The 72089-nt window shown below is 42.2% G+C and overlaps 1 long non-coding RNA gene across 1 annotated transcript; it reads left to right on the forward strand.

Annotated features, from left to right (window-relative positions):
• Positions 1–7092: 7092 nt before the first annotated feature.
• Positions 7093–41711, forward strand: LOC135983724 (uncharacterized). The gene is made up of 4 exons (XR_010601483.1): positions 7093–7159; positions 7238–7421; positions 25687–25839; positions 38595–41711. It is a non-coding gene; the product is annotated as an uncharacterized LOC135983724 (long non-coding RNA).
• Positions 41712–72089: the final 30378 nt, after the last annotated feature.

The raw sequence follows: 72089 nt of genomic DNA on the forward strand, positions 1-72089 counted from the left end.
TAATTTGAAACAAAGGCAATCAGGAATTCCATGTAGTTTCAGTGATTTGTTTGAACTCTGTCTCCTGTATTTACTGATGACTTCACACTTGTATACCTTTCTTTCGTTGGTAGCAGTTAAGCCTGGCCAGAAGAGGACATCTTGGGCTCTGTTTTTACACTTCTCAGGATCCAAATAGGCATAATGGGTTATGCTTAGCATTTCTGACTTCTTATCATGCAATGTTATGATACATTTTGCTTTGTCTAGAATCCCATCATATGTGGCAATTTCATCTCTATAATCCCAATTACTTTTTATGCTTGTAAGTGCTTGGACTTTTCTTGTCAGCCCTCCATCTAGAATCACTCTCTCAAGAGCCAACCCTGCTGGATCATTTTTTCTCTCATTTCAGCTAGTCAAATTTTGTTTCAGCAGCAGGTAGTACGTGGGTCAGATTTATTTGAAATTCCTCTTCCTGCATCTCCTTGCTTTCACTAATTAAGAGAGCTGTCTCTCACCAGCACACCAATGTGTCACATCTGTAATACATCTGTCATAACTATAAAGGGAAGGGTAACAGTACAGTACTATAAAATCCCTCCTGGCCAGAGACTCCAAAATCCTTTTCCCTGTAAAGGGTTAAGAAGCTCAGGTAACCTGGCTGGCATCTGACCTAAAGGACCAATAAGGGAACAAGATACTTTCAAATCTTGGGGGGGGAGGAGGCTTTTGTTTGTGTTCTTTGTTGGATTTGGCATTCGCTCTCGGGACTGAGAGGGACCAGACATCAATCCAGGTTCTTCACATCTTTCTAAACAAGTCTCTCCTATTTCAAACTTGTAAGTAAATAGCCAGGCAAGGCATGTTAGTTTTCCTTTGTTTTCTCAACTTGTAAATGTACCTTTTACTAGAGTGTTTATCTTTGTTTGCTGTACTTTGAACCTGAGACTAGAGGGGAGTCCTCTGAGCTCTTTAAGTTTGATTACCCTGTAAAGTTATTTTCCATACTGATTTTTACCTTTTTCTTTAATTAAAAGCCTTCTTTTTAAGAACCTGGTTGATTTTTCCTTGTTTTAGATCCAAGGGGGTTGGATCTGTATTCACCAGGAGTTGGTGGGAGGAAGGAGGGGGAATGGTTAATTTCTCCTTGTTTTAGATCCCAGGGGGGTTGGAACTGTATTCACCAGGAGTTGGTGGGAGGAAGGAGGGGGGATGGTTAATTTCTCCTTGTTTTAAGATCCAAGGGGTTTGGATCTGTATTCACCAGGGAATTGGTGAAAGGTTTCTCAAGGCTTCCCAGGGAGGGAATCCATTGGGAATGGTGGCAGCGGGACCAGAGCTAAGCTGGTAGTTAAGCTTAGAAGTTTTCATGCAGGCCCCTACATTTGTACCCTAAAGTTCAAAGTGGGGATACAGCTTTGACAACATCGCATATTGCTTTGCCTCTATAGTTCCCTTATAAAGTACAGCCAGTATCCATATGATCAAATTCTGCCCTGAAAATGATTGTATATAATTCCAATCTATCTACTTTTATTTATCTCTAATTATTTCTACTATACCCCTCACCGCGGTAGCTGGCTGCCTATAATATGGAGTGGCACCGGGTCTAAATCTGTGAGAATTTAATTAATAGATTTTTATAATAAGGCAGCATTTTCCTAGGCCAAATTGGCAAACATGAACTTTCCATTTACTTAGTTAATATTCACTGGCATGGTATGGCAGCATGGCCATGCGAAGAAAACAGCTGGGTTTATATATATAATACACTGGCTTAGAATGTGTGATCGTGTTTCCCTCTTGTGCTGGTTCCTGTGACTAGCACAGTTTATAACTTGCAGCTAAAGAAATTCTTCCTTAGCTGAGGTGATAGAGATCTCAGTACTGAAGATTCATAGTTTGATTTTTCCCCTCAACCCCCACCTATAATCTCTTGTGTGTACATACATCTATGGTTTGTTACATATTATCTAACACGCACAAAGTCTTTCTAAAAGATTTGATATATTTCCTACTGAATTTTCAACTAAAAGCAGACCAATACCATCCAATATATATATACCCAAATTTGAACACTGGATCTGGCTTTGAGGAAGTTCAGCTTCTGATCAAGATCCAAAGACACAAGTCTTTGGCCCATTTCTAGTCATAAGTAACACCCATGTAATTAAATTCTTATTTGTATATTAAAATTCTGAAGATGCTTAGGTATGTAACTAGGACATTTAAGAAAGTTATAACCAGTTAATTATTAATTGATACAGTTTTTGTGCTGCAATGTAGATATTTTCTTACATGTTAATTACAAATTGAAACAATTCATTCAAATTTAATATACTGTGATGTGATTTGGGATCTGTCAAGTGTATGTAATTGAGTTATCTGAATGCAGCTAAGTTATAGTTACACACTCTGGATTTCATATTATCAGGAGAAAAATGATCCAGTCTCTGTCTGCCAATGCGAGTCATTGCTAGTCATAATTCCCCATGGAAACTAAGAGGTACCTGCTGGAATAGATTGTTAGTTTATATTCAAGTTTACTGAAAGCACTTTATTCATCTTTTTTTGAACAGTGAAATTTTTTTCCAGACTCAAGATTTTTGTAAAGAAAATCAGAGCCTTTATTTCTCAGCCAGAATTTCAGCACTATGTATTTTTACCTCCTAGATTATTTTCAAATTGATCTTTCCCAGCTATGACTAGATTGGGCTAAGGAGGCTAGCTTGAATTTAGGATTTATTCTTCCATTGTAGTTTGTACCTCCCCGTGATTAACCCTGGAAGTAACTCATTGTGCTGGAGACACATTTATTGTCAGATCCTGAGGATTTTACTCGGGGCTCATCTCAGCAAGGTGCTTCACAGAGTTTACAGTAGTACAGCTAGAATTGGTCAGGAACCAGAATTTCTATTTTGTGGGAAACTCCATTGTTTCAAAAATTTGTTTTTGCTCCAAATTGGAACAAAAGCAAAGATGAACAATACCATTAGGTCTATATTACCATTTTGAAATGTATCTTACTTTGTTGATGTTATGAAACTACTACGGTATATACTGTTCCAGAGGTGTAATGAAATAAATTTTCCAAGTTCAGTGCTCTGTTTATTGAAGAGCATTCTATTAAATATACAATAGCTGAATAAAATACATCATTATTGCCCTTTCTCAACTTAAAAGATCCATACATGATGCCTTTTCTTTGTAGATTCAAGCAGAGACAGTTCAAAGCAACTCCCTTTATAAGCTTCCAAAATGGTTTATAATAGTTCCAACAAAAGCACTCTATGCTTTCAATTGTAAAACTAATTAGATGAATTTAAACTTCTATTTTTATAAATTGAACAGAAGGATGCAGGAAGCCAAATAAAAATACACACAAATACCTAACATATTAGATAAAGGTTTTGTGCTATACTTAATTTAATTTTCTTTTGTGTATGGTGGTTTCTTTTAAAATGTAAGTTTTGGGGCTGTGTTAATTTCCATTAAGGAATCAGACTACAAAAGCCTAGAGTTTGATCTAGTACCTACTTTACTTTTGCATTGATTACCATAACTTTATCTGAAATCGTTTCACCCAGGAGAATACAAGTAGGTTAAAAAAAACAGTAAGGTGAATGTTAAAGTGAAATCCGCCCACAGATCCATTCAGCTGAAGTGTATGATATTAATAGGTCTTTTTCATCTCTAAGTATGGTATTGTTCCTAATTCAGTATGAGACAATATTTCATACCTCATGGAAATCAGATTGAACATGCAAATATCTTTCTGGGTTTCATGCTTTTTTGGTAGCTACATCAATCTGACAATTTTACAGCCACATAAAGATAATAATTGGGCTAATGTTACCGCACCAACAGTGCAAGCTTTCCTACACTGTCCCACTGATCTATCTTAACCCTAAACTGAAGGGACCAAATATAGGTGTAAAGGATATTCTAATCTCCATGTCTGCTAAAAGATGCCAGTTAAAGATGAGTAAGCATTTCAGAGCAGTGCTTCTGAACATTAATTTGAATTCTGAATTTGTTGGCTTTGATCATGTTTTTTTTCACAGGCAATTCACAAACACTGATGGAATGATGTTTTTTGCATGACTATCAGAAAAGTGGCTGTTCTCACTATCATAAGCAGAGAAAGACAGTCATTATTTGCTATTCATATTCTGTTTAAAATCATCCAGTTTCAATCACCCAACCAGGAAGCAGAACTACGTAACTTAAATGAGCAATCACGTACCACAAACAGTAGATTAAGTTATCCATTCCATCTAATGGAACAGATCATATTCAGTGCTGACGGTTCAATTTTTTTTATTGATAACACTGCTCTACAGCCAAAATGCTTCTGAAATAAATGTAGTCAAACTTTACTAATTCTGGGTCACTGAGAACAAAAATGATGCTTAAAATTGTTGATTGGCTCCAGTTTTCAAGATATGCTATTTGGTCAGTATATACGACCCTTGACTTGGGAATGGCGGAGGATAAGTGAGTTATAAAGGGAAGGGATCTCAATTTAAATCAGAAATGACTAAAATACATCTTTGACTGGATCTATGACTAAATCTATGACTGGGTTTGGACAGTACTTGCTTTTTAGGCAAAACAATGAATGATGCAATCTGAAGCTGGTATTGCCTCATACATGATATGAATTGCATCATGTTATTCCTAGAAGTCATGGATGATGCAATCATAACGAAGCTTACATCACTCTGCTGAACAAATTGCCCTATATCAGCTCTAGAAATCATACAGTGTCATGCTCTCTTATCTGTCAGTGTTTGATTTTGCAAAGGGACACATTTCTGTTTAGCCAAAGTGAGCAGAGATGCCTCGTACTTGTGTGAACAGTGCAGATAACTTCTGCTATGTTTGTGGTGAAGTGACTTTTGCATCACAAAAGCGCAGTATAACCACTATGGTTAAGAAAGCCTATCACCTTTATTTTGGCTGCAAAATTGGAGATCAGGACAAGAGGTGGGCCCCACACATATGCTGCAACACTTGTGCAACAAATCTTCGCCAGTGGTTGAACAGGAAAAGGAAATCTATGCCTTTTGCAGTGCCAATGATTTGGAGAGAGCCAACAGATCATACCAGCAATTGTTACTTCTGCATGGTGCCTCCAGTTGGGAAAGGTGTATCAAAGAAGAAAAAGTGGACTGTGCATTATCCAAACATTCCATCAGCTATATGCCCAGTACCCCACGGAGAAGGACTGGTGGTTGCTGATGCACCAGAATCATTCTCACTTGAGTCAGATGAGGAAAAGGAAGAGGATGAAAACTTCTGGTCCTGAACCATCAATGTCACAGGACCCACATTTTCTCCCATCCTCCTCCTCTGAACCACACCTCATAATACAAGATGAACTGAATGACCGTGTCAGGGATTTGGAACTACCCAAGAGTAAGGCAGAGCTGTTGGGCTCAAGACTACAGCAGGGGAATCTCCTGGCAGGTGATATTAGGGTTTCCATGTTCCGTGACCGTCAAAAGGATCTTGTCCCATTCTTCTTCATGGAAGGTGATCTTGTAGCCTGCAACAACATTGATGGTGTGATGGCAGCCCTCAACATGGTTCACGATCCAGATGAGTGGAGACTGTTCATTGATTCATCGAAGACGAGTCTTAAAGCTGTTTTACTGCATAATGGCAATGTTTTGCCATCAATTCCAGTTGGTCATGCAGTCCATATGAAGGAAATCTATGACAACATGAAACAACTTTTGAGGTGCATAAACTATGACCAACATGAGTGGCAGCTTTGTGGCGATTTGAAGGTTGTTGCTCTCTTGCTTGGTCTGCAGACTGGATACACAAAGTACTGCTGTTTTCTCTGCGAATGGTATAGTCGTGCAAGAGATTCCCACTACATCAAGAAAGATTGGCCACTCCGACAGTCATTGGAGCCTGGGAGGAAAAGTGTTCAGCATCCATCACTTGTTGAATCAAGGAAGATTTTGTTACCATCCTTACACATCAAGCTGGGTCTGATGAAGAACTTTGTCAAGGCCATTGACAAAACACAAGCAGCTTTCAAGTACCTCTATGGAAAATTTCCAAGATTAAGTGAAGCTAAGATAAAGGAAGGTGTCTTTGTTGGTCCTCAGATTCGTGAACTTCTTCGAGATGATGCATTTGACCATGCACTGCGTGGCAAGGAAAAGACGGCATGGAAAGCCTTCCAGTTAGTGGCAATAAATTTTCTCAGAAACAACAAGGCAGACAACTACAGGTTGTTGGTGGAAAACCTCCTCAAGGCATACAAAAGCCTTGGTTGCAACATGTCACTAAAGATACATTTTCTGCACTCTCATCTACATTTTTTCCCACCAAACTGCGGAGCAGTGAGCGACGAGCACGGCGAGTGATTTCACCAGGACATTGCAAAAATGGAGAAACTCTATCAGGGCAAATGGAGCCCATCAATGCTTGCAGACTATTGCTGGACAGTGACAAGAGATGCTCCATTTAATGAATACAAGAGACAAACCAAGAACCGCCGAGTAGACACTTAATAGGACTAAACTATGTACATAATTTTTGCCTTTTGTTTCATAATAAATTTTATTTATATAACCCTTTTGCTGATTTTTAAAGTGTTACATAAACAGGACAGGTGAAATATTATCATGTAAAGCAATCATAAACACATGAAAAGACCTAGGTTTACAATTTATGATTAAAACTCTACTATCTGCACAATATACATAGACATAAAATGTAAAAACTTAAATATCTTAGAAACAGTAGCCAATCAGTTGTTTTAATTGTCATATTTGAATTCAGTACATCAAAATACATAATAAATAGTACATTTTATCTCTGAAGCAGACGACTTCTCAAAAATTGTAGACCAGTGTAACATGTCAGAGGACAGCTCTATCAGTTTATTAATCAAAGATAGATCAGCACAGTATTGAAAAGCAAATACATTACCAAATCCAGACAACTGTTGTAGTGAGGTGGCCTGGCTCCCACTCGGCACCGCGAGGGATGAGCCAGTACAGCTGCCGGAGTGGGCAGAGTCACCGCTGCCTCTCCCCGCCCCCCAGAAGTCAAGGGGCGGGACAGGAAGTACAAAGGCCCGGCCCCAGCGCTCAGTTGCAGCCTGACCGTGAGAGAGGGCAGACGCTGGTGCCCAAGCTCCTGCTGGGCCGAGGCTGCCCCGAGCCCGGTATCCTGAGGAGGACTGGCCGAGGCTGCCCCGAGCCCGGTATCCTGAGGAGGACTGGCCGAGGCTGCCCCGAGCCCGGTATCCTGAGGAGGACTGGCCGAGCCTGCCCTGAGCCTGCCGTATCCTGAGGAACGGACTAAACTTCACCTCACCGAGGGTCCGGAGGAGCCGCCCAATCTACCCAGCGCTCGCTGCCCTGAGGAGCCCATGATCTGGGACACGGCGGACGAGGCTAAGGGACGTGCAGGTACCCATGGAGGAGGAGATGGGAAGTGGCCCGGGGATAGCAGACCCGAACCCATGTCAGTGTGTTGCGGTCAGGATCCCCACTGACCCAGCAGCAGACGGATTGCTGCTGACAGGGCCCCGGGTTGGAACACAGTGGAGTGGGTGGGCCTGTGTTCCCCCCTGTCACTCCACGCCGGGTGGCCGTCTCTCCTCCTCCCCTGACTGAGGGCCAGAGCCCTGAACTAACTGTTTATTTGCTCACCCCCTGCTTGAGGGCCTGAGCCCTGAACTAACTGTTTGTTTGCTCAGCCCCTGCCTGAGGGCCTGAGCCCTGAACTCACTGTTTGTTGGCTCAGCCCCTGCCTGAGGGCCTGAGCCCCTAAACTAACTGTTTGTTGGCTCAGCCCCTGCCTGAGGGCCTGAGCCCCTAAACTAACTGTTTGTTGGCTCAGCCCCTGCCTGAGGGCCTGAGCCCCTAAACTAACTGTTTGTTGGCTCAGCCCCTGCCTGAGGGCCTGAGCCCTGAACTAACTGTTTATTTGCTTAGCCCCTGCCTGAGGGCCTGAGCTGGGACTACTGATTGCTCGCGACCCCGCCCCGACTTAGGGCTTGGACCTGCGAGACTGATCTGTTCCCCAGCCTTGTGGAGTGAGGCAGCCTGGCTCCCACTTGGCCCCGCGAGGGATGAGCCCCACCCCGGACGTCTACAACTGTCTTGTGGCAGTTTCAATCTGATCCAAAGTATGATCTCAATTCTGCTCATATTTCTACCCCCTTGTTTACAACAGGTAGAAAATCCCCCAAATGCTACTGTATAATTACAGACCTTACTCTTCTTTTCTTATCTAGTTTCACACCTGTTTTTCAGGGTACAAACACAGATGCCACAGTTATCCCTAGCCTACTGTAACAATCATGCCTAGCATGCTGTTCATATTTGGTAAGCCTTAACAGAACATACATCTCGTCTCTGACCATTTCTACACTTCCAAGGAACGGGGGTTATACATAGTTTACCTACTAATAAATCGCCACTATAAAGCATAGAATGAGTACAAGGCATTCTGGGAAAACAGTTCATAGTTATATAACCTGGCATAAGTACAAAACTTTCTAGAAATATCACATTAGCTAACACCAGACAATACATTACCCGATAAGCATATCTGTCCTTTGCTAGAGGTGCCTGATTTTACTGCATTAGTGTTTTCTGGAGGAGTTGAAAAATAGACCAGACTAAACAATGAAATGCATGAAAACAGAATAAAAATGTAAGTTTTGATTTGCTACAATTTTAAGCCAATGATAGAATTTTGGGGGTGATAAAAGCTCATAAAAATGAATTAACCTGGTATACTGTCTTGTAAAAGTAAATCCACACATATATTCAGCAACAGGTCTAGTGTTGTTTTAGTTGCAGATCTCTAGTATTTAGTGCACATGGTGATACAGAGTATGAAACAATGGAACTACTAGCCATGCCTAGGTTCTTGGGCTTAAAAAGGACAACCTATTACACTAAACTTCTTCTCTGGATGAAAAGAGGGCTTCAGTCTTCAGTGCTGTCAATCTGCATGAATGATCACTTAGAAAGAAAAGTGCATCTTTTGACGGGGTGTACCAATCCTGTACAGGGCCAACAGGGGCAGACCAATCACTGTGGGCCCAGGAGGCCATGCTCCCTTCCCCTGCTGTGCATGCTCCAGGTGGAAGAGCCAGATAAAAGGAGGCAGCCCAGCTCAGTTGGGCGGTTGGCAGAGGGAACAGGACTTGTACTGCGGGTTCCTGCAGAAGTACCTGTGACTCTCCAGGTGGTAGAGCTGGTAGACCCAGACTACGCTGTGGACAACTCGCTCACTGCAGTGCTGTTTGCCCCAGCCAGGAGGCTGCAGGGCTCTAGACTGTTTGTTTGCTCTGCTCGCTCAGGGGCTACAGACTATTCATTTATGTGACCAGAACCCAGTTGGCCTCAATCACCTGCTTAACAGGGAGTCCCAGTGACAGGGTGTATGAACCCCGTGCGGGGTCAACGGGAATGACCCAGCTCAACACGCAGGGCCCCTCTCACACGTATTATAAAAGCAAATAGCAACTTTGGTATGGACATTTTCTGGAGATTAATGGCCACTGAACAGAGGACCATCAGCTTCTCCTGTTTGGTCATGGACCATCAGGAGATGTCCTGCACTTTGGGCTACAGAATATTTTAAGGCTGAGAATGCTGGTTTTATATAAACCGAGGAAGGGCAACAATAATGTGGTAGTGTACCAGTACTTATATATTATACAGTATTATCATGTAGAGTAAAATACAAAGAAGGGACCACTCTTATTAGACAACTTCCTGTCCTATGAATTCATCACATTATTCAATAGAGTTGTGTTCAGCGTATATTAGTGGACCACTATCATTAAGCAATTTACTTCATCAATGCCTTTGACTAGCTGCTGTAAAACAGGTTTCCTGTATGTATGATTAGATTTCACTTTTTTTGGAGCAAAAATTATGTAATTATTGTTAAAAAAGTAGGATCATTCCCTCCTAGCCACCCTACACACACATATAGACACACAGCCTGGGGGATATCCAAAATTTTTGGACAACCAGGCATTCTGATAAATGGAAGTACTATTTTGAACTTCAATATCACTGATATAGAGATACGGTGAATGAAGGGAATAATGCTGATGTTTGCTTTACACTGTATTAAAGAGTAAAACAACAACTTTGAGTTTGTTAAAACACCAAAAGTGTATTAAAATTATGCCCACAGTGGTTTAATACAATTTTGATGTTTTAATAATCTCAATAATGTTGGGTTTTACCTTTTAATAAACTACAAAGTATTAAGCATTAAAAGTAAAAAGCCATTGATTAGCACTAGCAGGAACTAAGGGTATGACTATAGTACAATCAAGTTAGTGGGACTTGAGTCAGCTGACCCATGTTGGGGAACACTGGGCTTGAGTGTCTATGTTGTATTTTAACCCTATGTTAAGACTTTTCTAATCCATGCTTGAACCTAGGGCTCTGGTGTCCACGATGCAGTACACAGACCCGAGTCAAAGTAACATATGCCAGTGTCCCTAGTGCCTCCCTCCCCCTGGAAGGTGGCCACTTTAGCCCTAGAACTGTGGTGCCCTGTGAAAAAACTTTACTTGCCTACTCTGCACATTACCAGGAAGCAGCTCACTTTGCAAAAGACTTGATCGGTCTACTCTTCATTGCAAACCAGGAGGCTCTCTGATACTCTGCTTGCAGATCAGTGGTCTGAAAAGAATGGGCTAACACTGACCCAAGCTGCTGCCATTTGCAAAGGTGGGGTGGCTTCCTTTTGCAATAGAGTGGATTGCAGATTGTTGGGATAGAGAAGATTAATGAAGTTGTCCCATGCAATTGTAGGAAACTTCTGTTATCCAGGGTTTTCAAAACTCAGAGCAATGGTAACTTAACTGTTTCTCTCCGGGGGGTTTCTGGATTAAATCAATGGGGGCACAGCTCATCTGTCTGATAAATGCTTGGCACAAGCAAAAGCGCTTTTGCCTAAAACTACTTTTTTATTAGATCTCAAGCACGCACACTGTCTCAGTAGGATTAGAGCATTTCAAAACATTTATAGTTATCTAAAGAGTCTGAAATGGTTTTGAGGGATCAGCAGCCAGGCTTCAGGAGGTCCCAAGCTTCTGTCTGACTGCTGGAGAGTTCAGATGCCAGATCCTTCCCCAAAGAAAATTTTCTCACACTGCTCCCAAAGCAAATTCTTTTGCCTAATCTTTTATAGCTAACTTCAAACAAAGCACATAACTTATAGTGACTACTAGTGGGTCATAATAGTAATCCCTACTGGGTCACCAATTCTCCTATTTTCAGCAAAGCTACTCATTATCTCTTATCAAAATATTTTTAGTCATAACAACAATAAAACTTACATGTTAAAGGTGTCAGAGGTGCTCAAAACCAAGGTCAGTTGTCCAAAAACTCCTTCTATTCTCACTATACATTCACTTCTTATCCCATCCTCCCATTCTGATAGCAAAACTGCAAACATGCAGTTATTTGGCCTTGCCTCAGGGCTCAAGATTTTCCTAGCTAGATGGTGTTTGGTTTTTAACTGGCAGTGACTGAACATACAAAATAGCTTGCCAGAACCCTGATACAAAAACAATTAAATGAACCAGATAAAGCTCCAACAATATGCTTTGCAATTAGGACCCTACACACACACACACACACACACACACACACTCAAATATTTGTGTGATCATGATGAGAGAAAATTAAATGTAAAATTTGCACTCAACCAGTTAGTCTTACAATAGTCTGACTTTTCTAGGAATTATGGCTCAGGCAAGGCCTGTGTGACCCACACAGGAAAGGATTAAAATTTCTAAAAATTCTCTAAACCTGTTTATCTACTTTTTCTCCTTAAGGTCTGGTCTACAGTAAAGCTGCATTGATTATATTAAACTGGTGCAGACACTGATAGGAAACAAAGTGTAGGAATAAATGGTCAGTTTTCAGAATGGAAAGAGGTAAATAGTGATGTCCCCCAGGGGTCTGTACTGGGACCACTCCTATTCAACATATTCATAAATGATCTGGAAAAAGGGCTAAAGAGTGAGGTGGCAAAAGTTGCAGAGGATACAAAACTACTCATGATAGTTAAGTCCAAAGCAAACTGCAACGAGTTACAAATGGATCTCACAAAACTGCATGACTGGGCATCAAAATGACAGATGAAATTCAACGTTGATAAATGCAAAGTAATGCACATTGGAAAACATAATCCCAACTATACATATACAATGATGGGGTCTAAATTAGCTGTTACTACTTGAGAGAGATCTTGGAGTCATTGTGAATAGTTCTCTGAAAACATCACTCAGTGTGCTGCGGCAGTCAAAAAAGGTAACAGAATGTTGGGAATCATTAGGAAAGGGAAAGATAATAAGACAGACAAAAATAAAAGATAAAAATCCATGGTACACCCACATCTTGAACACTGCATGCAGATGTGGTCGCCCCATCTCAAAAAATATATATTGGACTTGGAAAAGGTTCAGAAAAGGGCAACAAATATGATTAGGGATATGGAACAGCTTCCATATGAGGAGAGATTAATAAGAGTGGGACTTTTCAACTTGAAAAAGAGATGACTAAGGGAGGATATAATAGAGGTTTATAAAATCATGAGTGGTGTGGAGAAAATAAATAAGGAAGTGTTATTTACTCTCTCATAACACAAGAACTAGGGGTCACCTAATGAAATTAATAGGTGGCAGACTTAAAACAAAAGGAAGTATTTCTTCATACAATGTACAGTCAACCTGTGGAATTCTTTGTCAGAGGATGTTGTGAAGGCCAAGACTTTAACAGGATTTAAGAAAGAACTAGATAAATTCATGGAGGATAGGTCCATCAATGGCTATTAGCCAGGATGGGCAAGGATGGTGTCCCTAGATTCTGTTTGCCAGAACCTGGGAATGGGTGACAGGGGATGGATCACTTAATGATTACCTGTTCTATTTATTCCCTCTGGGGCACCTGGCATTGGCCACTGTCAGAAGACAGGATACTGGGCTAGGTGGACCTTTGGTTTGACCCAGTATGGCTGTTCTTATATTCTTAATTGTTCTGAAAGTGTCAACATGTGATCTTTTTTGGTGATATTTGCAAATATTTACATAACTTTGGTGATATTTACATAATTTCATGAAGCGCTTCAATTTTGACAACTGCATTTTCCAGTGGCAAATGCTTCCATCAGGGTCTTTTACAACTAGCTGTAAAGCAGGGGTTCCCAACCACTGCAGTTATATAAGAACAGATCCACCCATTCCTCCAACTGCATACATACAGTGATCCATTCTATATCATTATATTCAGATTAGGTGTAGATCCCACCTCCCTAACAAACAGAAGGCAGAGAGGCTATGCAGAGCTTCTTTAACACCGAGGACCATGTACAGGCTGTCAGCCAAAGGCTGAATTTTACTTTTAGCAAATACGCACATTCCAAAGTTAAGATTGTAGAGAGTATATATGAGAATTGCAAAACTGATCCATAGTAAAATTTTACCAGTTCAGGTAGTCAACACAACCTCTTACCCTGGACATATTGAAAATTGTGACCTTTACCCAATTTGCCAGACAGTAAAAATGTATTATTAGAGCATATGTTGCTAAGGTACAGTGCAGGGCCAAGTTCCAAGGTAAGCCTAAGTATATTAGAGAGATTCCAATTTGATGTAACATAAATTTTCTTCCAACCTCTTGAATATACATGTTATGCCAGCTCAGACTATATCACAGTCCCTTAGTTTCACACTTCTCCCCTGTAGCAACATGAACTTACATTGCCTCTTACATATTGTCTCTGAGTTTGGTCCACTGAGTCTGTGTGTAAGGGGCTCTAATATTACATCTGCACTCTGAGCTAAGGGTGTGATTCCCCAGCTCAGATACTCATACTTATGCTAGCTTTAGACCTAGCATGTGTACAGACAATAGTGAATGCCAGAAGCACGGGCAATGGTGGCACATTTTAGCCATGCAAAGTACAAACCTGCCTGAATCCCATGAGTGTGTAGGTGGCACAGCTTAGTTGTGCCACTGCTGCCACTGCCTGTGCTTCTGGTGGCTATGCTATTATTTATACTCACACTAGCTCTCATCGAGCAAGTGCGAATATGTGTATGCACGCAGGAAATCGCATCACTAGCTTGCAGGATAGACATAGCCTACGTTTGTGTGATTTACATGCAAAGGCACCGGATAGAAAAGAGATGGCAAGAAAAGTGGGGGGATGTAACAATGTAAAAAATTTAAGACACAGGCTAAGTATTTGTGATAATCATGTCTCTATAATGACTAGCCAGCCTTGTGTATAAGAGTCTGCTGTTCACTAATAGCAAAAGGAGGGTTTTGGGTTTTTTTAAGTACTAGATAAGATCCCGGATCATACCCATGGCATTTATATGCATATGGCCATAGTCTGTTACAGAATGGCACCCCACATGGGACTTAAATTCCTGTGGACCTCAGGGAAGTGAGATGAATTTTTCTGACTAGGAATGCATTTTGATGTACTTAGTTTATCCAAATGAAATAAATTAGAAGGGACCAAAGAAGCCAGATTTCATTTGCAAGTTGCTGGCCCCAAAATCATATCTAGTGCTTTGTAGTGCCCAAAGAAGTTTAGTCTTAATCAAACAGAGACAATACTGTCAAACACCTATTTCAATGGTCCATTTTTGAAGCTGTACAGATATGTATTTTTTAATTAAATTCAAAATTAAATTTGGGAAATATATTTGGAAGATTGATGATAGAAATGTGTTTTAAGAAGGGATTTAAATGAAAGAGGGAGTGCAAGGAGAGGCGTTTTTTATCCCTTCATTAGCTACAAGCTAGAGTAAGTGTTAAACTATTACTATTGAAACAGATAAATAAGATTATATGTAGATATACTAATCTTCTTGGCTCACTAGTGGAGCTAATGACAGCTTCAGATATATAATTTCTCCTCCAATGGGATAGAAATAGGGCTGTTTGCAGGCATGCAGGGGAGTGATTCTGTACCCATGCCACTGAAATAAATTTTGAAAAGAGTGTGAAAGTGAATCATGTAATAATTGTATTTTCTAGCGATGTTTTTCCAATATGATACCAGCCTGTGTGAAAGGACACAGCATCATGGAGTTAAAGAGATATGCAAGAGAAGAGCTCCTTTGGCTAGTATTCCAGCCACTTGCCACTGTTCAAAGCAGGAGAGATTTAGAGACAGAGAATGCAGGCAGGCTTTATTAATCAAGAGAGAGAAACCTTGTGTGAAGGCCCAAGGGACTCCTCCTTCAGGAGCATCTCTAATATTACTGTTTTCTAAAGAAATAGAATTTACACATTGTGTTGTAGGCACTGCTGGGCCAGCTGTTGGAATAGTGATATATTGATCCTGTACTGTCAATATTCTGAGTTGTTCACTTACAATAATTGCTTTTTCTTGACTGTTCACACAGTTCTTGTTTACAGAAAAATCTAGAGTCAGATCCACTAACTCTCTGAATTGATGGTGACTACTTGTGAAGATTTTTTTTTAAATCTGGACAGGCTTAAAAGATCTGTTTTTTTTTTCTGTAATTGTGGGATCCAGTAATAACCCTGAGTAAGTGGATACTCTAATATTTTAAAAGAATACCTATCAGGTAAGTGAAGAAATTATCTACCATATCCCTGGAGTTAGATCAAGGGAACGTGGGAGTCGGAACAGATCAGTAAAGCCCCATAACAAAATCCAAATAAAGAGCGAAAAGAGTAACTGTTAGGTGAGAGACCTGGGGATCTAGCTGAACAAGTGCCCCTTGAAGTGGTGGACTTGCTGAAGGAAGAAATGCAGGGGCTCTAAGAATGAGCAAGATAATAAGAGGGTGTGCGATGGCCCAGCCTATGAGGTGGGTGAATTGGAGCTGGCAGTGGAGACAGTGAAGGATACAACTGCTCAGCAAACACCCCTCGTGGAGGGTGAAGGAGAGTAGAATGAAACACTCACACAAATCTTGCTGAAGTATCACTGCACATGGACGTGCTCCACGGGGGCCAGGAGCTGACAGTGAAGAGCTTGCAAGGGGAACTGGGTGATGAATGCAAGGACCTTTATCTTGCTTCTGACCCAAACTCAGATTATTTAGAGCCTTCCCCTTCTTGCAGAGGAGGAAGGAAAAGGCAAAAGCTAACATTAGCCTAAAGAAGGAAGCAAAAAACCAAATGCACAGATTATTTTTAGTTTAAAGAACAGGTAACAGTTTTTCAGGAATAGGCATATGTTATTTTGTTACCTATTAGTTATTCACCTTACCTTTTTAAAAGACACCGGATGAGGTCTCATTCAGATAGATCTTCATGTTAGAAGTGTATAATTAGATTACCCTATAAATAGGGCTTTTCTTACCCCTCGTAGCTAACTTTTAAACCAGATGTCATGTGGAAGATTAATATGCCCAATGGGTAAAATATTGAGGTTTAAATATGTACATATAACAAAATAAACCAAGAAGCTCATTCTTTACTGGACCTATGTCCATAGAGGCCCTGGACAAAATACAAGTATACTTACACTTTTGAATACAACATCCAAAGGTCTGAGAGCAAAAGCCAATTTATAATATAAAAAACGAAGCAAATAATTATTAATGAGAGAACTGATGAGCCAAAAGAGTCCCTCTAAACTTAGTGGTATGATTCATTTGTTCCCTTTTCCAACTTTTCATTATTATTATTAGTTAGCAGTTATATTTCAGTGTTGCCTAAAGGTAGCAACCAGAATGGCCCCAATTGTGCTAAGTGCTAGAGCTGGTTGAATGTTTTTCATTGCCATGATTTTCTGTTGAAAAATGCCCTTTTTGCAAAACTCCCATGGAAATTTTTAAAATTTCACTTTGCAGAAAAAGTTCAATTTTTTGTTGGGGAAAGTGAAATGAGGGCTCCTAGGCTGCCTGCTTGGAAGGCTCCTGGAAGAAACAAGTGGGATGAGGTAATATCTTTTCATTGGACTGACTTCTGTTGGTGGAAGGACACTTGAAGGGCTGAATTTAAAGGGTCCACTGCGGGGGCTAAAGACCCTGGTGAGGGCAGATAGACAGTTTTGTTGGACTTTTGCTACCCCGGAAGGGGTTCATTTTGATTGTGTAACCCGGCTGTTATGTTGTCCGGTTATTCTAAATGATTGGAAAGTCTATCAGGAAACACAATATCAAGTGAAAAATTGTCTTATTGGAAAAGGAATAACAGGCAAAATTCTGTAATTTGGGAAATTTTTCAATTACTGTTCATCTACTCTTTCAACACCTGCCATCTGCCTTTCCTTTGAGGTGAATCCCTTTGGTGGACTGGGGGTTAGCATTGCACATGGAAATGCAATTTACACCTCCAGGCAACAGCAAAGGTTAATCTGGCCCATCGTCATTGTTTATTTATCCACACGTGCCATTGTGTTTTATCCAGAAAGTGCTGTGTGCCTCTAACTTCTTTGAAAAACAGTTGTTCTGTTATCTCTGTCTTGACATTAAAAAACAGTGAAATATAACATAGTCATCCTTGAGATTTACTGTACAAAAGTGGAAGCAGAAAAAACAATTGTGTAATGAACCTAATCCAAATTAATGCAAATGTATGTCTTCAAAGTTTTCAGTGTATGAGGAGGTTACACTAAGCAGGTTGCTGGTTTGGAAACTTTTCCTTCCTCTAAACCTTTACAAAATAATGTATAGGTTCAGTCTTTCACCAGTATGTATGTTAAAAATGTACAGTACTCCTCTGAAGTAGGAAGAATTCTTATGACAAATTCATGCATGAGTTACTGAAAGATAGACATTGTTACCTAAAGACTTTGCTTCAAAAAGAGAAATAAATGAAGCCTGTCAAGGTTCAGTATTTAGATTCTAGCATTTGAGATTCACTTACTCGTTCATGATAGTGAAAATTTACATTTTACACTTAGGAAAATCCTAGTCAAACAGAAAACAAAAATTTGAAACCTTTGTAAAATTAGAAAATGTAAATAGTGTAAGAAGAGACTAGAACCTTCTGATGAAACTGTGTATATCAACTTCACAAAAACGCCGCAGCCTTTTTTTCTTGGAATGACCATAATTCCCATCACCCTATTTTACTATAAACATTTTCTAGAAATAAAAGGCACAGTGCTATAGAACTAGGTTTACTATAACAATATCAATGCTTTGTCCAATTTGGTAATTAACTTTTAATTGTGTCATTTAAAGTACAAGACTTATGGTTCTGATCCTGCGGGATGAATGGTGCAAATCTTTATCTCCTGCTGACCTCAGTGGAATTGGAATATGGTCATCAATCCACAGGAAGTGCACAGCATTTTACAAGATCAAGCCCATTGGGTTTAGATTTCCACAGTGTGTCTTTGACGCTTTATTCATACTACTCAAAGTTTTTTATTGCATGTTTATTTTATCAGTTCCCAGTCTTCAAGAACATTATGGAAAAAAGAATGACAGCTTTCATTACCAAGAGAGAGGGGACTGCATTATGGTGCAGCCAGTGAATAGCATTTTCCAAAACTTAAAGAAGGCTGATCTTATTTACAAAATACTTTACTTTGGTTCATATTATAAGAGGAATACATTAATATTTTTAATATGACATTTCATGATTAGCTAAGCATGACACCTACACAGTCATTTCAAAGATGATTGCCTGTTCTGGAAATTATTTTACTATGTCAGAGAAAACAATCGTCTCTTGTAGATCTGTCTAAAATCCTAAAACAATTATTTAAATTCAATTTGATTCTCAGCCCTGATTTTTGCTGAAAAATAAGCCTATTTCTTTATTTTCCCTTCTGACATTCTGTCTTATATCTTATTTTGAAAAAAGGTTTTGACACCCAATGGATTTGGGGAGCTCTTTTCATTACTGTAAGAATTAATATGTCTGGTGAGAAATGATTTAAGAATATTGAAACAGCTAATTGACCAAAGATTCACTTGAAATGTTTTGTCTCTTAAATTAAATGAGCATACTTTTAATGAATTAAAATAGGCTGAAAAAGCCTTTTCAAAATTGCCTCTGTGATTCTGCAACACTTGAAAATCAAGATGATTGAATCATCAGGAAGCTTCTGTTGTAACACAACAGTTAAAATATCTAGCTTAAGGATCTTGACTAAAAAAGGTAGACAGGTAAAAGTAAAATGTTACACAAAATGCAATGAACTAAGATTCAGTAGCATTTTATACAGAAGAATGAACAGTTTAAATCGGTTTAACTGGCCCAGGTCTTCCACTGAATTCAATAGTGTTACACCAGCTGGGAATTTGGCTCATGGTGTTTATTCACTTATACATCTTTTGATTGATAATTTTGAATCAGAGGTGTATGCATGAGCCTAGCAGTATAATGGTAGCACAGTGTACTGCCACATTAAGGATCTGATTTCAGAATCTGAGCTCAGTCCCGCAGTCTTTATGATGGAAGGGAGTAAAGCACCCTACAATGTGCCTCCCCTGAGCAAATATTGAATAATGTTAGCTACCTCCAAAGTGAGCTGAGTTAAATGCACTTCACCTGGAGGGAGGTACTGGTGACAGTTCTGCAAGGCTTTTGAAAATACTGATCGGGAAGTAAAGGAAAGAAAAAAGGAGGGTGAAGTTCCTTTCCTGAAGAAAGGCAGTGGTTCTAGGCATGATTAAAAGATTCTGATATAGCACTGTTGGCCAGAAGCAAATATTTGGAGAGGATTTTAGATCACCCTGACTTTCTGGGATTACACACATAGAATGAGGTAAATGAAATATTTTTGATGTCTGTATATTAATATGCTTGTCAGTGATTAGCTTATTATTTCATTTCCTCCACTTCACAGGAAATATGCAGCCATAATCCTGAGTTTGTTTGTAATATCTAATTCTGTCACGAGAAGTTTTTTTTCAGAAAAGAAACACAAAACCCATTAAGCATGCTCCAATGGTTGTAGAAAAGATTTCAAAGATAGGCTGCTCACCCTTCAATGCCAGAAATTTATTTGTTTGTAAGTTTCATCCTTCAGAGACCTTTGATCTGAATCCTATTTCCCATCTTGCAAGTTTGATATGTATAATGTTGCTTCATTATTTTCTGACATTTTGCCTCATGGTGAGCAGGTGTAACTTGAAAATGGCATATAAAAGCAATTTCTAATGCTGTTTCTGACCCCTGAAAATTAATCTATTTTTCAGTAACTCATTTGAATGAGAAACCTTGTGTTTTGGGGCCTAACTCTCAAAGTTTTGAAACAACATTCCATAGTTTTAACAAAAAATAAAAATCAAACTCCTGATACAGCGCAGTTCTCAAAGCATCTTAAAGATTGTATTAAGGTTGTGACAAAAAAGGAGTTCATTTTTCTTAAATTCTGCTTCATGCACTCGGAGTGGAATAGTTTTGGCAACTTAAAGAATAGTAATTTCAATTTTCCTAGAAACAACAGAAAAATTAGTGTATTAATTATTTCTCTTTCATTAGCTATGAAAATTCTGTATTTTTTTTTTATAAAACAAAAGATGTGGCATTCTAGCTTTACAGGTTGGATGTAGGGGAAAATTAAGCATGTGTGTAATTCTTTGCATGTTCAAGGCCATCATCATCCATAGATCTCAATGTGCTTTACGAAGACAGGAAGCATTAGTATCGTCACATTACAGGCTAGGGAATTGATGCTGAAAGAGAAGTGATTTGCTCAAGGTTATATAGCAAGTCCATAGCAGAGTCTGGAATAGAATCTAGATTTCCTGCCTTTAGTCCAATGCCCTTTGGAATGGATCACAATTTCTCACCCTGGTAAATTGGTTGAACTTTTAGCTGCAAGACAGATATGAAAGCAGATTGATTTTGCTAGACTACTAAATTTTGTATCATGGATAGAATGGGCGCCCAGGAACCTATCACATTCAATCCTAACTCTCGCTGAAGACTATAATCCAGTTCTTGTGTACATTTTCAAATGCATTCCACAAGTCCACCACTCTCCTGATGGCTACAGTTTTGCCTCATTTTGCCTACAATATAGTTTTACCCGTGTTTGTCTTTTTTGTTTTGTTTGTTTTGCTTTTTACATAACAAACATAGTCGAAAAGAACCACCCGGACATAGTGGGGTCCAAATAATTGCTTTTACTGAATATAAACAAGATGCAAGGTCTAGCTACGTATGCTCTGATTGGATTCTGGAGGCTTCTAAAATATAGAATATAGTGAGTGCCAGTAGAAGGTTCACAAATTGCTTAAAGGTATACCACCTTATTATTATGTTACATCCAGCTATGAGGGAGTATGGTGTAAATGTCAGAGCAGGGGATGAGGGTTCAGTTCTGCTCCTGGCTCTGTCTTCCAGGTTCAGTGTGTAACAGTGCCACCTGGTGACACCTCAAGAACAATATTATCAGTTCATACAATGTCTGAAAATAAAGTTTTTTATGGAATAATTTTCAACTAGCCCAAACGACTGATGGAAAAACATAAATGTCATAAACAATGCTCAACCCTCATAGGCAAGGACTATGGTTGCATCTAATACCAAGAGGTTTTAAAACCAAAATAAAGCTATAAAATAAGATATTTAGCATGTATATATGGACATGTATAACTGTAAGGTGAATGATGACTATTGATTGTGGTTTTTAGTTGTATTTTCCTTCATTTTCAGTATTTGTTTTTTGCATATTTTAATACCTTGTCGTTGCCCAGAATTGTTTTTGTGGGTCTGCTCAAACTGTGACTGAATATGTTTGAGCTGAAACCAGTTGGTCTATTAACCTATAAATAAACACAAGTTTTAAACTGATAAGCTTTTTAAAACAGTCTTTGTTAATATTTGCAACCTTACTGTGTGTAACCACATACAATAAAACTGTAATTTGCCTGCCGCTGTGCGGGATCAAGAAGTGAACCTCAGAGAGTCTGAAACAGGTTGTTGTGACAAGGACATGATTTCTCTTGAAAGTTCTTTTAAGAAACGGTGCCATTTTCTGGGGTTTGTTTGTGTTGATGAAACTTTTTCTCAATGCGTCAGATGATAATGGACTCCACTCTTCCAATTTCAGCACAATAAAATAACCTACTGTTGTTCCTATTGTAGTAATTCCTTCTCTCCCTTGCTTTGATCAGTAAATTAACTGCATTTCCTCCTGCATCTAAAGCAGAGATGCAGGAAAGGGAGGTAAGTTCCCTAATCAAAAATCTTTGAGTGAAGCAGAATGATGCCTTAAAATCCTAATTAACTGGTAAAAGAATCACCACCAAAGATGTCTAAAATTCAGAGATGTCATTATGTGGGCAAAAAATGTCAGTTATTATTAGGATTAGTCACACAAAACATCTTTTGAACATATTTTAGAATCTCCAGCAGTGCAAGATACTGCTCGGAGGTTGTGCCTAGATTCTTTAATGGGTTAGGGCTGCTTTGTACCACATAGCTGGCATATAACTGGCTTAAGGATTGCATAGTTGCCTTCGGAGAATTATCTTCTGGTTGCATAGAGCTGCAAAATTGTTCCTATATCAAATCCTATGCTAAACTGGAGCCAGCACAGGCAGCATAGTGAGGGGAAAAGGGGCATGGCCAAGTTTCCTCTTTGCCAGGACCGGCTCCAGGCACCAGCCCACCAATCATGTGCTTGGGGCGGCACCTGGAGGGGGCAGTGCGGCGCTCCGGCCCGAGAGTGGGGCTGCGACTGGGCTCTCCGCCCTCCCCGTGGTGCTCCGGCCGCCGGGGAGAGTGGAGCCGCAGCCAGGGCCAGCTCCAGGGTTTTTGCCGCCCCAAGTGTCAAAAAAAAAAAAAAAAAAGTGTGATCGCGATCTGCGGTGGCAATTCGGCAGGAGGTCCTTCGCTCCAAGTGGGAGTGAGGGACCGTCCGCCGAATTGCTGGACCTGCCGCCCCTCTCCGGAGTGGCCGCCCCGAGCACCTGCTTGGCAAGCTGGTGCCTGGAGCCGGCCCTGCCCTCAGCTGGCCGCTGGGATGAGCGGAGCCCCGGCGGGCTCGCCGCCCTCCCCCCGGCACTCTGGCTGCCGGGGAGAGCGGAGCCCTGGCCAGGCTCTCCGCCCTCCTCTCGGCGCTTCGGCCAGTCGGGGAGAGCGGGCCCGCGCCGGGCTCGGCGCCCTCCCCTGCCGCGCTCCCTGCGGGGGGAGGGTGGGGCGGCGGGAGGCTTTTTTGCCTGGGGCGGCAAAAAAGCCAGAGCCGGCCCTGCTCTTTGCCTCCTTGATCTCCAGCTGCCATAATCATTCTTGGGATCTTTAAAAGAGCCCTCATTCTGCTCTAATTTTTGTTGAGAACTGGCTTGGTGCACTGATAGCCCAGGAATTATGGGAGAGAAGGAGAGAAATACAAACGTAGGTTATAAGCAACTTTTTCCCATATCCCTTCTAATTTGGACTGTTTGTGGCCTGGCCACAGCCAAGGAGGTAGTCCATAGTTTTCCCACAGCAGAGCTGAAATATAACATCAGCTAGTTAACACATTCTCACCATTCTGCATTGATGTCACTCTTCTTAAGTTAGATCAAGGCAGAGAAAGAACAAACCTGTTTGAAACTAGGGCACGGATCATATGACAATAAGTACTGCTTCTCTGAAGTCATGGCTTCTGAATCTGAAAACATTTTGACAACTTTAATGCAGCAGATCTAAAGTATTGAAGCACTTTAAGATGATTAACCTGCAAATAAACTGTAGCTTTGCTTCAAGAGGATTCTTTGATCAAAGCAATTCTTAGTTTGTTTTTCCCCCTAAGTCATCTCTACAATACTTCAAATATTTTGGCCACCTTTTTATAGATGAAAATTAAATCTGGTATAGTCAACATTTTGGAAGGTATTTCATAAATTTACTTTATTTGCAATAGTTTATGTTGCCAAGGGTTTTAAGATATAAAGAAAGATAACACTCTAGTATTTAGGAGTGTTAGTAGAACTCTTGAAACATCTTTTATATAAGAATGTCAGCTGAATTTCCCAGGTTGTAGAGTAAACTGAGCCATTCAATATGAGCTGGTATCCTGCCAGAAGAGCTTTTCAGCCCCGCTGAAATAAATGCTTTCCATGAGCCAAAGAAAGCAAAGGAAAAAATATATTCAGCATTATATAGGTACTGTTGGCACACAATGTCCACATACATTAAAGTAAATTCCCTAGGAATCTGACATAACAAATGTGAGTTTAATGAAGATCTAGTTGTCTGGAAGAATATGGATGACAAGCAAGGCAGATGCGTATAGACTGATGCTTAGCAATACTCAGTTGTTTCATTGTTATGCTGCCAATTCAAGAGTTTGTAACTCAGTTAGAACTGGGTCTGGGTGAATACTGTAAAATATTCAGTAAATATTCATTCAAATGGTTAAACAATTTTGTGTCAACAGTATTCACATCCTTTCACGTGTTGGCTTTCCACGAACATTGCCTCGAAATGAGTATTTTGGTTGCAGTGTTTGCCAGAAAGGTGAATCTTAAGCAAAACTTGCAGAACATTCATAGAAAGCAAGGCAAAACTGAATTTCACAATTGGCAATCATCCTACTTTAAGTGGGATCAGAACAGAACAATTTCCCAATGTGCCCAGGTTAAAGCAAGGATTGTGGTATATCAGGAATGATGTGCATAGAATTTATAGTGCCATGTGAAATAGTGAATAAACTGATTTAGCAATGGAAATTGGTCTTTCATTAGCAAGATATAGAGGTCTGAGAATGCATAGGTTAAAACATGAGAAACAACAACAGTTTTACATAGAAAACAGGAACAATCCCAACCAGGGTTGCAGTTGGTGCTGCTAGAATAATATTTGTCAAATAGTATATTCATCAAATGTGAGCACTTTTCTTTACATTAACTTATTCAACCAGCTCCATAATCTGATTAAACAGTGTTCATTGAACAATGTATTTGATGTTTTCAAGGTGTCAATGTTACACTCTCAAACCAGGCTGCTGTTTTGAATTAAATCATTTTATGAAACCTTATGTCAGAATGCACAATTTATAAAACCCACTGCTGGTGTATCTTCCAAAAGAATAGTTGAGATAGCACCCCCGCCACTCCCCCCCCCCTTTTTTTTTTTTTGCACAATGGAAAAAAATTCTAATAGAAATGTTTAATTTTAACGTTTCCAGTTAAAATTAAACTTTTTCAACATCCCCAGTGGAAATATTTTGTTTCAGCTTAGTTTAGTATTAATCTAAATCTTAAATAAACTGAAATATTTCTAGCCAGGTTGACCTGAGCCAAAACAAAATGTTTTATTTCTATTTTTGCACTAGAAATTTGAAAAAAAAAGGCAAAATAAAAAATTTTCAGTGGAAAAAAACTGATTTTGCAGAAATTGTATTTTCCACCGAAATATTTCAAAAGAAAATTCCCAACCGCCTCTCGTAGTGACATTGTAAAGATAAATGATATGCCCTGCCCTGGAATACTGTGTTAGCCTATCTCAAAAAAGATATAGCAAAAATAGAAAGTTTTCCAAGATCATCAACAAAAGTATTGAGAGACTTTCATATTAATTGAAACTGAAAGATTGAAATTGTTTAGAGAAGAAATAATTAAGAGGAGACATGAAAGAGAGAGACAAACCAATGAATGGTATATAGGGTAAATAGTAGCACCCAATTTATTTACCTTCTTTCTCAAAATGCCAGAACAAGGGGCATTTTAATTATTAATTAATCATTTTTGTTATAGCAATGTCTATAGCCCGCATCTGAAATGGGGTCCCTTTATTCTAGGAGCTGTACAAAGACAGTCCCTGATCCAAACAGCTTACAGCCTAAACAGAAAAGGCTGTAAACGGAAAAGGCAAACCCTTCCTCTTAATCATCCGGGACTGGCCACTGGTGAAGACAGAATACTGGTTTAGGATGAACAACTAATCTAATCAGGTAAGGAAATTCCTATGTTCCTATGACGGCTACAAAGCATTTTTCCCATAAAATAGGTGAATTTAATAAATTATGTCTGAACAGCTGGAAACTCATCTAAATCAGTGGGTAAATCATCTAAACCACCAACAAAGTAGGTTTGAGAATCTGTTTTTCTTCAAATAGGGCTGCAATTCAAAAGGCCTAATTATGCTAATTATAATAAGTGGTTTGTAAATGTTTCATCAAAAAAACTGACCCACACTGCATAGCAGGTGCTCATTAAATGTTGAAGATTTACTATTAATAATTTACCCCATGGTGGGATCTACATATTTTCTTCAATAAAGATTGCATTTAACTTCCCTGGAAAGCTTACTAAGAATATCATTTTCTACAAAAACTGAACCTAAACTTCTCATCATTACTTCAGATCTGCTGCATTGAACACAGAATAGATAGAAGGTTTTTTGTTGCTCATTCAGACTCAAAATATTGTTTCACAGTCAAAGCACATTACTTAGTAAGTTAATTGCTGCCGTGAGTGCACAGATAAATATGGAAGCCATTAGGCACTCAGCTGTACCCCGCAAATAGCCCTGAACATCTGAAAGTTTTGTGTGTGTGTGTGTGAGAGAGAGAAAGCACATAAGACAACATAATTCTATAGTTCTCCCATAATTTCAATGGGACTACTTATGGTAGAAGGCACTACTTAATGTGAGGAAGGGCCTTAAATTTCTGGCCTTTTCTGAGGGTTTCACCAGTGAAAATCACTTCTGTCAGTCATCTTTGTGTGATAGCAGAAGGTCAGACAGACAAAATGTGTCTAATTTATTCTAAAACTTTAATGTTAAACTCTATTAAATAATCATTAAAAAAAATCTTACAGGACCAAAAATGGTAAAGGGTCAGGATGGCCCTGGTCTGTCTTCTGGCCTGCCCCTCATCTTCCCCTTTATGCTCTGATATATCAATCTGTCTCTCTTTGCCCTAATTAGAGTTATTTTGCCCCGTAAAGTTACTTTGCATCTTGTTCCTCAATATTTGACTGTTTAATTGCTCTACAAAACGGTCTTTTCACAGCTATAGAATATAAAATCTTAGGTTGGTGTACCATAAATAGGAGCACTATGTAGGAGTAGTTCTATGTCGTCTTCTCTGTTTTCCTGTAATATTCTTAATATTAAATATATTTATCAATGATCTGGAAGTAAATATAAAATCACTGCTGATTAAAATTTGTGGATTACATAAAAACTGGTGAATGATGAAGACAGGGCTGTCATACAGAGTAATCTGGATCAATGAGTAAACTGGGCCCATTCAAACAAGATATCATAGACATGTAGGGCTGGAAGGGACCTCGAGATGTCATCTAGCCCAGCCCCCTGCAATTAAGCAAGAGCATGTGCACTTAGACTATCCCTGATGTTTCTCTAATCTGCTATTTAAAACCTTTAATGACAAGGATTCCACAGCCTTCCTTGGACGTCTATTCCAGTCTAACTATCCTTAGTTGGAAAATACCCAATCTAATACCCAACCTAAATTTCCCTTGTCCTACCTTCAGTGGATGTGGAGAAAACTGGATCACCATCGTCTTTATAACAGCCCTTAACATATGTTATCAGGTTTCCCCATCAGTCTTCTTTTCTCAATACTAAATGTGTCCTGTCCTTTTTAACCTTTCCTTGCAGATCAGGTTTTCTAAACCTCTTTATTGCTATCCTCTGGACACTCTCCAATTTGTCCACATCTTTCTTACAGTGTGGCACCCAGAACAGAAACACTACTCCAGCTGAGGCCTCACCAGTGCCGAGTACAGTGGGACAATTACTTCCTGTGTCTTACATATAAAACTCCCGTGAAAACACCCCAGAATAATATTAGCCTTTTTCGCAACTTGATCACATTGTTGACTCATATTCAATCCTTTTCAGCAATTCAGATCCTTTTCAGCAATACTACTTCCTAGCCTGTTATTCTCCATTTTGTAATTGTGTATTTGATTTTTTTTCTTTTTCAGTATAGTACTTTGCGCTTGTCTTTATTGAATTTCATCTCAGTGATTTCAGACTCTCTCCAATTTGTCAAGATCATTTTGAATTCTAATCTTGTCCTACAAAGGGCAACCACTCCTAGCTTGGTGTCACCCACAAATGTTATAAGCATACTCTCCACTCCATTATCCAAGTCATTAACGAAAATATTGGCTAGTACCAAGTCCAAGACAGATTCCATGGTACCCCACTGCATTTCCACTTCCAGTTTGACAGCAAACCCTTGATAATTATTGTTTGAGTACTGTCTTTCAATCATTTTAGCACCTACCTGAGTAATTTCATCTAGACCACATTTCCCTAGTTTGCTTATGAGAATGTCATGTGGAACTGTGCCAAAAGTCTTACTAAAATCAAGATATATCACATCTACAACTTCAGTCTTATCCACTAGGCCAGTAACCTGCTCAGTAAAGGTATTTAAGTTGTTTGGCATGATTTGTTTTTGACAAATTCATGTAGTCTATTCCTGGTAACCCTATTATCCTCTATGTGCTTATGAATTGATGGTTTAATAATTCGTTCCGGTATCTTTCCAGCTATCAGAGTTAGGCTGATTGATCTATAATTCCTTGGGTTCTCTTTGTTCCCCTTTTTTTTTAAGAATACGTATTATGATTGCCCTTCTCCAGTCCTCTGGGACTTCACCTATCCTTCATGAGTTCTTAAAGACTATTGCTAGGGCCCTACCAAATTCATGGTCCATTTTGATCAATTTCATGGCCAGAGGTTTTTTAATTGGTCAGTTTCACATTTTCAGATGTTTATATCTGAAATTTCACAGTGTTGTAACTGTGGGGGTCCGAACCCAAAAGGTACCTGGGGGTGGGTCTGATCTCCCCTCCTCCCCCTACAGGGGAAGGACAAGTCCTGTCCCTCCCCAGCCCAGCAGGGACTCGCAGCTAGGAGCTCCCCCCAGCTGGAGTGCTCCCAGCAGCAGGAGATTGGACCAACCTCCATAAGCCTCCTCCACCTTCAGGAACCTCTGTCTGCCAAGCCCCAGAGCTTTCTGCAGCAGGGGGAGGCACTTGGAAGTGGGTCTGATTTCCCTCTGAGAGTGGCCATGCAGGGGAAGGACAAGTCTTGACGCTCCCAAGCCTGGCTGGGACTAGCAGCTAGGAGCCTCCCCCCCCCCCCACCAGCTGGGGCACTCCCAGCAGCATGGGGGTGATCAGATTTCATGGGCAAGAGCTTATTTCACGGTGTGTGACACATTTTTCATGGCTGTGAAATTGGTAGGGCCCTAACTATTGCTAAGGTTCCAAGATTGTCTTTCCCTAGTTTGGCTTGCATTCATTCCCATTGATTGTTAATATTTATTGTGTTAATCATCTGGACAGAATTTACCTTTTTATTAAAGACTGAAGCAAAATACTCATTTAACAAGTCAGCCTTCTTCATGTCATCCATTGTTAGCGCTGCCTTCCTTCTCTTGTTCCTAATGTATTTATAGAACTTGTTATTGACTTTTATATCCCTTGCTAAGTAACTCATTTTGTGTCTTTGTCTGTCTGATTTTTGTCCCTACAGGCTTGTGCTATTCTTTTGTACTTATCTGTAGCAATTTGTCCATGTTTTGTAGGATTCCTGTTTATATTCAGATCATTATGGACCTCCTGATGAGCCATATCCATCTCTTACTATTCTTCCTCTCTTTTTCCTTCACATTGGGATACTTTGCCGTTGGGCCTTTAATGTTGTCTCTGAGAAACTTCCAACTCTCCTGAAAAACTTTTTGCTGTAGATATTCTTCCCATGAGACCTTACCTACCAGTTCTCTGAGTTTACTAAATATGTTTTAATACAGCTAAATGCAAGAACATACATTTAAGAACAAAAAAAAAGCAGGCTATAAATACAGAATGGGGGACTGTGTCCTGGAAAGCAGTGACTCTGAAAGGGATTTAGGGGTCGTAGTGAACAAAAGCTTAATGAGAATCAATGGCTGGAACTTAAACCAGATAAATTCAAATTAGAAATAAAGCACACATTTTTAACAGTGAGGGGGATGAACGGTTTGGAAGAAATTACCATGAAAATAGTGGATTTACCATCTCTTGATGTCTTCAGATCAAGACTCGATGGTGTTCTGGAAGATATGCTTTAATTAAACACAAGTTTTAGGGCTCAGTACTGGGGTAGCTGGGTAAAAAATTAAGGACATTTGATATACATGAGGTCAGTGTAGATTATCCAATAGCCCCTTCTGCCCTTAAAATCTATTAATACAAAAGCTAACAGATTTAAACCTCTTTCTGGGTGTTTCAGATATATTTGGATTATTAGTAATGTTTAAATATTATAGCAGAGTTTGAATGTTTGCTATGCACAGATACTCACTTTTCCCTTACACTTTTGATTCAGCATGTAAAAATTCCTCTCCCATCAATATTCTTCTCTGCTTTTTGCAAAATGTTTGTACCGAGCCCTGACTGTATTGAACTAAATGGAAAAAATCCTATTATATTTATGTGAGAACAGGCCCTTGGTCTAGAAGAAATGAACATAAACCCAAAACACAGTTTTCTTTTTTCAAGTAAAGAGCTCTCCACAACTATCCATAGCTGGTTGTGAATACTGCCCCAACACACCTTCCACAGTGTGTGCAGCTGACAGGCCCACTTCTCAGAAAACAAATATGTCTGCAGTGCTTTTATGCAGGATAACCCTAATCATAACATGAAAATGCAACAGTTCACATACTGTGAGTAAGTGGAGACATGCAAAGGAGTGTATTTGATTTAAAATTACTACAAAACCACCCTGTAACTATTATCATTACCGAATTCAAGGTTGCTTCTTACAAGAGCACTTCACTATTATTCCATAGTCTCATTAATCTGCAGTATAGGGCAAAATTCTTCTTTCATCCTCGTGGATCTCATCTCCTAATGTTCTTTTCTCTGTACATACCCTGATCTTCCACTGATGACAAATGTAGCTCAACAGAGGCAGGAATTGCAGAATAGTGGAACTGTGATCTGCCATATAGATCTGAAATGTGATTTTTTTCCCCCATCCATAATGTACATGTACAGTAATGCAGGGTCACCCATAAGAGCTTGTGGGCATACACACTGTATGGCCTTGGGTTCCGCAGAAGTTATGTACAGCATATTAAGTTAAGGGAAGCCTGTGAACAATAAAAGCACACGGTAGGTGGTGCTAAAGAGATTATGGTTTATGGTCCATGTCAATGGAAATCTTTTCTCTAAATCAGAGAGAATATTATCATAGCAGGAGTAGCAGGTACTATATAGATGCTTCTCCTGCAGCAGGTAAATATTAGCAAACTATTTCAAGGAATCATTCCATTGTTTGAGTAGTCTAAGAACAGATTTAAGTGAGCAAAATGAATTGTAACTCTCTCTCTCTCTCTCTCTCTCCTCTCTCTCTCTATATATATATATTTGTACTTGAAAAGTACATTATTTGGACAAAGAACTACAAAAGATTATGCTTTAAATAAATTTATGAACCCTGTTGGAATATTTTTATATAAATAAATCTTTTAAGAAATATTGCTTCAAATCCCGTTGGCAACATAACTATCAGAAGAAGGAAGTGTCTCTGGAGGGTTTTTTATTATTTTTTTATTAAGTTCAAAAGTTCTTTTGTTTTGTTTCTGGAAAACGATGGGATTGAAGTATGTTTTTAGTGAAAATGACAGAGGGTGGGATTTAGAGAAACCAAATGGAGGCAAATGAGGTTTTATATCTTATTGCATATTTTGCTGCTCCAAATCCCCCCCCTTAAATTTCTCCGTTGATTAGAATTATGCTATTATGCTACTATGGCTGTTATATGCAAACAAGGAAAATATTTCTGTTTTTAACAGAGCTTTCTCCATGAAAAGAGGAAGCTCTCGTAGCTCTAATTTCCTAGTCTTAGTTTACAAAGACCCATGAGTTGCCTGGGGACTCATAATCTTCCTGTGAGTTGCAGAAGTAGGGAGATAGGGAAAGCAGCTTTATGTTCATCCAGCAAAACAGTGTTTGTTTGTTTATTTGTTTTAAAGTCTGCCTTATCCCATTAACACACATTTTCTACAATGCTACAGAGACAATTGTCTATGAAGCCAAAGGGTATGCCAGGTCTATTTTCAGGACGCAGGCAACAGCAAAAGCCTAGACATTAAACAATAGAAAATAGTAATAAACATCATAAGAGAACTGCCATTATGATTAGGCATACATTAATGCTCTTGATTTTGGCCAGATGCTGTCTTATATACATGCGCATGCGCACACACACAATACTATTCAGTACTTAATGAAAACTTGTATAACATTTTTGGACCTGTGAGGTGTAGAATATATATAATATTCATTAAGGACTAAACAGTATTGTCTGGAAACCAGCAATATGTTTTCTAGGGATATTATGATCTTCATAAATTATTGAATTATTTATTCATTATTTGTTACTAGGAAATTGCAAAGATTCTGGCAATATTTTAAAATATTTCTCTCCACTACTATAGCTATATGGTAAACTGTATGTTTTTGGCAGAACTGATAGCTATATGCCTATAGTTATGGCTGCCCAACACTGGCCGTTATAATAAAACCCTGTTTTCAGTTTTTCATAGCATTAGCAAATGTTAACTGTTCTGGCTGAGATTTTGCATGTCAAGTGTTTGCTTTAGGCTGCATTTATTTAGAAAGTTCCTAAATAAATAAACAAATAAAAGTTCAGTGTTTCCAAAAATGGATTAAAACTTATTTTGCCCAGGCTTAAAAAAAAAATTACTCTCTTAATTTTCAGGGGGTTGCCCTAGTGTCAGGGGTGTGTCTTTTGCTGCTCCAGTGAATATCTACCAAAATGTGGATAAGTTACAACAGCAGTGGACATGTGCAAAGGCAAAAATGTAGGTTCCTAGGGAACTTTTACTACAAAACATTTAGGTGCTGAGCAAGTTTAGGTGCCTAAAGCATTCAGCAGCAGCTGAGCAGGGGTACTGTGAATCCCAGTGGGGCTGATTCTGGGATTTAGGTACCTAAATTGGCAGCTTAATTCCTTTTGTGAATTTAGCCCTCAGATATTATAGTTATGAGCTCCATAAGAAAGCACATGAAGAAATTTGTAATTCAGAGCAGGGTTTAAATAGTGGGCAGTAAATAAGGTCTACAGCCACACTTTGCCATTGAGGATTCGCTAAAATATAGAATAGCTGCTCATTCAGCAAGCAGTGTCTGTCTTGTGCACTGAATGACGCAGGGCTTCTGTGGAAAAAAATATTATGTGATCGTGCAGTTAAGGATGGTATCATACTGTGCATATGCACAAACTCCCTCTGGGGGGAGAAATTTTCAATTGGGAAGAAGCGAAAAAACTGACCGTTAATCTTCTTAAAAAAGTCTTTAGATGGGTCCTCTGCCAAAGGTTTCCATGACTTTTAACTCTATGGAAAGTTTGAAGTGTCTGTGTTATTTCATTTCTGAGATCATTTGCGACAAGAAAATGGTCTGACATAGCATGCTAAATTTCTGAAAAGTCTGATTCTAAACTAAACTAATTAACAGATTCACTAGTACATACTCCAAAAATCTTTTTGTATGTCCTGGAATTTTGGCTATGCTATGCTATATTCTTCACACACACCAAAGTGATTGAATCCCTGATTTAAGTACAAAGCAGTATCAGTCATCATGACTTGCCAACTTCTTAGCCTATGATGTCAGTTTTCTCTACACATTACAGCAGAGGTGAGCGTTAAGGAAAGAGCTGAAGGAGAGTAGGGTGTTAGTTTATGTTTTTTGATGGGAGTGATTTCCCATGTGTACAGAGCAGCATGGGTGGGGGGGAGCATGAAGACAGTTGTGGGAGAAGTGAACAAGCAGGTGGCCAAGGCTGGCATTGTTGGTGGAATGCAGGCAGGGAATGATCTCATAATAAGATTATAGGACAGTAGGTCTGGCCGGGCTAAACTGTGGGGGGCTTTGCAGGTTAGGACAAAATGTTTGTGTTTGATATGGTGGAAATGAGGGGAACTAGTGGAGGAACTTACAAAGGGCTGACATAGTCAGAATGTTGAGCCAGGAACATACATAATGTGTGATACATATTTGTCTGTCCTTATTTCTGAAGTTAAAGCAAGAACTGTTAACTTAATGTCATGGTGCTGATAGGACTTTGTCCAGTGATGTGTTATTTTTAGTGTGAATGCTAAGAGGAAATGTAGAGGCCATTCACGCAGATGATCTGAACCAAAGTGAGGCTGATGCTCCCAGACAGTCGCTGTCTGAGAAGTGAGGGAGTAAGTACATAGAGCAGCTGGCTGCAACTTCCCTACAATTTTCCTCCTTATAAGTTCAGCACCTGGGAATGGATATTTAGAATGCAGGCTTTTGGGTCCAGTTCAAGTCAATCTAGGACTCTTCTGCAAAGCTATATCATAGAATATCAGGGTTGGAAGGGACCTCATGAGGTCATCTAGTCCAACCCCCTGCTCAAAGGGTCCACAGCTATAGGCCCGCTATTCAGGGTCAGATTGTAGGGTGTAGGCACTGACCTATACTGGAAGTAGTGTGAAGCCATACTATTACACAAGGCTCAGGAAACAGCTGTCTCCCTTCAAGTGTCCTACACACAGAGGGATCTCATTGACTACCCTACCCTACCATTGAGCTTTGTTGGCTCTACATACTGGTAAGAATAGGGGTGAAGGTTGCTCTGATTTTCCAAAGGGCTCAACTCATCATCATCACTAAGTGCTCTGCAATGTGCAGCACTGGAGCATGAGCAGAAAGCATCACACATTTGTGTGATCTCCTGTGGTTGCAGGTTTGGCATTGACTGAACTAGCTTTGCAGGCTTTAACCTTTTCCATCAACACAATCTGAAAAGAATGTCAACAAACTCTGCTGCAGACAGTAAGCTAAGGACCCACCATATGGTGTTATTTGATTCAGACAAGGGGAAAGGCTGCTTTAAAGACCAAAGCTCAAATTCATCTGTGGTGTAACTCTACTGAATTCAGTGGAGTTGTATCAAACCTGAATTCAGCCATGAATTCTAATTCTAGGTGATGGGGAACAGAAGTGAAGGTAGTTTTTATAGCCCAAGGATGCCTTAAAAAGGTAAACACAGTTGAGCCAAGTTTATTCTTTTTATGTCTAACTGACATGTGTTCTCAAAAAGCCTGCAGCATTCTGGAACAGTTTACCTAGGGTTTTTTTTTTTCTTTTCTTTTCTTTTTTTCCAGTAGAGCAACTCTGAACTTTCTGTTTCTTCCTAGCAACAAGCAATTGTGAGGAAAAAAGGCGTGTTTGGTATGAAAGCTAGAGGCAGAAGTGTCCTAGTCAACTTTATTATGCTAATAGGCACTGACACCACTTCAGTGACTCTGAATTCGAGAGGGAGAAATGACTAGAAAACTTTCTGACAACCTGTTGTGAGTTTCTGGGGAAAAAAATACTTTGACTTATCTGTGATGACAGCAGATGAGATATGGCCACAGCTACCACTATGTGCATTAAAGAAATGAGACCTGGGACAATAGCTTGCAAACTGCCCACGCTCCTGATAATTAGGGAGCACGCTATGCCTCATTTTTACATTTTTGGACTGTTTGATGTGTTTAGATTAGCTGGAAAGCTTCTCTGTAGTCATTTGCTATAGCACAGCTGGGGTGACACACAGACCCCCCTGAAATGCAGGCATACAGTACAGTGTGCATTGATACACTTTCATCTTTATAGCATGTTCTCTCATTTTTATTAGGAGAGGTTACTAGACTGAATCAGATGAAAGGGTAAAATATGAAAAAGGAACCTGGCCTTCAAACTTAATGAGTTATTAAATAGATGGGGGAAACTAAATTGGTTGTTAACATGGGAAGTTAGCTAACCTGGCCATTGTGCTAGGATAATAATAACACAGGAGAAAGAGTCTCCTGGTTCCCAAGAAAATGGGCTTGCTGCTGCTGTCAGTGGGAATCAAATATGTATAAACTCAGTTTAAATGAGATCAGAATCAAGCCTAATATAGCTATTGGTTAATATTGCAAGAAATAGCATATAAACAAATGAAATGAGAACTTGGGGAAAAAATTAAATTGAAAAGCATGTCTTTTGTAGGATGAAGAACATATGTATTAAGGTTCCTGAGCTGGAGGTTATTTTCAAATTAGTAAATGAGTAAAATTAGTATGTAAAATAAAGGAGATATGGGGACACATTTTTTTTTTAAATAACAGAAGCTCTAGGGCCAGAGCTCACCTCAGTTGGTGCAAATTGGCATAGCTCCATTTCATTACAACTGAGGATTGGGTTCATGGGACTCACCTTCCAAATGGAAAAGCAAAATAAAGTAGCAAAAAGAGTTACAATATTGATGAAGGATGAATATTTTCTCTCTGCAGATTCATGCCACCAAAACATCTGTAAGGTCCATCTTCTGCTTCTCCCCAGACAGCCAGAGCTCTCATCCTGGTCTTATCATGTCCCTGGGCCTGATTGTATGAAAGTGTATAAATTTTAAAAAATGCACATGGACAAATAGTGTGCTTAATAATGCACAGAAACTATACTTCTAACAAATGTGTCAGATGTCCTGGCCTGTGTTTTTCCAGCAATGAATGTGTTTCCACAAGGAGATTGTGTCAGATCCCTGTCCAAATATGGTTTTGGCTAGCAAGGTTCTGCTTCAATTATAAATATGACATGACAGACTCAGTATCAAAGTGTCTGATAATTATCTACTATAAGGCAGTCGCGGCTGTACCTCTGTCTGCCTCTACCTCTGTCCGCCTGGAAGAGAGGCCACCCCCCTCACTACACGTCCCCTGGAAGAGCACTGTTCAGGGGACAATTAGCATCGGGTTCTCTGCCACTCGGTGGGGTAATCCAGTACTGAGTCTTGGGGCCCCAGTCCTCCGACTGGACATTGCACCAAAGAGATAGGGGGCTCTAGCCTACAGTCTGGGTAGGGCAGGAGTGTCCACAAACCCCGGGTCACCAGCAGGGCGAAGCAGCAAGCATTTAGGCGGCCCAGGCAGAGCAAATAAGGAAACTATTTGCCCGGGCCCTCAAACAAGGTGGGGCAGCAAACAGTCAGGGTCCTGGCTCTGGCAGACTGCTGACAAACACAGGCTGCCACCCCACAGGTGGGCTGGCAGGGATAGAGGGACGCAGGCCCACCCGACTCCACTGCGTCCCAGCCCAGGGCCCTAACAGTGGCAGAGTGGTCTGCCACTGGGTCAGTGGGGAAATCCGGCCACAACACGTTGGCTAGCTGTCAGTCAGGAACACATCCAAATTATATTCGGCTTCCCTGGGTTACTTCCTACATTCCCGTTCAAAGGGGGGTACGTTGGTGCTGGGGTCGTCATCTGTCTCGCTGGGATAAACGTCTAATGGCAGCCCCCGCAACTCCTCGACATCTCCAGTGCCCTGCAGATCTCTGGCACTGCAGCAGTTGCTGTTGGATCCGAGCTCCAGCTGTGGGTGAGAGATGTCCTTCTCCTCCGGCAGCTCTGCTCTAAGAGATCTGGAGCGCTGGCCTTTCATATTTCTGGTTCCTGTCCCTTCCTTTTGCTTCCAGCAGGGCGGGTGTGGGTGTCCCAGCTCTGCCCACCAGGGGGTTTGCAGCTGTCCCTCAGTCCGTCTTTGAGGGAGACCACACCCCCTCGCTACATCTATATTATTTAAACATCCATTCCCTAGAAAATAGTGTGATGCCTTGGCAAGCGGAGGGGCCATATGTACAAGATACTGTTACCTGTGAACACCTGGCAAAGTGATGCCTGTACTGTTTTAGCAGTGTGACTAATTAGTCTAACCATTTTGGAAACTGATTCCCCTCAGTGTAGCTGTATTAGGCAGGCCCTGGCAACCAACAACATGCACTAAGTTTTAGGATATATATATGTGTGTGTGTTTAAAAACTCGTATCTTTATAATAAATAGATTTTTACTATACTGTCTGTTTCCTACAAGAGTATTGTGGGATAATAGATGAACACTGATTGGGAGCTGTTCTACTCCATGCAGGAATGGTTTGCAAAATATTCCTTATACTCATCTGCTAAACATTTACCAATGCAATCAGGAAACTATATCCATTGCTCAGTAATCACTACTGTGAAAACAGCTATTTAGATCAGGCTTTATCAGTGGAAGAGATCTATGGAATTTGCCACATGGTTTGACAATGATCATTCTATGTGAGTGAGCGTGTTTGAGCTTATTGCCAAACCATTGCAAACATACCCATTACAATATTATGATGACCTGAAGAAAATAAGTTTGCTGTAACTCTGTTCTTTAATATCCAATAAAAATAATAAATTGCCTTCCCAGTGCAAATTTAAAAGATACACGTAGCTATGTCTTGTATAAATTTACTGGCTGTTAAAATTACCCAGTCATGCTATTTCTATTGCATACTTCTAATAAATGAAAAGAACCAATGGAATCAGATATTTCTCATAGTTAACTGGGAAATTGAACCCTTTTCTTTTCATAGGTTTTCATCTGCTGATAGTCACTGCTACTGGAGCATTTAATCATGACCTAAATCTTTTTAGCTTCTTAGCTCTGGTTAGGAAATGAATTTGCATTACCAAAGAGAAAAGGAAAAAGAAAATAAAAGAAATGAAGAGGCAGGGGATTATAAAAAATATATGATGGTATTAGTGAACTATTCTCTGATGCAAATGAGAACAGTGAATACACCTTCAACAAATTCTTTATTTCTTTCCTTTTTCAGAAGAATGGCAGGTGCTCGCTGGGGAAAAAATAGCAGCCACACATTCAATCTCAGTTCTTTGTTCCATCAGTGATTCTTTAAAAATGATGAAAGTTCTACTTCAAAGGATTAGACTGATTTAAATGGTGTTTCTTTTAAACAGAAATTTGGAAGAAGAGGTAACACGGATATGCTTGCAAGCAGGAGTCATAAACAGATCTTCCTCTCTTCGGTCCGTGATTCATTTGTTTTGAAAACAACTGTGTCTACTTTGTTTTGCACTAGACAATTGTGAATTTTGTCACCATTATGTGATCTCTGAGTAATTTTTTGCTTTGTGCTTTTGCCTTTCTTTACCCTTCATTTGCCTTGGAGCTTTGTTTTTCAAACCTCTCATGTGTGATCAGGTCAGCCTTGGTATAAAAAAAGTGTGCAATTCCAATGGAGTTTAAGTAAGATAAATACAAGTTATTAAGAAAGGGAAAATAATAACTGACATTTATTAGTGTTTCCAAGCTGAGTTATGCTTATTTTCACGGGTTCAAGAGGTTTATGTATCACTATCACATTTTTGTCTACTATAAACCATAACTCTTATTACCATTATCATTTACTGTTGTGTTCTTTACTACCAACTGTGAATCTTGCCTCCATTAACATCTGTTTGAGTCTTTCCTGCATTGCTGCATGTCTGTCATGTTCAATCATATGTAGTTTGTTTCTCTACACACTGTGTGCTAAAAATGGTGCATTCTGTCTCCATCTCTTGGGGACTCTGCGTCCCCAGAAGTTTTGTCCTCATCATGGGATTCAGCAGTTTGAATCTTTCCTGCATTGCTGTTAACTGAAACTCAGTATGTCTACAGAGGTCCTTGGAAGAACTTTTTTTTTTTTTAATAATTTATTACCATTAACTCTTGCATCCAGGCTCATATGTTCAGAAAAGAAAACTGGTTTGATGCAAAACAGTTACTTAAAAAAATCCGAAACTAAAAAACCCAGCCCTCATTTAAAAGACTTATTTAAGTTAAAATAACGCCCATGATTGGTTTGTTTCTTTCAAAAGCCACTTTAGGTCCCATATTTTTTTTTTTAATTCCAGAATCTTATTCATTCAAGATGAGCTTCCATCTTAGGGTCAGCAAGGCCTGTGATTGTTGTTTGGACATAGTGCTCAAGAAAAACTGCAGAGCGTAACCATGGCTTTATAGGATTTAGTCTGACTATTGAAATAAAGAGGGTTGGTTTGGAAGGCAATGGGAGATATTCACAGTCTACTAGGGGCTGCTCTTCTGAGGCAGTAATTATCCTAGAGAATTATCTTGGTCCTAACAATCTGGGGGTCAACCTGTCCTACGGTGCATGCTGGATCATTTAAATCACTAGTCATATAAATTACCCAATAGTTAAAGTGACATCTTGCAAAAAAGTCGTAAGCCTGGATTGGTTATTGAATATGAAAACGTCATGAAAGATTTGCTGAAGTTAGGTTCCAAGAGATGCTAAGGCAAGATGACTGAAGAAGGGTTTTGAGTGCAAATAACTAAAACAAAAAAGTGGATCCCATCTCTCTGTCTTAGGGTTTTCTATAGCTCCCATCTCTTTGGTATTTAATGTGTTCCAGGCAAATTTGTTCTGTCTGAAGTCCCTTAATTCAATGTTTCTGGTTGATTTATGCACAGTGACATGTTTGAACCAAACTGCATATGCAGGATGAATATTTATAAATTTCTTATTCTAACATCTATCTCTAAGCATTTGAATAGCCTCTTTGAGTTGTTATGGATGTGACACACTGGCCAAGTGTGCCTTTGTTCTGCTGTAGTGCCTGGACCACACATGAATTTGCTACTATCTCCAAACTAATGGATCTAGTCCTTTAGCTCAAGTAGTAGAGGCGCTTGCTTTTAGATCCAGTGGTTCTGGATTCACTCCCTGGAGATAACTTGACTGAGAGCATCATTCCAAGTGGGGGGACATGCTCTTTAGTGTGTTATGTGAATATGAGGCTCTTGCAACTTTGAGAGTTTTCTCCGTCTCCCAGCAAGCACAAGAGTAAATCAAAGTGAAACTCAAACTATGTTCTCTCATCCACCTTGCAGCAACTCTTGTGCTTAGTAGGGGTGAGGTTTGGGGTAGGCTGCCTAATCTCAAAGCCAGTTTATCTCCAACCAAAAGAGGTTAAAACCAAGTTGTTTCACTCATCTTTTTCTGTTCTTTTATATATGAATTGGATTGTTAACCCAACATGATTCTATAAATCCCCTTTATTCTATGTTTGTAGTGTATTGTCCTGAATTGCCAAAATACAAAACATAGGGATGTGAGGCTGCCAATCAGCATTGGCCTGCAGTAGCTGCATTAACCCCTAGGTTGCTGGGCCAGCATGGGGTATATACACCCCATGACAGAAGGACTTTAACATTTCCTAGTTCATGGAAGGTATGCCATAACCCAAAGTTAATTACATTTTTATTTTCCTAATGAAGATTAGCACTTCTATTTTCAAAATCATTTTAATAAATTGACTGTAACCACAGTTTGGATGTAACTTTTTTTTAAAAGCAGGCTTAATGATAGGTATAGTCTTGGACTCCTGTGTTCTTTGCACTTGAGGGAATTCTATTGTGTTGAAGTTTACAACTGATCTCAGACCTACTTTTCCCAGTAAAAGAATAGCCAAGGGATTCATCTTCTGGATAAATGTTTCTTTACAGTTCAATAAGAATCATAAAACCTCTAGTGCTCTTAATCCTATCTTAGAACTAAGGAGAAAATAAACCATTATAAAATGAAAATCAGCAGATGGATATTTTCTGCGTTGGTCCATAAAGTTTATAGAATATCTACATTTAGATGTTTATTCCATAAGAATTAGTATTATGGAAGCGTGAACAGTTCAGCAGAAATACCTACAAATGAAGACTGAATTTTCAACAAACAACCATAAACCAAGGCCACTAAGGAATACCAAAGGTAATATCAAGTGTGTAGAGAGACTTGATAGTTACATATGGTCCATTTAGATGGACACTTTAAATTGTGTAAATGTTTATCACTAACTAATAAGCTTTTAAAACTGTGAAATCTATGAATGGTGAAATAAACTGCTGACTCCACTACAGCATCTGAATTGCACTCATCTGAATGTATTTTCTATTTTCTTGCAAACACATTTCCTTTCTCTGTATTTGTGTTTCTTTTATTGATTTTATATTACTTTTGTCCATAGATCTGGGACCAACAGCTGAATGGGGTAGTAATTTACTACAAAATCTGCCTTCTAAATCTATGCACTACTTCCTGTAGTGGCATGCCAACATACAATACAAAAAGATTCTATACAGACAATCTTTAAAACATGGGGGAGTGGTCTGAAGAAATGTGGGAGACAGTGGGGAAAAGCAAAAGTATATTTTTCTGGAACATTAAAAAACCCAATGCCAAGTACAGAGCTGCATTGGCTTTCTAGTAACAAAACTACATGTCTCCAGTGTGGCAAAATATAATCATTGTAGTGGATATCTAAGAAGACAGAGCAATTGGTGTGCATGTCTGGGCTTCACAACGTATGTTTAGAAATATTTATTGCTAAGTAATGTCTATACTCTGTGGTCCCCTTCTACACATTAAAGCACATGCTTAGTATTGTTGTGCGCCACAACTTCCCACCCACAGATTTTTTTTATTATTATTTCCTCAACCACACAACTGCTAGTGGCAGCAACCATTTTTTCTCTTCTGTCCTGATTGTATGACAGGTAATAATTTCTGTTATTCAGCTTTGTAGTATATATTGAACTCGTTTTAATGAAAAGGGGAGCACTGGAGCATGCCATGCACAGAACATCATTTCATCTTTTTCAATCGCTGAGAGTATATTTACACTAGGAAATAACCTATTGTTTATAAATGGTGAGAACAATAGGACCCTCTCACCAGCTTATTTGAATTTGTGAGTGGTTGGGTCACAGGAATAGCTGGGTCCAAAGAGTTTTGAACATGTTACTGCGAGTGTTCTAGAAAGACAAACTGACCCGTTGTGCCCACAACGGGGGCTGTGATACCAGCGAAAGAATGACACTCAGGCCTGAGAGTAAAAAGCAAGGCTTTACTGAAGGAAGAACTCACACTCCAAGCTGCGCAGGGAGTCCCAGGGCACGCGGAGGGGCTGCAGGGAACTCTGACCATTCGGGACAGCTGGCCAGGCAGGACTCCACTGACGGGACTCCACTGCAATGCTATATCCCCCTGCGCTTATCTCAAGATTACATGGGGTCAACAGCTGGCTACATTCATTGCATTCATAAATCATACATATTATATAAGCTGACTTGTTTAAAGGCAAAAACATGCTGAACTATACTAAACTACATTTTGACAGGATCTGCTGGACAAGGTTCATTGCACGGCCTTCAACTGCACGCCTGCATCTTCCGCTCACATTCAGTCACATACTCGGTACGCCACTTAGCTCCTCGCCAATCTTCTGCAACCTTTCCCTTACACTCCACCCCTTGGCGGACTGAGGTGTATTAGTCTAGTCACTGCCACCAGCGCATGGTGAGCGCGCGCACCGGTTTGGGTGCTGCCAGCCGGGCCAGGAGTGTGGAGAAACAGTTTATGCAGCATTGTAGGAGGACAAATACACATACAAATCCCAGTAGTCCCATTAATAATAGGAGTCTGATGCGTCTCTCCCAGGCGCCGAGATCCGGAAGCCAAGAGGTTAGCCATCGCATACAGAGGACTCAGAGCCCACATCATGCAACACTTTCAAGTAGTCCATCATGTTATGAACATCGGTCTCAATGCGCTTATCCTGATTTGAATAAAAACAACAACTTTCATTAATCAATGCACAAACGCCGCCTAGGGCAGCTAATAAATAATCCATCTCCATGCGATTTTGCAATACTACTTGCGATAGAGACGTTACCTCTAATTGCAAAGCGTGAATTGCATCTATGGTATCATTTTCTATAATCTCTAACGTGGCTGAAATATTTACAATAGCGCGCTCTAATTTGGCCACCCCTAGCCAGGGGAAGAAAGCGCGAATAAATTGATGAGAGCCCGTGGGTCTCTGCACAATGGGGTTTGCGCTCTGTCGTGAACGTGTCCCCAATATATAATTGTGCACTGCATGAGCGTGCATAGTGTGCATTCCATACGAATAGGGGAGGAGCCGTCCCAGTGTGCACCATCCGTACCATTGGTTGGGTAGGGTTTTATACGCCCAATGGCTTCATAGCCAGTACAACTCCGGCAGCCCTGATGTGGGGAGCCATACGCTACCTGACGTGTTGCGACACCAACTGTCGGAGCTCTGGCTACACTGAGGCCAGCAGTGGGCGCGCGGGACTTGCCTGCATCTAATTGTATTGAGGGATGTCCTCCATACAGAGGCGCTGGCATTAGAATAGTACAAAAACCCACAGGTGTGTAGCCTCCACCCGCCCCAATGCCACCATCAATGGCAAAGGGTGGTGCCACTGGTATAAGTCAAATTGGTCCCGGGAGAGCCGGAACAATTATCTCTTGGGGCCCATGTCTCTTCAGCCATCCACTCACTGCAATCCCGGTGGGCGGGCGGTGACATTAAATTGCCCGGTGCCTGGCAGGTATTCTACCAGCACTGCACACAAGGACGGGGGAAGTTCTCCAACGGGGCGAGCAGCGTCCATCGCCGGAGGTCGCTGCACACACCAATGCGCATCCCCCAATACCACTACCGGTGTCACTGGGCGCCGGTAGGGGGGCGTCTCGTTATACTTGGTGAGAAAGGTGGTATCATTAAGAGCCCAGGATTCATTCCACGGCACTGCAGCCCATGGAATGCCGGCACTTGCCAGTTGGGTGGCATGCGCGCAATACCAGCAGTCCGATTTGTTACCTGCCGGCGCCACCAACTGCATCCACTGGATGGCGGAGTTGTGGTACCATGTTGCTCGGGCACCAGCTGCAATCACAACTAATTCAAGGATTAGGCTGCAGAGAGCATGTTGCGAGGACATCATACAGGTTGGCCTTCGGGTGGCGCTCCTGGGTTGCTCCATGGGGTTATCCGAGCTGGAACGCAGCAGTTATGGCCGCCTGGAAGAAAGACGCTTAGAGGGCACATAAATTGGGGCGTCTTCCCCTTTTAGCAACACAAGGTGAGTATCCCCGGGGCCATCGGCTAGGATATCCCCTTCAAGCAGGTTATGCTTGGTGGGGTCATGGACCCAAACTGCACACCCAGTCGAGCCGAACCCCCTTGCTCGAGTAGTGGGCATAAGCGCCTCCACTTCCTGCACGTCAGGCAACCGAATGCGCTCGCAAATCAGCTGTGCAACCCGCTCGCCTTGGGAGAGGTTTATTGCCTGCGGGCCATTGTGCTCCAAAAGCACTTTAACCTCCCCTGTGTAGTCAGCGTCGATCACTCCCGCTGCCACATCTATGCCCTTGAGGGCCAGGCTACTGCGTGAGGCAATGCGCCCATAGTAGCCTTGTGGGAGCCCAATGGCTAAGCCAATACTCATGAGGTTTCGGCTATTAGGCTGCAGAGTGAGGCTCTCTTGAGGGACCCGTAGATCAAGACCAGCACTTCCCGGGGTGGCCCGAATGGGGAGGTGGGCTTGCTGGTGCAGACGCTGCACTCACAGTACACGGGGCCGCTCGATGACCTCCCCCTTAAACTGGCATACGAGGTGGAGCCATACAGCGGCCGGTCATTGAGCGCGGCTGTTGCCTGGCGGAGGTTACGATTCCATCTGGCCAGGGATTCAGTGCGGGACAGTTTGCGTAGTTGCTCCTTAAGCAAACCATTCATGTGCTCAGTGAGCCCGGCGCCCTGCGGGTGGTATGCGATGTGAAACACCCACACGATTCCTTGCCCCCTAGACCATTCTCTTACTTCCATACCCTTGAAATGGGTTCCCTGATCACTCTGCACTTCAAGGGGGGGAATCCATAATAGCAGATAAGTTTTTCTAACCCCTTTATAGTCTGCTCCTGTGTAGCACTTGCGCACGGGTATACGAAGAACAGGCCGGAATACGTGTCTACTGCAGTCAGCGAGTACTTATGCCGCTGACTTTCAGGCAGCGGGCCAACGTAGTCCATCTGCCACACTTCCCCAGGTCTTTGGCCTCGCTTCAGGTACCCCTTCTCTGTTTTCAAGCGCTGGGGGGAGAGCCTTGTACACTGTGGGCAGTGCTGACGGGCGTCCCCCTGCGCCCCGATCATAGTCTGCAAGCCACAATCGGTGGCCCATTGCATTGCCTTCCCCTCCCCCCCAGGTGACCTCTCTTTTGATGTATCCACTTAGCCAGGCTGGGGGCAGCTACTGCGTAGACTGTGACGATGTCATCTACCTCTCTATTGAACCGGGCCTCGTCTGCTTCCCCTATCAGGTGGGTGTCTACATGATGAACAGCAACGGGCCTCTGACTACAGGCATCCCAGATTGCAGGCCACATGTCGTACCCCCAAAGGGGTCTGTCATGTACCTTCCAGCCAGCCTCATGCCAGACGACCATCCATTGTGTCATGCCTTTGTAGACTGCCCAGCTATCCGTATATATAAAGAGGGGCCCTGGGTTCTCAGTGATGGTTATAAACGCTGCCCGTAGCTCGGCCCACTGGCTAGACAGGCCTGGACCAGTCTCGAACAGTATTTCCTCGAGGCAGGGGTTGTACGCGGCCACTCGCCACCAGTGTTCTGCCCCCCTATAGGAAGCCGATCCATCAGTGAACCACGCGGCTTCTCGTTGTTGTTTGGTTAAGGAAGCGTAGGAAGGAGCCTCCACACAGGGGGGCTGGGGTACCTCGACCGGGGGGGCGTAGGCATGCTGAGCTATGGAGGGCACCAGTTCCTCAAAGGTAATAGCACCTAGGAGTCGCATGTGTGTATAGGTAATGTTCACCTGGGTCATTTGCATACGGACCTGCAGGTAGTGTTTCCACTTCCATAGGGTTTGGGCCTGGGCTACTCCAGTCCACGTAAGCGGGCTCTCGTCCCGGACCCAACCCATAATCGGAAGCGGAGTACGCACCTTCACAGGCTCTGCGCCTGTTATGGGCTCAGTTTGCTGGAGAGCCCATACTACTGTGAGCAGCTGCTGTTCAAGGTGTGTATACCGCTCAGCTGAGCCTTGTAGGGATCGCGACCAATACCCTATGGGCTCCTTCCGAGATGAGGCTTGCTGCCATAGCCCCCACGTGGCCACATGGTCAACCACTGTTACCTCAAGTTCAAAGGGGGTGCCCCGTTTACCTGGGCTCAATATTGCATGCTGGCTGAGTGCCTCTTTAGCCTGTTGAAATGTGGCATGCTGTTTGGCACCCCAACTAAATGTGGCTTTCTTCCGGATTACTGCTTGTATGGGCTGCAGGATATACCCTAGATGGGGAATAAACGTGTGCCAGTACCCTAGGAGGCCCAAGAAAATTTGGGCTTGGCTTACATTAGTGGGCTCTGGGAAGTGGGTAATTGTTTCAATGGCCTTCTGTGGGATTTTACATTGAGGCCCTGACCAAAGTATGCCCAGGAAGATCATCTCCTAGCAGGGCCCCTGGATTTTACTGGGGTTGACGGCCCATCCCCTGGCCGCCAAGACCTGCAAAACATTGTTCTTGGCCTCGGAAAACGCCATCTCGTGGGGCCCACTCAGTAAAACCTCATCAATATAGTGTTCCAAAACCACCTCCTCTGGCAGAGTCACTTGCTCCAGGTCTCGGTTAACTAACTGATGGCAGATGGTAGGGCTATGTTTATAGCCCTGGGGCAGCACGGTGAATGTATACTGCCGGTCCTCCCACGTAAAGGCAAATTGATCTTGGCTCTGCGGGGCAATGGCGATGGAAAAGAAGGCATTCGCCAAATCCACCACCACATGCCACTGCCCTACTTGCATTGCGAGGCGCTCCATGATGGAGACCATGTCAGGAACTGCTGCCGTTAGGGTTGGGGGTGACCCTGTTCAGATTAGAGACTAACAAATTTATTAGAGCATAAGCTTTCGTGGACTACAGCCCACTTCTTGGTATGCATCCGAAGAAGTGGGCTGTAGTCCACGAAAGCTTATGCTCTAATAAATTTGTTAGTCTCTAAGGTGCCACAAGTACTCCTGTTCTTTTTGCGGATACAGACTAACACGGCTGCTACTCTGAAACCTGTTCAGATTGCGGTAGTCGACCGTCAGGCGCGAGGTTCCGTCCTTTTTGCGGACTGGCTAAATTGGGCTGTTGAATGTGCTCATGGTGGAACGGATGATGTCTGCCTGGAGCAATCCTTTAACAGTGGCGGTTATTTCCTTGTGCCCACCAGGTATCCGATACTGTTTGGTATTGACTATTGTGGTAGGAATCGAAAGCACCATGGGGTCCCACCCCGGATGCCCTCGCAGCATGGTTACGATTGCTCGCACATAAAGCGGGCACCCAAAGTAAAAGGGTCCCCACTGAGTGTCTATGGTCTGCCCTTGGAGGAGATCTATGCCCAATATGTACTTATGAATGGGGGCGATTAAGATGGTGACTCGCATGGGCAGGGCCTTCCCGATCGCCAGCCTTAACTGCATCAGCGCAGCCCGAACATCCGCCCCTCCGATGCCGCTTACCATTAACGACCGGCCCCGACGGAGCGGGGTGCCATGCAGTATAGTCACCTCCGCCCCCATATCCACAAGGCCATTACTCGTTGTCGCCCCCGGCTAGGCCAGTAGATCTCTACTGGGACATAAGGGCGGTGGTCCCCCACTTCAAACCGCCTCACTTCCAAGGAGGGGGCGGGAGGGACCTGCCACCCCGTCAGTATTGGGCGGGCAGTTTCCACTCAATTAGTCCGCCGGCAGGGCAGACGGTTGTGCCCGCTGAGGGGTGCCATCTGCCTTGTTTTGGGGGCCCCCCCTTTGTCCTTGGTGCGCTGTTTAGGCTTGAGTTGTAACCAGCACCTTAACAGCTCAGCGTTGGCTTTTCCATCTACCTCCTCTAAGGGGGTCCCCACTTTCAGTAAGTCTTTGAACATAGTGTTGTGGCTAACCCTCTCCTTTTGCTTTATGTTCACCTGCTGCGGCTTGGTGGTTTTCATCATACCATTAATCTCTGTCAATTGCATCATGAGCTGTGCCTCATCACCAACCGACCCTGTGGCCCCTCCAACCATCGGGAGGATCATTGCCTTCAGGTGGGGGGGAGCGTTCCGCAGGAGTCGGGTACGAATGATGCGGGTCAGCACCACAGCGTCAGGCCCTTCAAAGTCCTCGGCAAATATGCCGGTGAGCATTCCCAGCTGTCGGAGCTGGCTAACCCCCTCTGGGATGGAAGCCCACTGTTCTAACCCGTCATCCATGTCTGCGGGCGAACTCCAAATGGTTTTGATAGACATGGTTAATGATGACATAAGGGAAGGATATGGAAAGTCCGTCGTCATGGCGGCCTCTGCCTTAAGGCTCCTACGAAGGAGGGGGTCTGTGGTCAGAGAGCCCATCCTGCCTTGCTCAGCAGGGGTAAGGGTAATCACGTTCGCCCCCTCATCGCACAATCGTAGCAGCCAAGCCAGCAGCGATTCTTTGGGGCGCTGCTTGAAACGTTGCACGAAGTTCTGTATCTCAGAGGATTTAAATTCCCGGATAGTATCCCTTCTCACCATATTATCATTATCCCCATGTGGCCCCTTGTAGCGCGTCTTGACAATGGGCCGCAGTTGCGGGTAGAGTCCCATCCCCCTCCCCGGGGGACTCATCTTCACTTGTCTCCCAGATGTCCCCGTCCCAGATCTCTGGGTCCCAATTGGTTTTGCACACCAGTGCACGTACGGCGGGGGGGCACACGTCCCGCCGCCCTCCCTTTCACCACCGGCGGTTCGCAATGCGAGCCGCCATGACCGCTCATCAGTGCTCCAACCACACGGCCCGTTCAGCTGTACCAGTGATGACCTCCTGGGTCAGTGAACGTGCCTCATTTGCTTGCTGCAAATCAGCCTCTAACCGTCCTATCCTCTGGGGCTGAACCAGCAGTGCCTTGTCCACCGCGCGGAGCGCAGTCAGGAAAACCCATCCCAGGTCTTGCTGCTTTATGCTCTGCGGGTCCTGCTTTATCCAGCCCGAGCTTGGATATCAGCTCCTCCAGCCTAACTGGGATAACCCCCAGCTCCTGCTCGAGCTCCGGCCATGCGGCGGGGGCATCCATCCCCACCAGCTTATGAGCCACCGGTGCCCACCGTCCCGTGGTGGGCCACCCAGGGATGTGGCTCTTTCCCTCCCCATTATCCTTCCTCCCCCAAAGAGGCATACCCCCACTGGTATCCTGTTCGTGATGCCAATTGTGCCCGCAAGGGGGGCTGTGATACCGGAAAAAGAATGACACTCAGGCCTGAGAGTAAAAAGCAAGGCTTTACTGAAGGAAGAACTTACACTCCAAGCTGCGTGGGAAGTCCCAGGGCGCGCAGGGGGGCTGCAAGGAACTCTGACCGTTTGGGACAGCTGGCCAGGCAGGACTCCACTGAAGGGAGTCCGCTGCAATGCTATATCCCCCCCGCACTTATCTCAAGGTTATATGGGGTCAAGAGCTGGCTATATTCATTGCATTCATAAATCATACATATTATAATAATATAATAACCAGTGCTGCATTCAGAACACTTTTGATTTCGGAATTAAATGTCTTAAAATATATTAAAACCACTAGTCTTCATTCAGGATTAAATCCATGGGAAATTTGCTGTTTACCCTTTTTCAAAATTATAGACTGCTCATGTACACATCTTTGCAGGCAGGGGTGCTGGAACAATTTGTATAGTGGGGGTGCTGAGAGACATTGAACCAAACTGTAAACCCTGTACATAATGGAAGTCAGGGGGTGCAGCAGCACCCCCAATTTCTCTTCTTCCGGCACCTACATATGAAGGGTTAATGGTTTATGGAAAAAAACAGTGGTTCTCTAACAAATGTGATGCTTGCATAGAAATGGCCCAAGGAGTTTATTAATACAAATGCTTTGTGTTTAGTTGTTCTTTTTCCCCCCAAAAAATAATTAAATTAATTTCTACCTGCTCTTGTTTTTCCCTGCTGTGTACAACACTCTCATTGTTAATTAGTGTATTTATTGTATAATGACAGAATTGTTTTCTTCATACAGCCTACTGTGGTCTATTTATATTAATCAATTTAAATAATGTTATTTAATTAATCAACCTTCACAGTCCTGATGAAGTCACATATTTTAAGAAGTTATTTTTTTCATTATTTTCATCTTTATTTCCTGTTGAGATGACAAAGATATTAATTAAATTCAGTTTTGACTGCTTCTTTATGTTCCATCCCCCACCTCTTTCTGTAAATCATGTCCTACCTCTATGGATGTACTCTCAAAAGGCACTTACAGTTTCCTATATTTGGATTTAAATCATATCTCAGGTTATCTGTATGACCTATAGTGCCACCGACCTTTAAACAAAAGCAAGTGAAAGTAGGGTTACCATACGTCCGGATTTCCCCGGACATGTCCTCCTTTTGTGTGCTAAAAATAGCGTCCGGGGGGAATTTGTAAAGCACTCACAATGTCCGGGATTAGCAGAGCGAGTGGCTTGGAGGGCTGCAGGGAAGTCCCGGGCTGGACTCAGGAGCAGCTGTAGAGGAGACGGATCCGCCCTGCATTCTGAGCCAGCAGCTCCCTTGCAGCCCAGTCCAGCAGCACTGTGCAGGGCCAGACCGGGTTTTGTTGTGCAGGGCCAGACCGGGTTTTGTTGTGCAGGGGAGCTCAGCCACGTGTCCGGCTCGGCTGCACAGAGCCCAACACTCTGTTCTGAGCAGCAGGGTAAGGAGGTCAGGGGGCAGGAAGGTTCTGGAGGTGGAGGTCAAGAAACGGGGGGGGCTTTTTGGGGGGAGTGGAGAAAGTTTTGGGCAGTCAGGGTACAGGTAGGGGGTAGGGTCCTGGGGGGCAGTTGGGGGGGTGTCTTAGGAGGGGGCAGTTAGGGGACAAGGAGCGGGGGGGGGTAGGGGGCTGGGAGTTCTGGGGGGGAGCTGTCAGGGGGCAGGAGTGGGGAGAGGGATCGGAGCAGTCAGGGGACAGGGAGCAGAGGGGTTTAGATGGGTTGGGAGTTCTGGGGGGGGCTGTCAGGGGGCAGGAGTGCGGAGAGGGATCGGAGCAGTCAGGGGACAGGGAGCAGAGGGGTTTAGATGGGTTGGGAGTTCTGGGGGGGGGCTGTCAGTGGGTGGGGAGTGGTTGGATGGGGCGTGGGAGTCCCAGGGGTCTGTCTGGGGGTGGGGGTGTGGATAAAGGTTGGGGCAGTCAGGGGACAAGAGGCAGGGAGGCTTAGATAGTCCTGGGGGGCAGTTAGGGGCAGGGGTCCCAGGAGGGGGTAGTCAGGGGACAAGGAACGGGGGGAGGGTTGGGAGGTCGGGGGGGCGGGAAGTGGGAGGGGCAGGGGCGGGGCTAGGGCGGGGCTCCTCCCGTCCTCTTTTTTGCTCGCTGAAATATGGTAACCCTAGTGAAAGGGTGCAATCAGCTCCTGAACTACTTACAAATATCATCACCATTCTAAATCCATGCAAACCCTGGAATATTGCTGATCCTAAGACTGTAGCAGGCCATGCTACTCAGCAAGAAGACCTGTCTGCCATGGGAGCTCAATAGCACAATCACCCCACTCTAAGGACATGGACTGTGGAGCTGAAGCTTGTCAAAATAAAATTTGCATCTTGGATGAACCACACTCCTATCTGCAGTAATGCTCACCTCAGGGACTATTACTGTTCTAAGCTATGGTTGCATTCATGGACAGTTACACAGATGGATGGGTTTGGGCTGGGGATTGGATGGAGTTGTTTAAAATTAAATGCTATACAGTGCAGAATGTAATTGCTACTTGTCTCCTTGAAGAGGAATGATATGTAGACTTGTGAAATGTGTAGGTCCTGGTCCAGCTTTTACATGCATTGATTAAATTCAGTGGATTTACTCAGAAGTTATACTGAGATGAGCACGAAATCCAACAGATATTACACCTCTACCCCATCCTTGGGAGCCAAAAAATCTTACCGTGTTATAGGTGAAACCGCGTTATATCGAATTTGCTTTAATCCTCTGGAGTGTGCAGCCCCGCCCCCCCAGAGCGCTGCTTTACTGTGTTATATCCAAATTCGTGTTATATTGGGTCACATTATATCGGGGTAGAGGTGTATTTTATAACAGAAACTCTGGGAGTAATGCATGAGCTTCCTGCAGCCAAGCCCCAAGCAGTGCCTTTAATAAACACTTTACTTTTGCAATCTCTTGGTTAATGTTAGCAGGAACCTCTTAGTGGGAGCTATCATTCTATTCATACTTGTAGAAATGTGGGATATTTTTAACCTTAAGCTACGTATTTCCCCTTTGCTGTTCTTCCCTGGCTAAAAGCTTGTGGCTGAGCTAAGACACAGAAGCATATTCACACTGGCCATTGGCCGCTACATCTGCCTCAATATTAGGATGATTAATGAGAAAAGAATATAATAAATGGCTGTCCATGGCTTATTTCAGCAACAAAACTGTCCAGTGTGGCTTCTTAAAAGTTCTCCCACAATAATAAATCTGGTAGTGACTCACAGAACACGCTCCGGGTACCCTTGGATGTCATGAGGTATACAAAATGACACTGCAGTTTCCATTATAAGAAGCTATGGAGGCTAACTTTTAGTTGAACCAGACTTTTATTTAAAAGGCTTTGAATTCACATGAGCATTTTGATCATGAAATTACGACATTGGTCCTAGTGAGCAGTATGATCAATTCAAAGAAATACAGATTTTTCCTAAAAATATTCAGACTCTGAGTCATATTTTGGTAATTACTTTTGAATGGCTGATTTGCTTTTAATTCTGTAAGCATTTAAGCCCCAAGCCTACCAACCTTATCCATGCAAGACTTGTAAATGTATCGGCTCCTCCTGTACAGGGGCCTTGGTGGGGCAGTGCAGGAGAGAGAAGGTATTGTATTCAGTCTCCAGAACAGTAATTCAAAATGGAAAATCTAATCTAGAGAACTTTCAGCTAACTCTGACTCCTGAAACTTTTTTATACACCAAAAAATGTTTATTTGGAAACAATGATTGTAAGTTTACATTAAACCCTCTAAAATAAAATCCATTGAATTCCCTTTTCACGGTTAGTATTGGAGAATGTGAAAACAAGGAGACTTTTTACTTTTACTTTCACCAGCAAATTGCTTAAAGTAATGGGATGTAGCAACCAGTGACATGAAGAGAATGTATCTAATTTTCTTTCTATATAATCAAGAGTCATGCTGATCCTCTGCTTATGCTTTAGGGCAAAGCTATGTTCCTCCTCCCCTCCCCCTAGTTGGTCCTATTACTTGCTAAGATTGGGGTCAAGGGACTGTGACCGAGATCCTGATCTAATTTGGAAATGTGCAGATGGCGAATGAATCTCCTGCCAGCAGGGACTGGCCCACCCAACAGAGCAGGGGATGCTAGTGACTTTGCAATGCTGTCCCCCGCTCCTGGCGGATTTAGTGCTGGTTGGAGGGCCAATAGCCTGTTTTTTTTTTTTTTTTTTTTGCAGCAGTGAATCTGACACATTAACTTCAATGGGACTACTGCAACTAGAATTCCTATCTAAAGAGAGACAAAGAGAGAAATCTCTTCCCTCAATTTGATAATCTATGAATGTTACTTTTGTTCTTACTTATGCTCAGCACAGTCAAACCATATAGTGTCTATAATCCTATGATTTTTCCCTATATAGTTTTAAAATGTGTTCCAAATCTTCATGCATTCTTTCATTTTTGTCCTCTAATATATATGTACCTTTCTACATAAGGCTGTGTCTGCAAGCTCTATTAGAAATTCCTTTCTGAGTAAAAAGAAGAACAGGAGGACTTGTGGCACCTTAGAGACTAACAAATTTATTAGAGCATAAGCTTTCGTGGACTACAGCCCACTTCTTCGGATGCATATAGAATGGAACATATATTGAGGAGATATATATACACACATACAGAGAGCATAAACAGGTGGGAGTTGTCTTACCACCTCTGAGAGGCCAATTAATTAAGAGAAAAAAAACTTTTGAAGTGATAATCAAGCTAGCCGAGTACAGACAGACAGTTAGATAACAAGTGTGAGAGATTCAATGTTTGTAATGGCTCAACCATTCCCAGTCCTTATTCAAACCGGAGTTGATTGTGTCTAGTTTGCATATCAATTCTAGCTCAGCAGTTTCTCGTTGGAGTCTGTTTTTGAAGTTTTTCTGTTGTAATATAGCCACCCGCAGGTCTGTCACTGAATGACCAGACAGGTTAAAGTGTTCTCCCACTGGTTTTTGAGTATTTTGATTCCTGATGTCAGATTTGTGTCCATTAATTCTTTTGCGTAGAGACTGTCCGGTTTGGCCAATGTACATGGCAGAGGGGCATTGCTGGCACATGATGGCATATATCACATTGGTAGATGTGCAGGTGAACGAGCCCCTGATGGTATGGCTGATGTGATTAGGTCCTATGATGATGTCACTGGAATAGATATGTGGACAGAGTTGACATCGGGGTTTGTTACAAGGATAGGTTCCTGGGTTAGTGGTTTTGTTCAGTGATGTGTGGTTGCTGGTGAGTATTTGCTTTAGGTTGGGGGGTTGTCTGTAAGCGAGGACAGGTCTGTCTCCCAAGATTCTCACAGATCTTGGGAGACAGACCTGTCCTCGCTTACAGACAACCCCCCAACCTAAAGCAAATACTCACCAGCAACCACACATCACTGAACAAAACCACTAACCCAGGAACCTATCCTTGTAACAAACCCCGATGTCAACTCTGTCCACATATCTATTCCAGTGACATCATCATAGGACCTAATCACATCAGCCATACCATCAGGGGCTCGTTCACCTGCACATCTACCAATGTGATATATGCCATCATGTGCCAGCAATGCCCCTCTGCCATGTACATTGGCCAAACCGGACAGTCTCTACGCAAAAGAATTAATGGACACAAATCTGACATCAGGAATCAAAATACTCAAAAACCAGTGGGAGAACACTTTAACCTGTCTGGTCATTCAGTGACAGACCTGCGGGTGGCTATATTACAACAGAAAAACTTCAAAAACAGACTCCAACGAGAAACTGCTGAGCTAGAATTGATATGCAAACTAGACACAATCAACTCCGGTTTGAATAAGGACTGGGAATGGTTGAGCCATTACAAACATTGAATCTCTCACACTTGTTATCTAACTGTCTGTCTGTACTCGGCTAGCTTGATTATCACTTCAAAAGTTTTTTTTCTCTTAATTAATTGGCCTCTCAGAGGTGGTAAGACAACTCCCACCTGTTTATGCTCTCTGTATGTGTGTATATATATCTCCTCAATATATGTTCCATTCTATATGCATCCGAAGAAGTGGGCTGTAGTCCACGAAAGCTTATGCTCTAATAAATTTGTTAGTCTCTAAGGTGCCACAAGTCCTCCTGTTCTTCTTTTTGCGGATACAGACTAACACGGCTGCTACTCTGAAACCTTTCTGAGTAAGTCATTCCATCCTTCTGTTGCCTAGATATGATTCTCTTAGTAATGATAAAGCTATTAGATATCCATTTTCACATTGATTTAGGGACTCCATTAATTCCTGAAACATGTTGGAATTCATACTCATAGCTGTACACTTATTTTTCTCCAAATATTATTCCATTATTATTGCTACTGTTCTACAACATATTTTAACATTTTTTCATTCAAAAAAGATTCCTATAATAACCTAAAACTTTTCAGCTGTTTCCACATTTATTATTGCCACTTAAACCAAGTATGTTCCTATAATCTATAAAGTTTATAGATTTCAAGGCCAGAAGGTTTTGATCATCTAGTCTGACCTCCTGCATAACACAGGCCATAGAACTTCTCCAAAATAGTTCCTAGAGCAGATCTTTTAGAAAAAAAAATCCAATCTTAATTTAAAAATTGTCAGTGATTGAGAATCCACTGTAACAATTGGTAAATGGTTAATTACCCTCACCTTTTATGAAACTACATGTGTTTTAATGCAACATCTCCCGCAGTTTTATAGTGCCTTTTTTTTTCTAGATTTGTGTCCCGTCTTCATCAATGCATGGGAAGTTTAGTCTTTTTTTGCCCTTGACGTGTTTTAGATAAATAGGAATTCCGGTTTGCAGACTTAACAAACAACAATATATTGTGGGGCATTGATAACTTTTATACCGTAAGCATGATTTGATAGGTCTCTGAGTTGGTTTTGGCAGACTTTTCCCTAAATACTCTCTAAAAAGCAAATATTGCCAATGATAATTAAATTAAAAAGGCCCAATATTTTACAAACTCCAGCTTTACTCAGATCCCCCAGCATAACATTTACTGGTTTATGCTTCTTGTTACACTTATATAACTATAGATGTCTAGATTCTGGGATGGAAGTTGGTGTTTCTGGAAGGTTCATTCCATGATTTCCAGGAATGTACTTTAGTATCATTATATTTTTGTTTTCAGGTCTTTGTGTGTCTTCAGCACCTAATCCTCTACACTGATGGCTTTTCTAAATTATGATTAAGCCTTTAGTGAAGCTTTGGTGCTGAAATGAGGTCCATATGACCAGACCCATGTGCCTGCATAGAAACCCACTGAAATCAATGGTCCTCTGCATAGATGCAGGCCTCAGCTCTCAGGAGTCCAATTGTGAAGTCAGGGCCTAAAGACCTGGTCCAACTTCTATTGTTTTCAATGGAGATTGAGTTGGGCTCTCAGTTTGTGAAGTCATTTGTTGTAATCACTTTGACCGCTAAAGGAAGCAAGAATTTCCACTTTTGTATTCTGCTCCTCCCCTGCAGCTGTCACGGAAGCTGCAAGTGGCCATCTCACTTGCCTATGATTAGAATTTTCTCCAGGTGTGTCTGTTCCAGGGCTTCTTGCATCAGTTACTTTTCTGGTGTCTGAGTGCACCGCTTACCTGTCTTGGGGTGGAATTTCACAATTCTCTCTCTCCCAGAGCTGGATCTGGTTACAGTGCCATATTTACAGCAACTTATTACACTGTAGATCTGACTGGAATCCTTTGTTTCTTCCATTTGGGAGCCTGTGACCAGTGATACAATGACCAACAGACTACTTAAAACAAGTATGTTGTTAGCAAATGGTACACCACATTAGAGAAAATGATCTCAAAGCAACAAACCCACCATGCATATTTAGATTCATTTAATCTTATGCTTCATTACAAGCCAAGTTTGAAGGGCTTTCTCTTGAGGTAAGGGAACAGAACAGACCCAACTTACATTACTGAAGGAAGTCCAGTAGATCCTGGAACCCAGTCTGGTCTCTGTTTGACTTCCAGATGTTGTGTCTCCCAGGCTGTTCTCTTATCTCAGGGAAAATTCCCTTCTCAAAGCCTCCCTGTGGGCCTGACCCAATTCTTGTATTGCTTTCGGAGGGAAAGGGGGGCTAGGTGAGATGTGTTCATGTTGCCTTAAGAATGGTTTTACCATTGGCCATCCAGGCCATTCAACAGAATGCCCCTGTGATTATTGTTCCATTGTTTGGCAGTCAGACTCATTCAGCCTTAATGGCTTGCATTCACAGGCCTTGTGACTGTGGGGGGATGTCTGACAATGTCTTCTCCCTCTGACTCCAACCCTCCATGTTGGGAATCCTACACATAAAATGTATTTTGGGGTTCAGATCAATAGACCTTTTTCCAACTAAAAATGCAAATTTGGCATGAAACATTTTGCAAATTCATGCTGGTTTTCCTGAGCAATCCTGTAGAAAACAAAAAATAAAAGGGCAAACAAAATTCTGAAAATGCCAAAACATTTCATTTCAACATTTTCAAAATGAAGCATTTTGATTTTTTGATTCAAAATACTTTTTTTCATTTTGAAATTTCCTTCTATATTTAATTTTTTTAAAAGAAATAAAAAGCTCTAAATCAAAATAAAATGTGTCATTTGACCGAACAATTTTGTTTGTTTATATATCACTTTTCAGTTTGTCAAATTCAAAAAACAAAATTATTTCAGGTCAACTCAAAATTATTATTTTTCTTTTTTTTGGTTCTGTCAGCAAACCAAAAATCTGTTATTCACACAGCTGTAATTACCAAGCACTGCTAAATTAATCACACCAGGTAATCACTTATGTCTCTTTATAAAGACATCATAAGTATCAGTTTAAAAAATAGAGTGCAACTACTTTGAGTCAAATTTTCCTCTGGCCTCAAATCAGCCTCCAATGTTACAAATGTTTATGCCAGCAAACTTGTGTCAATAGTGACCATTGCCAATCTTTATTTCTAGAAAATAATTTGGGTGCACTACCTTTCTCACCTACCCTTCGGATGACAGTACCTCGTTACTTAAAAACCCCTTAACAACATTGGTCAGACTGAAACCTAGGTACAATTTAACTCAGAAAAACATTTTAATTCTCAAATCAGTACTTTGGTATAATACTGCAATTTATTTTTTTAAATAATTATATTATCATCACAATCTAATCTCTAGAGCATTAGTACTTAGAAGACAAGCTTGCAAGATTTATTTTTATGGAGAGCAAGGTTTCTAGCCTTCTATCACTTTCCTTCTACACATGTTTGGAGTCTACATAAATCTACTCGTAGATCTTTCCCTTTGGTTTCAGATTTGGAATGAAAACAAGCTGCATATGGGTATGAGCTGTTTTGTTGATGGGCAATTCATATATCAGCAACACTGACTTACCAGCTGTTCACAAATTTCACAGACACTTGTTCTGTTTGCCATTCTGTTGGTCTACCTTCTACCTCATCTGGAATTGATGGTAGCTTTCCACAATAAATGCAGGTGTGTGATGATTGCCATTTTTGCAGGACAGCTGTGAGACAGTATTTAATTACTAATTCAGACACATCATCATTGCATGCATTATGCAATGTAACACCATAACATGGCTATATAACAAAATGTCAGCTAGCTGCTGCCAAAGATATAGAAGGATGTGTACATGATAGTACTTTTTGGCAGAAATATTTCCTGTAATACTACCTCTCTCTTAGCCAAAATAATCCTGAGAACTGGATGCAATCAAAAAATTGGTATTTTTACTGCTATTCTTAAAGTAAACTATGATTAGAAGAGTGAAGAACCATCCATCTCTAAACATCATAGGTCAAAATTTCAAAACACAGCCCCTGTCTGTACACACACAATCTCTTGCATGTGCAATTTTTATTTATTTAGGCCCTGACTCTTTTATGTACGAATAATATAATTTACATGTGTACGTTATATATGTATGTATGTATGCCTAGTAGTAAACTGAGCTTGCACAAGTGCTACTGCATACAAAATTACACATGCTTGTCCTATTCCTGTGTAAAATTGCTTGTGCATGCAAATGAAGACTAGATTGTGATCCCTTTGAAAATTAGGGCATATTGAGGGTGTATTCTCCATAGAGATGAGAAATATTTCTAGGTTATACATAGCAGAAACATGCCTCCATAACTGCCAAAATACAATGTATAATTAGAGTGAATTAAATCATTGTAGGATCATAAACCACATTCCCCCAACTGACTGACAGAAAATATTGTTATGAGCTGGGAGAAAACTTGTTATGGGATTGAAATTGACAGATGTGAATTTATCCTTCCATTAACATAACTATAAGCATAAATCCCACTAAAACAAAAGGAGTGTGTGAACTTGTCCAGAAACTTTTGCTGAGTATTGTCTTGGTTAGGCGTGCATGTGGGGGACGAAGACACAACACAAAAAACCTGAGAACAGACAAGAAAGTCAGAGGCCATATCTATACTATAAACTTTGGTCAACACAAGTTACATCGGCATAAAGCCACCGCAGTTAGTATATCACTCCTGCGCATGCATGCATGGTTGTTTGCATCACTGCTTCACATACTAGGAGTGCTTGTGTTGGTGTGCAGTGCAGTGCAGTGCACTATGGGTAGGTAGCACAGTGTGTCTTTTGGGAAATTTTCACAATGTATTGTGGGGCAGTCATACAGGGATGACCGGTGGAAGGGGTCATGTTCCCATCATGCAACTTTCTCCATCCCATAATACCATCCACATCCCATAATTTTCACCGCTATTTTTAAAATCCATGGGTATGAGTACAGGGCAATGGCACTCAGACTTGGCACTATTTTCCACAGGTGATGGTGATTGTAGCTGATATCTCACTTCTGAGGGTAACAAAGGCAGAGAGAGCACAACTGCTGCTCATGTCCCAAAGGTTCCCAGGCCATATGGCACTAGCCTATATATTGCAATGGTGCCTGCTGAAGCTATTGCAGAGTGGTGGGGGAAAGTATTCTACCACAAAGGAAGAAATAAGGTTGCTATCCCTAGAAACCTTTGGGAGAGGATTGTGCCTCCATGAAAGTTTCATCAATATCTTTCAGGAGGACACAAGGGACATGTGTATATAAACAAACTGCTCCGTCCCCACCTAACTCTACAGGGAAATGAAAGCAGATAACAAGTCTACCTCTGTTTGTTGCACTGCTACCTCTTTCCATATGAGCAAAACAATGAAACGTATATACCTGTGTTGTAACTTGTGGTTGGGCTGGGCACCATCTTTACTTTTATAAATTGTAAGGAAAAATACATTCACTCACTTATCCAAGGTTCCTTCCTCTTTACAGGCTCAGCTCATGGGGCTGGCTAGACTACAGTGGAGTTTTAAAAAGATCCCAGCTCATGCTAGCCCACCCCGCACTGCATTTCCACCCTATCTCCTTAGTTCACAGCAGGAGTCTGTGTTTTGGGCTTCTCAGATGTAACCACAGTGGCTTGTGGAGTGCTAGTGGGTCTCCGTCAAATACAGCATGCAGCTCATTGTAAAAGCAGCAAGCAGGTCTATGGTTCAGCACCAGATTGATTTTTGGCCTCTCTGGCCTTGTGGTATGCCTGCCGCTGTTCCTTTGTTTCATGAGGTACTGCTGCCGATCCCTATTGTACCTCTTTGACTAGATCCCTTGTCTTGTTAGACATCATTAGCTGTTTGCCTGCATGCATGTGTTCTTTCTGTGTGCTGTACTAACTCTGGTCAGATAGCCCATACAACAGACTACGATTGAACCCCCCAAAAAATCCACAGAGTTGATTCGTAGCGAAGGAACTTTGTCAGGTTTATTGCCGACGAGGCACAGTGCTAATGCCCCGGCTCAATGGTTACAGGTACACTAACACATGTATGCTCGTGACAATGGACTGGCTGAGAGAATGGCGGGACTTTCCATTCTCCCCTTGGCCAGACAGAGACACTCCCTCTGAGACTCCATTTTATATATCAATACAAACAAGTTATGTACTGCCCCTCTAACGTAGTTAGTTGACACCCTCTGACATAGCCAATTATCACCCATCACCACACATCTCTAGCCATCACATTGTCATCCTGACATTATCTTTAGGATAGGTCATCATGTTCCTGTTCTCTTTAGGGAATGTGTTGATATTGAGGTGTTCTAGTACCACCTTTCTGGAATGTGTTTGCATGAGTGCTTTTGTATCTAGTACCTCTTAGGAATGTGTGTTTTTGAAATATCAGCCCTGTTCTTGACAGATTCTGTGAGCAGAGCCTGCCTCTAGATCACAACTTGATTTTGCAAAGCTTTGACCACTACTTTAGTTCAGGCCTCCTGCCTCAGACCAGGCCTCTGATACAAGGCCTTATATTTCAGGCTCTCTTCCTACTACGCCTTGTGTAATCTTTTCATAGATCTAATACCTCCTGTCTACTCCAGGAAAAGGCATGTCTAGAGCATGGAGTTGGCATGGTCAGTTGGGCAGTTGCACTCACAAAGGAGCAATGCTAGGTGGTCTCACCAAGCTGGGCAAGAAGGAAAAGGAATTTCAAAAATACTCAGGCATTTTAAAGAGGTGTGCAGCTTCTGGTCTCAGTGACCCCAAGGCGGTGGAGTTCATAATTGTCACTAGAGCAATCACTGTCAGACATTGTGGGACAGTCGCTTGAGGACAGTCAGGGTTGACATTCGTCATACAGTGTGTACACTAACTAGACTATTCACTGTGTAGGTCAACCACAGCTCAAAGCCATTTGGGGAAGTTGTGTTACTGTATTGCCATAATGGGGCACTTATATCATCTGGAGACAAATTTGAGTGTAGGCACATGCACAAATTGGTCAATGCAAGGCGACTTAAGTTGACCAAACTTTGTAGTGTAGACCAGGCCTGTGGGAGAAGCTGAAAGCATAGTGGCTGACCCTGGAAGAAACCTGGGGGGAGAAAGTTGTGGGTTGGGGTGGAGGATCAAAAGCAAAATAAGCCATTTCCTGTTATTTGATTCATTCAGCATTCAGAGAAACAGGATTTTGTATATATTTTTTGTAAATAAACAAAACTACATCAAATAAATCACCAATTCCTACTCCCAACTGGAACACCCACAGGGCCCCAAACTTTGAATAGACACTTTGGTCAAACTGGGCAACAGTAATTTTTTAAAATATTTTTTCTAATTTTTCAGTCCTGCTTCCTACAGATGCTTCTTGGGGGACAGTTCATGCTGCAGTACTGTACAGTACCTCACTTCAGAATTCATTTAAAATACTTTGTACTTCTCTGATGTTGAACTTATTCATAGGATCAACAGAAGACACTTGAACTTTTACAAGTTCATAATTTCTTTTCCTTTTATATGAAGACTATTAGTGACTCCCTTTGGGATAAAAGAAGAACAGGAGGACTTGTGGCACCTTAGAGACTAACAAATTTATTAGAGCATAAGCTTCCCTTTGGGATGTTCAGTTTAAAAACCAATTGAACACAGTAAAACTTGATTTGTAGCTACCCTAATCTATAGTCATCTTATGCGGTTACAGTTATTTAGGGAAAATAGTTGAAAGGGTTTATCAGCTTCTAAATGACTAAACTGAGGTATGCAAAGCTCTGCAATGTTAATGAAATGTAGGTTTCCAGTAAATTGGTCCAAGGAACACCATGCAAAAAGAACAGACAGACTGAGGAAGCAATAAAAGGCCTTATGAATGATGTAGTATAATTTTTACTATACTTCAGGTTGGTGTAGTTCAAGGCATAAATTCTCTCTGTAGCTGTATGGCTTCTTACATTTTCATAAGAGGTGATGTTTCACTTGACAGACTAATAGTATTGTTTGGTATATTCCTCACCCTAGGACTCTTATGGTCTCTTCTCCTCATCCCAAACCACAGTTTAAAATGGCACTTTCTATTTTTCTCCCTTCATTTTAACAATCTCCCAGCTTTCTGTCCCTGTCTCCCCCAAATACCTCTTTGCTAATCTACTTTCTCTAATATCCCACCCAGTTTTTCTCCCCTGCCCCTTCTTCTTCTTCCCACCTCATTTTCCTTTCCATGTGCCTAGTTCTCTGCCTTGTAGAGTATGATAGAGTGCACTTGCCCTGCACTGGTACTGTGAGGGTTAACTCCACTCTCTGGGCCAACGAGGCCACACGCCCATAGCCCTGCTGGGCATGTTCCAGCTGGAGACTAGGTGTAAAAGAGAGCAGCTCAGCTGATTCATGGTTGATTGTTGAGGAAAGAGGACATATGCTGTGAGCTGCAACCTAGGAACTGCAGAAGCCCCAGATGGCAGATGCCAAGGACACTGAGACTCTGGAGGATGCCCAAGGAGTGGTGGAGCTGTTGGGAGCTGCACTGACTGAAAAGCCCAGAGATACTTGGACCATGGCATCAGGAACCTGGTGGGAAGTAGCTCAGGGAGACTAGTTGTGGTGGGGAGTGTGTTTTGGGCAGATTCCCTGCTGACCTAGTGGTGGGCATACTTGCCACTGACAAGGCCCTGACCTGGGATCCAGTGGAACAGGGAAGGCCTGGATCCCCCTACCTGGCCACCACCCACCCCGGGGTGGTGGCCCACTCCCCTAACAGGCCACTAGGCCACGTAGCCCCATGGAAGGAGCAGTGATACTGACTCTGGCCACTAGGCCATGCAGCCCTGAGACCAGCCCTGAGAGAGGGCAGCCCTACTGACTCTTGTTGCTAGGTCATACTGCCTTGCTGAGCCAGGTGGTCACACTAATTCTACCACTAGGTGATACAACCTGCCTGAACTGGGAAGCCATATTGACTCAGGCCATTGGGTCCCACAGCTCTGAGGGAAGGGGCTGTTACCCTGACTCTGGCCATTGGGCCACACAACCTTGAGAGAGAGTGGCCATATTGACTTCTACCACTAGTTCACACTACCCCAAGTCAAGGGGTGGGGTGGTGGGGTGGCTGCCCCACCCCCATGGGAGAGAGGGCTAGAGTAGGCCAGAGCAGCTGCATAGTCTGGCACCCAATCAGGGAAGGGCCTACTGAGAGCCAATCAGGGCCGAGATTAGAGCCAGCCAATCAGGGCTAGGCTAGGCACTATATAAAGGCTGCCTAGGAGAGGAGCAGGTAGTCTCTCCCAGGCCTTCAAAGGGTGAAGGTCTGTCTCCTGCATAAGGAGACTAGCACCTGGGACAGTGCAGCGCTGGGCAGGCTCGGGGAGCCGAAGGGAACTCCAGCCCGCTACCTGCCAGGCTGCAGGCCCTGAGGGAAGGGCCTAGCTGGTGTAAAGGGGCCGAAGGGGAAGTGGCCCAAGGAGGGAGATGCATAAGGGAGAGAAAAGGAGGGCAGGAAGGCTGCTGCCAAAGGGTCCCTAGTTTGGGACCCAATGTGGAGGGCGGGCCTGGGTCCCCCACGCCCTTCCCTCTTGCACCTACACACAGCCATTGGACATGACAGTAGCGGACTGCACCAGACCCCTGAAACAAGGGGTTAGACTTTGGGGTGTCGTTGACCACTGTGGCTGGAGCACAGAGAAAGACTGCTGTTAACCCCTTCTCCCCCCTCCCCTTGGAAGGGGGTGAGGATGGACTAGGGGGCACTACCAGAGGGCAGTGGCCTGAAATGGACGTCGCCGAGCGGGGAGCAATGGGAGTCTGGACACCAGCAGAGAACAGATGACTGATGGGACACCACCAGCAGAGGGCGCTCCCCATGGACTGAGCTAATTCCCGGAGTGACCAGCGGGAGGCGCCACGGTGGTGAGTCCCAACCCTGTCACAGGTGGTCATAAGCATGTGACCATAGGGAATGAATTACTGGGCCCTCCCCCAAGAGGGGGTGGGGTGCACTTGCCCCGCAACATAGTCCCTTTACTGTTTTCTGTTCACCTGACTCTCTCGCCTTTCCATGGTCTCTCTGTCTATCCTGAGCCTTTCTTGAAACACAGGGCTGGATTCACAAAGGGAACTTAGTCATTGCAATGCTTAACATTGCAAAACCTAACTTTTAGCTGCCAAGCCAACCAGTGGAATTGACTAACACTGAGCTAGGTGCCCAGGTTCCCTATAAAAATACATATGGAGAGTTAGGAGTCTAACAATGGGATTCATAAAAGCCAGCATGTTGGGGGAGGAGCTACCTAACCTAGCCAATAGTAGATGCCAAGGAGAGGCAGTCCTAAGTCCTGCCTCTCACAGGGATTTGTGGATCTAAGTCTGGGCAGGAGGGAGGCACCTACCCCTTTGGTATTCACAGCTGTGAACCCTCTGTGGCAGTCAGGCATCTAAGCTGTTTCTTGAAGGAAAGGTGATGGTGAGCTCTTAACTCTCAACAAAATGCTTGGGTGGGAGAGGAGAAGAACTCTCTTACAACATTTTGCCCAGAAGTTAGGGCACTCACCTGGGCTGTGGAAGACCTTGGTTCAATTCCTCCTCTGCCTCATGAAAAGAAGGGATTTGAAGAGGTGCCATCAACTTCTCAGGCTGTAAGTCCTAACCTTGGGGCTATGAGATATTCTGAGGTGGGTTTCTCTCCAACTCGCCTGCTGAACTTAAGCTGTTCTGCTGTGAATAAATATGCATTGTGCCAGAGACACAGAGTGAGAATGACACGCTGGCCTGGGGAGCAAGGAGTACTGAGAGAAGGTCTAGCGGTTTGGGCCCCACAGGGAAGATAGGTGGGGCAGGCCCTAGTTTCAGAATCCCTCTGGGGCTTAGGTGTGAGATAGGCATCCAGGTGCCTGACTGAGGCAGTGTCCACATGCCCAGTGGCAGAAACTTAAGTATCTTGAGGATTTTTTTCCAGCAAAATGTATGTGCTTAGAAAATGTAGTCACCTTCAGAGTTAGGTGGTGGCTGAGTGGGGTTTTTGTGAATGCCAGTGGCACCTAAATGTTGGACTTGGGGGGCCTAAAGTCAGAGTTAGATACCTAAGTACCTTTGCCTCTAGTCCATAGCATTTCTTCCTGCTCTGGGACATGCTCCATCCCTGATCACTGGTTCTGGTTGCTTCTGCCCACACTTTAGCAAATGGGGATTTAAAATTCTGCACCTGCAAGTCTTGTTTTCCACTTAATAGTACAGGGCCTTTCTCTAACTCATATGAGCATCACATAGGGAGTGATATGATATGCTCCCCAGAAGACCACTGTACCATATTGACCTATTCAAACTCTGACAATGGATCAGAGTATCCTAGCTTCCCACCCTCAAATGTCATTCATTCACTCCATGCAACTGGAAAACACTGAGGCTGAAGGATTTCTCTGTTTACTAGTAATGCAGAGACACTGATATTCATAACAATAACAAGTATAACCTTCATACTCCACCTTGAAGTTACATACATAAGTGAGTAAGAGGAAGACAGGCTGTGAACAATGCTCATCAGTGAAGAACTATCCATTTTCCCATTAATTAGTATGGTGTTTTTGTTACTGATTTATCTCACATGCTATCTTGCTCTAGCAAGAGTTAGTCACTTTTCAAGTTGTGTGCACTATTGCTAAATTGCCATATAAGGTCTTTCTTTTCTTCTGACCATAACACTTTTCCAAGCATCATTCCTGTCTTCATTTGCACAGTAGATTAAGTCTAAATTGATACAATTTAGACAATTCGGTATTTATCACTTTACTTACTTGTACCCCCCATTCAACTTAACACCAAACAGTACTGGACTAATCAAAAAAAAATCCAGGAGGAAGTGCGTCACAACAGGAGGATGGCTCAGGTAAGCCATTGCTGTGTACAGGGCCAGTGCTACCATTTAGGCCAACTAGGCGGTTGCTTGGGGCGCCAAAAGGCGGTGCCCCCAATCTTTTTTTTTTTTTTTACAGAGGCTGCTGCGCTGGGAGGAGAAGGAGTCTGAGCCGCCGGCAGGCAGCCCAGATGTTCCCCTGGGTCAGCGCGCCACCGGCAGGCAGCCCAGGGTTTCCCCTGGATCAGAGCTGCCGCACGGATCCCTGGGGGGGTGGGGAGCTGCTGCAGGGGGGTGCCTGGGGGGGGGGCTGCCACATGGCTCTCCGGGACGGGGGGGGAGAGCTGTCAAGGGGGGCGTCTCAGTGCAGGGGGGGAGCTGCTGTGGAGAGGCGCCTCAGGGTGGAGGGGGGGCAGGGAGCTGCCACAGGGCTGGAGGTGTGGGGGCGCAAGGTGGAAATTTCGCCTAGGGAGCGAAATTCCTTGCACCAGCCCTGGCTGTGTATTTTAGAAAAGTCATTGCTGATAAGAACTCCATAGTAATTTGTTCATAAAAATGTATCTTTTAAGAGATGCTAGTTTTAAAAAACTGGGTTTGTACAATGAGCCATTGCTTATTGAAATTATTAGTCTTCATGACACTTTTTGTTACATTTTTACCATTTCAATTTCCCATTATTTGCTTTCTCCTTCCTGAGATCTAGTTCTGGAGCCAAGCACTCCAGGATTAGATCCCTGGGAAAGGTGAAATCATATGAGATGCCATCTGCATGCCTACAAAACCTTCATCCTAACACTACCTGCCCTGACTGATGCTCATTCTTCCCCCTGCACCTTCCACCATGACAGGCTTTCATGGTGGTGGTCTTGTGATTCTAGTACAATGAAGATGGTTGTGCCAGCTATTTTTGGAAATAGGGAACGGGACAAGGGTGTGTGGTTTAAGGCTCAGATATTCCATGTCAGTCTCAAATGGTGATTACCTGATCCACCTTGGGATGCTTTGCCCGGTTACATACAAAGCCTACATCCCAAGACTACCTACTCTGATAATCTGGCTATGGGCCTCTCTATACCTTACTGCAGGTATTCTTGGGGCCTGCCCACCTACAACAAAGCTTCTAAGGGCTGTGTTTCTCCTGTATGAGAGGAGAAAATACAGCCCGATCTGTTTAGCTGCAACAAAACCTCTAAGGGCTGAGTTCACGTGTGTGGGAGGAAGAAACTTAGTGAGTTGGGAGCTATGCATCTTGCCCTCTCTTCTAGAAGTGAGTTGCAGCTGTAGCAGTTAGTCAATAGGGATAAACAGTCACAAAATGCTGTGGAAATTTTCTCATTAAAAATATCCATACCAAGAGTAACTTCAAGTTACTCTTGCATTGTGGTGCTTTGTGCTCACAGAATACATTACATCATGTGCTGTGAAATAATATGATCGGTGGCATTTTGTGATTCACCCATACTTTGGCACCTTGGCTGAGAGAACACATTCATATTGATGAATAAGCATGGCATTTTCATGAACAGCACATTAACTGATGGAATTATTTCCAGAATCCTTGCTAGGAAATTGCTGCATTTGAGGGGAAACACCTGAACCTGATAAGGAGCCTAGAGAAGTATAGATCAACCAACAAAGCACAGTTCAAGTTGCAGCAAGAGTATGAAATAATGCACCTGTAGAGACAGAGCTGTGATCAATATCCAGATTTGCAAAGAGGAAAGTGTTCATCCTATGACTTCACTACATGAGTCTGACAGTCTGAAAATAAAGGACATCTAAAGAGGAAGAGATTCAACATATTTAATTCCTTGACGGAACTGACCCTGATCCATGTACAGGCAATATCATAATTTTCAATGAATCCTTTTGTGCAAGGATATGAGTAGCACCCAGCTTCCATAAAAAGCACTAAAATCTGTTAGGAAAGGCATGACACATACAAGTTCTACAGCGCAAGCACATCAAAGCTAACCAGTGTTTCTCCTGGGGAAACAATAGTCAAATAGTCATCAATAGGATAAATCAGGTTTTCCAAAAGGAAGGACAAATTGATTTGCATAAAGGTCCATCACTGTGGCGGAAAATGGGATAGACTAAAAAATTAGCCAACTCCGCAAAGTTAGCATTGTGGATATTACAGTAATTAAGGTCTGAAGTAAACATGATCGTAGCATCTATAGTATAAAACGGAACAAATGATTTGTATGTAAGCTAGAATCTCTAAAGCAAATGCTTAATAGGCACTAAAATCATCTGTCACACTCTGGCAAAACTAAACCCCTGTTAACAGAGCTTTATATTTATAAGAATATGTAATTTCAAGATTAAGACATTTGGCCTAACAAGTATGGTCATGGTCCCTTTATTTCTATCTCACCTTCCAGCTTTGGCACTGTAACCTCTACAACTCAAAATGCCAAGCTGTCTTTTGAGCTTTGTTTGCTTACATAAAGCAAGAGGGAGAACATACTATTGTTGCATTGGCTTTGTTACTGACTTTAGTCTTTCTAGTTTCTCATGCCTTTTATTCCTCTCTTTTTAATACAGAAAAAGACCTCTATAAATGGCCATCATGACCACAGAGTCTGAGAGGTATGCTGCAACTGCAGCTGTCATTTATATCATTGGGCACCTCATGCCTACAAAATCTTCCCACATAAAGATGGAAGTATGGACTAATAGGAGATACTGCATGATTTTTACTAGGAGCACTAGAACAATTTAGCAGTTATATAATGAGCAGTACACATTACTTTTCAAAAGGCAGAATGAGAGATTCCACACATGAAACCTTTCCTTGAACTTAATTGTAATATAAGGCTATGTAATATAGGGCCTGGAGCCAAATCACATGCCCAAAGAAGTCCCATTGACATGTTCAAGTTCAGGCAGCTCCCATAATGGTTGTTCTTGAGAATAGAACATTCTTCTACTTCCTCAGAACTAAGGGAATTATCCTTTATCAAGCAGTAGAAGACTGATTTTGCTGCTGGCAGTCCATGATTGATAATCACATTTCATATAGTCAGAACCTCTGATGCATATTTTATTTAACATTATATATCTTGCTATTTTAGTTCACTTCTACCTTTCCTGTTTGTCTGGAATTCCACTAGGCTACAAATTATCTGGGACTCCTGGTTTGTACATATAATTAGAGCTGGGGAAACCTTTTTTAGACAAGTAGTTTATTCACTGAAAAATATAGTTTCAGATGACCCGAAACTATTTGCAAATTTGAAATCCATTTGGCAAATACTTTGTGTGTCTGTCTGTCTTAAACACTATTTACAACATAGCAACAGGAGGTACCCACCTTATAACTTTCAGCCTAGTGGTTAAGGCACTCATTTGGAATGGGAGAGACCAGGGTTCATTTCTACCCTCACCTGATATGGAGCAGAGATTTGAACTTGGCTCTCCCACATTTCAGGGGAAACTCCTAACCATTGGGCAATTGGATAGTCTAGCATGGGGGGTGGGGCATGTCTCAGGCTCTCCTGTTGAAGCTGTTCCACTGTCTATGAAATATTGAATCATCCTTGACTCAGCTAGAAGAATGATTCTGTATCCTGGTAGCAGGGCACTCTCCTGAGATGTGGAAGACTCAAGTGCATATTCCTGCTCCAATGGATATTTAATTATTTCTGAACACATTGATACGTGGTATACTTCATATTGCTGCCCAAAGAACAATCCTGAGGCCCTCAGAGCAAGTAAGCAGTGACAGGTGATTGTCCCTGTCAAGTTCTTTTCCAACTGAGCAATGTCAGGCCAGCTAAGGAAGAACTCACCCCCACATTAGGGCAGTGGGGGGAGTGTGGGATGGGGAATACAGTTTTTGGTCTTTGTACAGTGCATTTTCAACAGGAGTCAGCTCCTACTGCAGGGATTGATAAGAAAGAAGACAGGTACTGGAGTGTGCCCAGCTGGAGAAAAAATTGCTCAATCAGGGCGGAAACACCTGCCAGTATAAACAGGATCAACATTTAAGCCCCTGTTTCTATTTAGGTGGCGTTAGGAGTATTAAGGCCTGTGGCTATGTTCTCACTGCAGAGTTAATGCCTCTTAAGTGCAGTAGCTATGGTGGAAAATAACACTTGAGCAGCACAGAGTGATTGTGTTAGCAGGGAGGAGGAGTTGAACTAGCTAACTTGAGCTGTAGCCTATAGTCCCAGTTAGGCCAACCACCTAGAATTTAAAAGCACCACATATGTGAGTATAGGGTTTTTGTATGGACAGGAGTTTGGTTCGGACAACGTGCAAACTAGCTCTCAATGAAAACAAGCCCTGAATAAAGCCTCTTTGCTTTTGCTTTTTCATGTATTCTGCCTCTAAGTCCTTTTACTTTTTGTGTATTTTGATTGGCTCACTATATTGGCGTTGAGCTTTAGCCAAGCTGCCATTATTAAAACTTTAATTTTGCATCTGGTCTGAATTTGTGGCTTGAACCTCTTCGTTAAGCCTAGTGGTCTCAGTTCACTTCTTCTGCCACAGACTCCCTGAACACAGTAAACTAGTAAGTCTAGCACAG

This window comes from Chrysemys picta, chromosome 5 (assembly GCF_011386835.1).
Source record: "Chrysemys picta bellii isolate R12L10 chromosome 5, ASM1138683v2, whole genome shotgun sequence".
NCBI classification, from domain to species: Eukaryota; Metazoa; Chordata; order Testudines; family Emydidae; genus Chrysemys; species Chrysemys picta.